General features: G+C 41.2%; 1 protein-coding gene across 1 annotated transcript; it reads right to left on the minus strand.

Annotated features, from left to right (window-relative positions):
* Positions 1 to 29,188: 29,188 nt before the first annotated feature.
* Positions 29,189 to 29,539, minus strand: LOC144791243 (cysteine-rich and transmembrane domain-containing protein 1-like). The gene has a single exon (XM_078665899.1). It carries the CDS (start codon positions 29,537 to 29,539, stop codon positions 29,189 to 29,191), a length of 351 nt encoding a protein of 116 aa, XP_078522025.1.
* Positions 29,540 to 72,089: the final 42,550 nt, after the last annotated feature.

Here is a 72,089-nt window from a genome sequence, read left to right on the forward strand (position 1 = left end):
TCACACGCTGGCTTCTCAGATGCAATTGCATCTAAGGGGTGAGCGAGAGGAGGCAATGAGCCCGATGGTGCAAGCCACCTTTCTTGATGTCCCTTCCTGTTGTGACGTCACTTCCGGTGACAGCGTCCCCCCACTTCTTTTTTCAGGACTTGTGCCCTGTTTATAGGTGTTGTCCTGATACAGGAGCTAAGGCATAACTCAGAGTGCCAGGAAGGGTAAATGCCAATGTCAGGGAGCTCACGAGCGACTGGTTTCACTGCAGAAATGCTTTTCATGTATTATCTGTCCATTTACTTGCATCGTTTGATGGGTATTTTACGAAGCAGAAACTATACAAATTGTGAAGTAACATAAATTTCAGACTAAACGACCACCGAGTTTCTGCCCTAAGTAAAGAGAGTTGTGGTTTCGTGGGTAACTACACAAAATATCGAGTTAAAAATATCGAATTACATAAATATCGACTTCAAAATATAGAATGGACAAAATATCGAATAGACTGAATTTAGTCAACAAAAATATCGAATTTAAGGTAAGTAATGTAATATCGATTTTTATAAATATAGAAAGTCAAAATATCGAAGTATATAATATAGTTTATTAAAATATATCGAATTTTTAATAATATCGAATTTTTTAAAGTGTTTTGTATGTTAGTATATGTGTGAAAAGTGTATTTTTTTTGTAGTTTATTTTAAGTAATGAATTTTATGTTATTTAATTTTTGCGTAGTTTAATTCTGTAGCCGGTTGTGGGTTTATAAGGGTATAGGGTGGGAAGTAATTTAATTATATTAATTTTTAGAAATGATTAATTATTTTAAATTTAATTTTGCGTTTTAGTTATGTGGCGGGTTGTGGGTTTATAGGGGAATAAGGTGGGAAGTAATTTAATTGTAATTAATTAAATATTTTAATTTATTTATTGGTATTTATTTTGAATTAATTGTTAATTAATTTGTAATTGGTAATTATTTAAATTTTAATTGGTAATTAATTTTTATTAAATGATTAATTGATAATTATGTGAATTTTATTAATGTATTCTCCGTAGCGAGTTGTGGGTTTATAGGGGAATAGGGTGGGAAGTTACTTAATTGTAATTAATTAAATATTTTAATTTATTTATTGGTATTTATTTTGAATTAATTGGTAATTTTCAATTGTTAATTAATTAATTGTTAATTGGTAATTAATGTGTATTAATAGTTAATTAATTTAAATAATGAATATTGATTTTTTAAATTGATTTATTATTATATTATATTAGATTGGTAATTACTTTTAATTCATTTTTTATTGGTATTGATATTTAATGTATTTTTATTAATATATTAAATATTTACTTTCCCTACTGTTAAGCTCACTAGAGTGGGAATAGTAATTTTTACCCCTACCCTATCCAACGCTTTCCCTACTGTTGCACTCTCTGGAGTGGGAATAGTAATTTTTACCCCTACGCCATCCAACGCTTATCCTACTGTTGCGCTCTCTGGAGTGGGAATAGTCATTTTTACCCCTATGCTATCCAACACTTTCCCTACTGTTGCACTCACTGGAGTGGGAATAGTAATTTTTACCCCTATGCAATCCAACGCTTTCCCTACTGTTGCACTCTCTGGAGTGGGAATAGTAATTTTTACCCCTATGCAATCCAACGCTTTCCCTACTGTTGCACTCTCTGGAGTGGGAATAGTAATTTTTAACCCTACGCTATCCAATGCTTTCCCTACTGTTGCACTCACTGGAGAGGGAATAGTAATGTTTACCCCTACGCTATCCAACGCTTTCCCTACTGTTGCACTCTCTGGAGTGGGAATAGTAATTTTTACCCCTACGCTATCCAACGCTTTCCCTAGTGTTGCATTCACTGGAGTGGGAATAGTAATTTTTACCCCTACGCTATCCAACGCTTTCCCTACTGTTGCACTCACTAGAGTGGTAATAGTAAATTTTACCCTCCCGCTATCCTACGGTAAAAATATTGTATGTTTCTTATTAATATTATGTTTATATATATATGTTTCAAAAAATAAAATTGTATGTTTTTTTATAGCTTAAATGAAATATTTTATAATTTTAAGGTTATTTAAGTATTTTTAAGTATGGTTTAGTTAATTATTTTTAATATTTCATTTATTTTAAATTACTTTTAAGACATTGACAAAAATTCGATATTTTGACTAAGTATATTTTTTTTAACGATATTTTTGATTCGATATTTTTGTACTTACCTGTTTGTAGATAGGAATTCGATGTTTTGGTATTCGATATTTTATCCTCGATATTTTTGTAAGTCTATATTTTTGAAATCGATATTATTTAAGTGATTCTGTTTCTTGGGGGTGTTGATTAAGTGTTATGCCGCACGAGCTAGTTCTTTTTATTCTTTACCTTGCAGGGTATAGAGGTCGGTGTGACACCCCGTGAACCCCACATGCCCTGTCTCTGCATCTAAATAGTTGGATGACCCCAGAAGCAAACGGCGAGATCCCTGTAGCACACTAAACTGCGATTCCTTTTGAGGACGGAATGGTCTATTTTTGTTTAGCCTTATTGTTCCTGGGGAATGTTTCCTGCCCGCTGAAAAGTCGCAGCGAGAGAGCGGGGGTGCATGAGTTAAAGGGACAGGCTCCACACTTCACATCTGATGACGTTGGGATTCCCACCTAGATTTTCACCTTACCACTCTGAGGAATCCCCGGTCGACGGGTCTCTGTAGTCTGCATGGAAGTGTGAAGGAAGTTCTTTCAATTTTGTACCTTTTTGACAGATTTCCTAAACCAACGCATTTAATCTGAAGGACCATTGACTCCGAAGAAAAATTAAAAAATGTTTTACAAAGCAAAAAACAACTTAACATACAAGCACCTCAGCAAGAGGTTCAAGAAATAAACTAGCACTAATACAAACATAATCCTACGCAGGAGTCTCAGACGACTTAAAATAAAGAGCAAAGTTAATTCAAGAAGCATTAGGCATGCGATAACTGTGCCACTGGAAAACTCAACTGCATCTGTTGCAATGGGAAAGAAAAGATTAGTCCTTCCTTACACTAATTCTAAAGTGACAATCCTACTCAACATACCTCCCAGGCAAGAGAAAAAGGTGTCAGCTGTGAAGGCTCCCTAAGAAGCACATTCACTTTTCCAGGTAGGTAGCCTAAACTACCGAGCTCATTCTAAGATGCTCCTTCGTTTCCCCTGCCTAGTCCAAACTAAGACCCATGTCTAACTGCAAATCCAATTGGACTGCCTTAGACAGGACCCAGTCTAAACCCAACTGACCCTAACCCTAGCTTCAATAGCAACCGAACTGACTCTCCACCCTCAGGGCACTTTCCCTAATACAAAATCCCAAAAACAATGGGATACGCCCATGACACTCCTCCTTCAGCAGGTGCAGCTCCTTGTATTTTTCCAGCGTCTAACCTTCATCTTTCAGAAACCGTTGCTGTGTCCTTGGGTCCCAGGCACCTTCTCCGCCAAAAGTTGCAACTGCACATTCCTGTAGATTCCCTTCGTCCCTACTCCTACCAGTCTGTTACTTATATATTTCTCCAGATCTTTGCTATTGTCTGGTATATAAGTACAGCACTCTTGGACCCACCAACACCAATGACTTAGCTGTGTTCATTGACAACAGTCGCCAACCTTCTGATCTTCACATTATTCAAAATCACTCCCAAAGTTGGTATCATCGCTCCAGAAATATCTCCAACCACAGCTGCTGCACCTCTTTACACCCTTGCATGCTGTCCTCCTTCTAGGTGCTCAAAATCTTCTGTATGGTAAATGTTAGGAAAGATGATCGCTAAATAACACGTACCATACCATTTCTCAGGCATTCCCAAATCGGCTTTCCTTCCACACACAAAATACACAGTTGGAATTACCTGCACTACACCTTGCAAAAAGTCCTTCGCATAATACTCTGATGTAAAGGTATGCTCACATGTGGTCTGCCCCACATACACATTCTCATAGTATGTCTGTGGACGACTTATACACAACTTCCCATTCTGCACCTCATCTAGAGCTATCGGACCATAACTCCCTTTCGACTTGTGCAACTTCACTTCATCTGTCCAATCTACTTTACCTTGCCCTGAATCTCGCAATTGCTTTTGTTTCCTGTATCTATCTTCTACTTGATCTACAAATTTCGTCTCTGTATCTGACAACAAACACGTCAAGTTATGACGATGAGCATAATCTGTGTCCAACTCTTGAGTCGGAATGAAATAAGTCCGAAGTCTATCTTCAGATTTATAATAATCATACTTATTCAAATGTTTATAAGCTGGCACTTCAGGAAGAACTGCATCATAATTCGGAAAAAAATACTCAAATTGATTTTGTCCATAAAAAATGCTAAGCAGCAAACTACATGAAATGTCATATGTCAAGGGAAGATGATGGTATCTGATACCCTCATCCACTGAAGCTGCCAACTGCATACACACATAACAATATTTCGCATCCATTGCATCACTATACTCATACAACAATTTTGCATACGCATTAAGCTTGAAATTACCTCTGGACAGATCTGCATGTCACCTATGACTTTCTTCTACTAGCAAAGCTCTTTTGTTTCCTACCTTGACCTCTTCCTTGCTAGGAGTAGTAGATGTAGGGGTTACCTCCACCTCCACTGCCTGCTCATGTGGTGCTAAATATGAGACTACAACTACCAAAATTATGAAGAGTATCACTCCTCCTACAAGTGTGCCTACTATGCACCTAGACCTATGGTTTGGGTTTCCAGCCTCCATGGTCTCAGAAATATTTTCAGCTTCTTTGTCCAACGAGAAACGCTCAGAAATGATCTCTTCTTTTTCAGACACTTGTGAGTCAAAGCGAACCACACCTCAGAAAGCTGGAAGTCCCCCTTTTTGTTTCAGTTCCCTATTTACAGCAAGCAAAAGACAACCTTAACCCTTCTCCGTCCTCTGTGGAAAGTCCCTAAATTTCTTCTTCTTCCACTCGGACCTAGGTTAATTGAGCTTATTTACAACAAAGTCTCTTTAATCCAAAATAAGATTTGCTCCAACAGCTTCTAGAACATGCTGCAAAAGTTCAAGACGAAGAACAATTGACTCATGAGATGGAATTTCAACTCCAAACGTAGGAAATATCAGTCTATTCAAGATCAAATTGCGAATTTTGGTCAGAATCAGAGGGTTTGGAACTGTGATGATCAGCACCCCTTCAATTTCCAGTCCTGGTACAAAACCACATCAAACTTCATGTTAGGGCTGGTACTAATCACTGTCACTGCCCTTACCCTCCCCGATCTCAGCACTCCTGGCATCAGTCACAATGTTTGCCCACTCTGGAGCTGCGTACTTTCGGCAAGGCACTCTCTTTCGTCTTCATCTCCTCAGCCCTCCACAGGCTTGCTCTTCTTCACCTTCATCTGACTCTGACTCATCAGACACTGGGGCATGATCTCTTTTGGAGACCAGTCTGCAGTTCAAGCGCCTCTGCCTCTCTGGCCACTACTCTTCAGCTCTACTTGTTGTCTGGCTTTCTCTTTGCTCACTCTGCTCACAACTTCTCTCAGCTGAGTCTTTCGGAGGCAGTTTCAGTGTCGCTGTTGTTGTGACCCTCCTCAGCTTGGTCAAGTGAGCAACCAGCTTCTTCAGACACCCTCACAGCTTGGCTTGTCCGCTCCTGTGGCCCTGCCACTTCAACTGGATTTCCATTAGGGAGAGGGCTGTTTCTTCCAAGGGTGCTGAAACACGACGTGTGTGCAAAGCATGCACCCAGTTCGGCAAACCTCCACACTTCACTGCAGTGTTCATCACTAAAATAACTTGGTATAGACTTCTCCAGCGAACATCCAAGCAGCTCTTTCTCACGTGCTTCCGAACCAGCACCCAATACCCAGGACTCAGGTCGTGACAGAGATCGCTTGCAGCCGGGACCACAGCAGCCTGTACTTGATGGGACACAGAACCGATGACGTCAGCTAGTCCCTTGCAATAATCAAGAATCGGATTATCGGTGATGCTAAGCAAGGCTGTCGATGGAACTGCTGGTAACCTCATAGCCCTCCCCATCAGTATCTCATGAGGTGAAAGACCTGTTCTCCTGTCTGGGGTACTGCGCATACTCATCAACACAAACGGCAAAGCATCAGGCCACTTCAGAGACGTAGATGAACACACTCTTCCCATTAAGGCTTTCAGAGTCCCATTGACTTGCTCCACTATTCCAGAAGCCTCTGAACAATAACTACAATGGAGTCTTTGATCAACTTGCAATGCTGCACAAAGCATCTTCATTATTTCGCTATGGAAGTGCGTTCCTCTGTCTGATTCCAAAGAGGTCGGAATCCCAAACCTAGGCACGAGTTCCCTCAACAAGAACTTTGCTACTGTGAGTGTATCACATCTACGAGTAGGGTACGCCTCCACCCACCTTGAGAATACACACACCACAACCAAGATGTACCTCAGCCCGTTACACCTAGGCATCTCAATGAAATCCAATTGCATCCTGTTGAAAGGTCCCCCTGACCTCCCAATGTGACCACAGTTTTCTTTCCAGCGTTCATTTGTTGACAGGTAACACATCTCTGACACACACCTTCTGCCACAGCACGAAATTGTGGATTGTGCCACGTTTGTCTGAACACTCGCACCATAGCATCTCTTCCCAGGTGTACCGCAACATGGATCTGTCTTGCCATCAGGCTCAGCAACTCATCCGGAAATGCTGCCCTTCCATCACTTGAGACCCAAATATCCACATCTCCTTTCACGCAGCCTGCATTGATCCACACGTTCTTTTCCTGATCTGAAACCTGTTCCTGCAGACACTTGAGCTCATCCCAAGTATCTGCCATGGCCAACATTGTGTTGAAATCGGTTGTTTCTTGACTCCCATCTACATGTTTCTCAGTGAATGAACAACCTTGTTTGGCACAGAAACGTGCAACTTAGTCCGCATAGCGGTTTCCAAGTAACACAAAATCTGTCCCCTTTCCATGAGCCGTGCACTTTACAGCAGCAATTTCTTTGGGGCGCTGCAAGGCCTCTAGAAGCAACCTCACAAACTCCCCATTTCGGATGGGTGATCCCGTTGATGTCATGTAACCTCTCTGGGACCAGAGCTGTCCGAAGTCGTGAACCAAACCAAACAAGTACTGGCTGTCAGTGTGAATGGTAATTCGAATTTCGTCTGCTGCTATGCAAGCACGAGTCAAAGCAATGATCTCAGCCACCTGAGCAGAGTATACTACTTCCAGGCATGCAGCTGTGGTAAATAAATAAATAATACCCTATTTTTGGATGAATGAATGAATAACAGATAGCTCAATAAATAAGAGTCAAGATTCGAGGTAGTAGGAGTTTCTGCAGGTTTATTACAGCATAAGGACAGGATCAGGACAACCTGCATAGGAACAGGATGACAGGGGAAAAGAGGCCCGGCAGCTGCCGGGGCTTGGTCTGGGATGAGCGCGCTAACATTTAATAACATAACATTGATTTATATACATAGCGCAAACACATAGCATTACATTGCAGTAGGCGTAACAGTGGGTGGAGCAGAAGGCGTAACGTGTAGCAGTCGCGAGAGATAACAGTAAAAAGAGGTGTAACTGGGAGTTTACTTAGACATGTGATGCAAACGTAACAGAATATGTCATGAATGGGCGGACACATAGGAGGGGGCTACCTAAGGAGCCGGGACCTCTAACCTAATGGTGCGCGAAAACTGGCAATGACGTGTTACTAGGAGAAGCTGGGGGCTACGAACTCTGTGCTAGGAGCAGAGACTAGAGTCTGGAGGGTCGGAGCGACATGTACCTAAACCCTATCTGGTATCTAATGTTTAGGGAACATGTTGATATAAACTAGAAGTCATGAGGGGAGAGGCTAACTTGATTCTAAGACTGGACCATGCATTATTCTACATGAAATGCGTGATGAAGAATACTAAATGACCATTAAATACAGTATTTCTCTAACAGGGAGACGAGAAGGCTAGACAACGACGGAAACTATTGATGCAGTTCAGTAGCTTAGGAATGCAAAGGAGGAGGACTGAACTGATAGCTGGAACTATAACATACTTTTGGCAGACTTAGAGGCAGGGCCGGGCTGCACCGGGCAGTGCGAGGCAGGAAGTAAGTGAAAGGTCGAGGATACAGGTGGGGGCTGTATCGCTCCTCAGCGAGGCTTTCAGGAGACAGGAGCTGAATCTGTGGTCCGGGCCCTTTTGAGGCCTAGAAACGGGGACTTTATAATGGAATAACGTGCACACTGAGAAACGTGGCAACATTATTTTACATAGGCCTGATATTCGTAGTATTCACGAGGACTGGAAACTAACATACTAGAGGTGGACACAACTGTAATTGCGTCTTTAATCGGAAATGGGGAATAACATATGCATATTGGTCATGCATACATAACATATGATGGATGGGGCGTAGGGACACAGAACATGGCAAAATTTACTTTTCCACATTCCCTCCTTGTCACTACGTTTCCATCAGGAAACATCAATATTCATGATACCGTCTATCATTTCATACAGTACCATTTGCTCGTCTCGAATTGTCTTAGAACGGGATTTAGAACGGGGCTTGGGACTAGGAATACAAGAGGTAGCACACATGCTGCAAATCGCAGGGCCACATTGTATACAGAGGCAGCAGCTAAATATGATCGCTACTGCAATACCTAGAAAGGACAGGACTTTCCATCCCCATGCGGAAATTATATTCCAGAACCAACCGGACCATGTCCAGGTGCCTGGATCTTGATGTAACAGATGGGCAATTTTATGGAGTCTGGTTATAGCTGAATAAACAGACGGCGCGTTATTTGGAATGAAAATGCAACAACTGGATCCGAGAATTCTACAGGCCCCGCCCCTATCGGCCAGTATGACGTCAAGGACGAGACGATTCTGTAAAACGACAATTCTCATAAAGGATTGTTCTTCAGTTAAGTTACCTAGAGCAGAGGCAGTCTCATCTACTACAGCTTCAAGGGTTCTTGTTAACCTACGAATTAACTTACTATTTACAACTGTACCTAAATAAGGGAAAACACCTTTATCTATATCAATGAATTGCTCTGCGGCGGTTTCAGTATAATCGATAATCGGGAGATTTCTCTTGTGTCTAGTGTGTACTAAGAAAGAATTCCTATGATAATCAGGTGGGGCTAGAAAAACAGGTGGCAGTAGGAAAGCAATGTAACAGGTTCCCTCCCAATCGAGGGGCAGACGGACATATGCAGTTTGACCACAAACAAAATAAGAATGACGTGAAGCTATAAAAATAGATTTCCCACTGTCACTATACTGGATAACAGTAGTACATTCACTATGACCTATATGTACAGAACCATAACTACGGACACATAATTCGCCTTTGACTGGTAGTACTGAAATAGCGGGTGAGTCTGGAGTAGTATCAGACTGAACATTCAGAACCATGAAATTCGACGAATAATTTCCTAAATTATATACTTCATTTTCTAGATCTAAACCTGTTCTATGGGGGAAACCTTGCTTGTCTGGGAAACATGTACTGTTAAGAAAAGACATATCTGTTGAGGATGACGTTAACGTGGACCATGCTCCACACGAACCATTGTGTGAAAATGGATAAGGAAACAGTGGCAGAACTCCCTTCGATGTCTGGAAAGGGGGGAGTCGACCACACACCCAACAATTAGTGGCATTGCTGGTCTGGTGTGAATAATGTAACATACGGATGAATGTGTTATTACGCATGGCGAGGCGGTATGAATATTCGTGAGGAGGCAGATCACTAAACGTGTGCTCTACTGTAATATGAGCAGACATATTTACATGAGGAACTGGAAAACACAGATAGAAAGCATAACTGGTGCAGGAAATCATTATGCTAAGAAATAATATGAAACTTAGAAAAACGATGCATTGCAGTGAACTTCGACTGACTCTCTCACTATGGGGGTCTATTTTATACATGTCAGAAACAGTCTAACCGTTTCACCTAGGGGAGGACTTATACAATCAAACTGGCTGACTTATTAGACCTGAGCTTTAACTTATACTCCTGTTGCGGAGTTTTCTCTAACAAGGGAGGGGTTGTAATAAAGTCTGGTGCGGGACAGTCCTTTAAAACAATGTTCTGGCAATCCTTCGAATCCGGGGAAATGTTCTTGGCAATGTCTTTGAAGTCTGGCTTTGGTCCTTTGAAAAGTTTTACATGAGAGAGGTGGACCCACCCCTTCCTGCCTTCTAACTTGACGGCAGTTCGGGTGGTCAAGAGGACTTGACGTGGCTCTTTCCAACGTGGTTCCGGCGGACTTGATCTGTCAAAGTTGCGGATCATCACCAACGACCCTGGAACGATCTCGTGCGGTGCCACCTCGGTATTGTCTGGAAATGCGGCGGCAACCTGTGAACGACATGAGTTGAGGGCAGACATCAAGGAAGCTAGGTAATCTGTCAGCATATTACATGAAACATCGGTAATACTTCGGGGTCTAGGAGTACCCCACATGTTAGGGGGGCGGCCGAATACGACCTCATACGGGGACAGACCTGATCTGGAATGTGCGACCATACGCATGTAAAATAGAGCGACTGGCAGAGCTACTAACCAGTCCACACCCTTGTCTTTACAGATTTTTGCTATACGGATTTTCAGAGTCTGATTATGTCTTTCTACTAGTCCAGCTGCTTCTGGATGGCGTACACAATGGAACTTCCACTGGTACCCTAACAACAGGGAAACGTGTTTCATGAGTTCGGATGAGAATGGCTGGCCGTTGTCAGAATATACGACTCTAGGGAGTCCGTATCTAGGGAAGAATTCACGAACCAGCTGCTTGGCAGTGGTCGCGGCTGTGTAATCTGGGACTGGATATGCTTCTGTCCACCTGGACAAAGCGCATACAACTACAAGGACATACTTGAAACCTCGACATCGCTCCATTTGAATATAATCCATCTGGAGGACCTCAAAAGGGTGGTCAGGGGGCTGGAAACCACCTTGTTCCACCGGGACACTTTTACCTGGATTAAACTGGCAACATATCATACAGGTACGGACTTTCTGCTTGGCTGCAGCTCGTAAATGCTTGTTGAACCAAATGTTCTGGATACTGTCTAACATAGCTTTTTCTCCTAAATGTGCTGGACTATGTGCGGTATTGATAATGACTTGAACCATAGAATCGGGGAGAAACCATGTGGCTCTACCCTTCGTTAACCATCCTTGATCTGTCTGGACCCCTCCTTGTACAGACCATTTCTTGATTTCATCGGGAGTAGCATGTAACTGAATATCTATGACATCTTGTGTAGGGTCCTTAACTGTCATGCATGTAATCAGATCTGGAGTATGTGTCATGTTTACTGGAATGTCTGGTGTCTGTGCTGTAAGCTTGGCTGTGCGGTCTGCTAGATCATTACCTTGGGAAATAATGTCAGTAACTTTCGTATGTGCTTTGCACTTCATGATAGCAATAGATGTCGGTAAATGTATGGCGTCTAACAGAGCTTGAATAAGGAGACCATGCTGAATCTTGGTTCCATGAGAAGTCATAAAACCTCTCTCCTGCCAGAGCACTCCGAAGTCGTGTACAACTCCGAATGCGTAACGTGAATCTGTGTAAACATTAACCTTCAGGTTCTTGGCGTGTATACAGGCTTGTGTCAGAGCAACTAGCTCTGCTGCTTGAGCGGACAGGGTATCAATACGGTGTGTTTCAATAACTTCAGTGTCAGTAGTCACTGCATATGCGGCGACTAGTTCTCCTGTACTAGTTCTCATACATGAACCATCCACATAAAGTGTCAGGTCAGGATCTGGTAACGGAATGTCTGTCAGGTCTTGTCTTGGCTTTGTCGTAACGTTAACTACTTCCACACAGTCATGTGTGTCTGGATTTGAATTAACTGATGGTAACAGTGTAGCAGGATTCAGGACATTGCAGCGTCTAATTTCTATGTGTGGCTGGAACAGTGTCAATTCATAACCTGTTAAACGTGCAATTGTCAAGTGCTGAGTTTGTGTTCGGTTTAAAAGAACTTCTACTGAATGTGGAACTTGTACCGTCAGGGAATGTCCTAAAACTATGGAATCACTTTGTCTGATAGCTAGTGCTGTGGCTGCAACTGACTTGAGGCACGCAGGCAACGCCTGGGCGACTGGATCTAATGTGCTTGAAAAATAAGCACAGGGCTTGTATTGACCTGCTTGATCTTGTGTGAGAACAGATAATGCTGTACCTTCGCGTTCTGTAACGAAAAGTGTAAAAGGCTTACTGTAGTTCGGTGTAGCTAGAACTGGAGCTTGGCATAGGGCTTTCTTTAACTCGTTGAAACTAAGTGTATGTTCAGATGTCCAAGGGAGGACAGTCGATACGGCTGCCTCCTGTGTCGTTAACTGTATCAGTGGCTTGGCTAGAAATGCATACTGGGGAATCCATTGTCTACAATAAGAAGTAAGGCCGATAAAAGCACGTACCTCCTTCTGGGTTCTGGGCTGGGGAAGACTCGCTATTAACTGGATACGGTCGGGTGTCAACTGCCTACCCCTCTTGGACAGCAAGTGTCCTAAGTATACCACTTGCTGGACACAGAATTGAAGCTTTGAAGGTGACACCTTGTGCCCCATCTCGGCTAGAAAATACAGAACTGTAAGTGATGCTCGCTCGCAAGCACGTTCAGAACGGGCTGTGATCAGTAGATCATCGACATACTGGAGCAGGGCAGTGTCAGTTGGCATGTGAATATTGTCTAGTTGTCTCTTGAGTGCTTGACTGTAAATACTAGGGCTTTCTGTGAAACCTTGAGGAGCGCGTGTAAACATATAGCTCCTTCCATTTAAACAAAATCCGAAAAGAAACTGGCTGTCTGGATGAATGGGAACACTAAAAAATGCATTTTTAAGGTCAATAACAGTGAAAAACATGGCTTCGGAATCAATGGTAGTTAACAGGGAAGAAATGTCTGGAACAACTGGATACTGAGGAATAATACATTTATTAAGCTCTCGTAAATCAATCACTAATCGATATACTGGGGGTGCATTTGGATCAGTACGTTTCATGACTGGAATGATTGGAGAATTGCATACATTGGAGTCAGTTTCTACAACTACTCCCTGAGCCATGAGCTCGTCAATAATTTTGGATAAGGCTGCTACAGCCTCAGATGGCAATCTGTATTGTCTGATTCGTGGTAACACTACACCTGGCTTGAGAGTCACACGATAGGGTGTGATTTGCATGTAACCTACATCAGTTGGACCTTGCGCCCATAAATGCTGCGGAACATTAGACAATCTGGAATCAAAATCTCGTAATACATAGTGACCCTTAAAGTCACGTAGGAACAGACGTATTCCCTCTGGGGAACAGCAAATAACTGCACCTAACTCTTTCAGTGTCTTAATACCTAACAGATTTTCTGGACATGCCTTAGTAAGTAACAGATCAGTAGTACGGGACAATGGACCTACTTCTAGAGTAACTGGCTGAGATATTTCATTAACTATGGGTTTTCCTGAAAATCCAAGGGAAACATTTCTTGAGCCTGAGAGCGGAGCCCCTGGAACTTCGGCGTGACTAATTGTGGTCCTACTTGCCCCTGTATCGATCAGAAACTTTCTGTCTTTCCCTAATACTTGACTGTGTACATAGGGACCTTCTTGGTCTACAGGTATCTCGATGAGAGGCAAGCCTACCTCCCTCTCTAGGCTGTTTCATGAATATGACTGGTACTCTGGATACTCAGACTGTGCATACTGGTACATCTGCGATGTAACGTGCTGTGTTGCAGCAATAGGCTGCGGTACTGTAACTGTCTGTTGTGCATTCTGTGACTGAGGAATCTGTGAAACTTGTTCTTGTCTCGGCGGACGTGGTCTTTCTTTAGTCTTACCAGTAGCTATGTTGTGTTTCAGGACTGCACACTCGTTTATAAAATGACCTGGCTGTTTACAATAATTGCAGTTCCCTTTAACGGGAGCTGCAGGATGACTGGCTTGAATCGGACCCCTCTTCTGACTGTCTTGAGGAATAGATTGTGCAACTAGCACTTTCATTTTCGTGTCTTTCATACGTTTTCTTTCGTGTTCTTGCTCTTCTCTGATTCTATTCTGGTGATACTGAAGCATCTGGAGCATCTGGGACGGAGTATTTGCTTGCCAGGTGCTTTCGACTTTCAAAACTCGGTTTTTAATTTGTGGACTTGAATTCTCGACTAATTTGGTAACGAAAAGATGAGGGTATGACTCACTACTTGTCTTGAGACCACTATTAATACTGAAACATTTCTCAAATCTAGAATAAAAATCACTAATGTCTTCATCTTGTTTCTGTTTACAGGCTGAGATGGCATCCCAGTCTTCTTTTCTAGTTGTCAATAATCTGGGTAAAACTTGAATCAATAATTCTGGTAATTCTTTACATTTATCTCCAAGACCGGTACCTGGTACTCGTGCCTTGTCTTCAGCTTCTAGAGCTGTCCAATCGATCTTTTTCTCTCCCACCTCCCATTCTTTTTCCTTTAACTTTTCATACACCCCTGCGGGTAGCAGAACCTTTAACATTTTAATGACATCTGGGTACGTGTATTCTCCCATACGGAGCATGTCTTTTAATTCTCTATGGAACCCTGCTGGATCTTTGTCATGACAGGGAATTAGCTTTTTCATTTCGAGGAGTTCCATCTTTGAAATCGGAGTGTATACAAACACTCGTTGCATTTCGCCACCCGTCCCTTGGACTGGGTGGACTTCTCGTAACGGATTCTGTCTGTCTATGTAGAATGGTTTACTTTCTGGGGGTGAGACGTGAACAAAATGCGGGTTCAGGAACGTTCTATACTTGTGACGCTGTTCTAGAATAACACTAATTAAATCGGTACCTAGACCTCTCCATCTGTACTGGAGTAACTCGTTCAGGATATCGTGTAACGGGCCTGGATCAGAGTGTTGACCCTCATACTGAGTAATGAGGTGCTGGATCATATACATACCCACCAGTCGTTGCTCGGCTGGGGGCAGTTTCAGAAACATTTGTGCCACTATTTCGTCTGGAAAAGTGGTAGAATCAGTAATCCATCGGACTGCTGATCGGGCTAGTTCTTGTTCATGCATGGTGCTTAACTCGTTATAACCGACTCGTGATTTCAGAAAGTGATCGGTAGCTTGAAATACTTGTTCTAGAGAACAAGGCTCTCGTTCTGGTGCTGGATGATGAAAAATAGACTTAGGTTCTAGACGTAAATGGCGATCTGGAAATCTGGATTTCCCTACATACGCTATTCTGGCCGGATTCTCGTCTTCCTCTTCAGGATCAGAGATACTTTCTTTCTCACTTACTTGTGCTGCTTTACGCTGTTCGTGTAACCTTACTATTTCTTTACGAATTTTCTTGTACATACTTTCCATGGCACTAATGGTCTTGTGCTTACCCTCGGCTATATTATCACTCCACCTTGTCAGGATTCTCATTTCGGCGGGATCTTTAGACGGGTAATCTTGTTCTCTTATTAGACAATTGATCAGGAACTTTAATATCATGAGCTGAATCTCGGCTTTCCTTTGAGACATGATCTCGCCAATACTTTCTGGATCATCCCCTGTACGGATGAAACGATATATTCTGTCTAGATCTTCTTTCATATTTGGTAAGGTGACTAGATACTCGGTCACCCTTCTTACGCGTACGGAATATAAAACCATATTATATTCGCCTGGAACTGGATCATAAACACATTCGGCAAGGGCTTGTCTGATTTCTGTAACAGACTTATTACTTTTAGGAGTACGCTGTGATGCTTGAGCATGTAATTCGAGTGCTGATAAACGTTTGTGTGGCGGCGGGGTTTGAGGAGGACCTCCTCCTGCGGCCCCTAGACTAGAATCGTCGACTGACATTCTTCGTGCTTGCAGGGTCGGTAATTGTAACGTGGGCTGAACTTGTATGGCAGGCTGACCCGGGGGTACCGTAACAGGTACTCCGGTGTCTGGAGGAACGGGAAGTGCCTGATTTACAGGGACTAGCGGAGCGCGAACAGGATTTGCATATTCTGGAACTGTATCGTCCAAATAGGACGAAATAAAAATATCAGCTGCGGTCGGTTTGTGACGTAGCTTGGTCGGAACTAATGGTGGCGGGAAATTACTGGGTGCCTCTGGGGTCGCTTTTGGCAAGCCTTCGGCAAGGAGAGGATACATACCCTTAATAAGGGCATGCCTCTGTCTGTCTGACTGTTCGGCTTTGACTTGTTCACCTATCTCGATTAATTCTCTTTCTTGGGCTCGTTCTTGGGATTCTCTACTTAACTCTGACTTTCTGACTTCCTTTTCCGTTCTTCTATGCGCTTCCTTACGCCATAACTCGATGGCATCTTTCTGTGACTGTCTGGCTTTCTTTTTCCATAATGCTTCTTCTACTCGCATGATACATTCGGCATCCCATGTACCCGATACGGGCCATCTATACTTTTCTTCTAACTGTTTGGTATACTCTACCCATAAATCTAGATACAATATGGCGCTTATGCCATGTTTCTGATACATAAAGTGACCTGGACTGTCCCTAGGCGGAACAGGAACTGCTGCTTCCAGCAGACCCTTTCTAGTTTTTAACTGACGTAACTTGGAAAAGAGCGGCATTCTAAACTTGAATCGGAACACAATACAATACACGAAAAACAATAACAATTGGGGAAACAATTCAGGCATACCACGACATTGGAAATACATTAAACAACATTATAAATAACAGTTCGAACAGAATACTACCTGAAAATACTGAAAACAGAACAGAATTCTCGAGAACGGAACAGACTAGAGTTACTGGATGCACTGCTGAAACAGTACGGAACATACCGGTCCCATAAGGGAACACATCAAGACCCGTATCCACCTAGGTGAACACTTCGTTTGTGAGCTTGGGTACCACCAACCCACGGACCAGAGTCAATTTAGACTGACCCTGTCTAGACACTACCCCAGCAATGGTACTCACCGGGCAGCACGGAACGGAAGGCCTCGGACGGGACTGGACTACGACGACGAACTTCGGACTTCGGACTTCAGTTACGGGTGGACCTCCGGATACCTCGGACCTTGGACTCTCGGCTTGGGCTCTGGTCGGGACTCGCCGCGTTCCTCCACCGTCTCGTTCGGATGCTGGACCGCCTCCTCCGTCTCCTCCGTGGGCCTGAGGGATACTTGAAGCAGAAATATCTGCCAGGTGCACGGTATGGTTCCGTCACGACTGCAGAGGGTCAGGGGGTCGGCGTGGCTTCACCGACGCGTGGGGAAAGGGCAAGTCCCTATTCGGGCGCCATTATGTGGTAAATAAATAAATAATACCCTATTTTTGGATGAATGAATGAATAACAGATAGCTCAATAAATAAGAGTCAAGATTCGAGGTAGTAGGAGTTTCTGCAGGTTTATTACAGCATAAGGACAGGATCAGGACAACCTGCATAGGAACAGGATGACAGGGGAAAAGAGGCCCGGCAGCTGCCGGGGCTTGGTCTGGGATGAGCGCGCTAACATTTAATAACATAACATTGATTTATATACATAGCGCAAACACATAGCATTACATTGCAGTAGGCGTAACAGTGGGTGGAGCAGAAGGCGTAACGTGTAGCAGTCGCGAGAGATAACAGTAAAAAGAGGTGTAACTGGGAGTTTACTTAGACATGTGATGCAAACGTAACAGAATATGTCATGAATGGGCGGACACATAGGAGGGGGCTACCTAAGGAGCCGGGACCTCTAACCTAATGGTGCGCGAAAACTGGCAATGACGTGTTACTAGGAGAAGCTGGGGGCTACGAACTCTGTGCTAGGAGCAGAGACTAGAGTCTGGAGGGTCGGAGCGACATGTACCTAAACCCTATCTGGTATCTAATGTTTAGGGAACATGTTGATATAAACTAGAAGTCATGAGGGGAGAGGCTAACTTGATTCTAAGACTGGACCATGCATTATTCTACATGAAATGCGTGATGAAGAATACTAAATGACCATTAAATACAGTATTTCTCTAACAGGGAGACGAGAAGGCTAGACAACGACGGAAACTATTGATGCAGTTCAGTAGCTTAGGAATGCAAAGGAGGAGGACTGAACTGATAGCTGGAACTATAACATACTTTTGGCAGACTTAGAGGCAGGGCCGGGCTGCACCGGGCAGTGCGAGGCAGGAAGTAAGTGAAAGGTCGAGGATACAGGTGGGGGCTGTATCGCTCCTCAGCGAGGCTTTCAGGAGACAGGAGCTGAATCTGTGGTCCGGGCCCTTTTGAGGCCTAGAAACGGGGACTTTATAATGGAATAACGTGCACACTGAGAAACGTGGCAACATTATTTTACATAGGCCTGATATTCGTAGTATTCACGAGGACTGGAAACTAACATACTAGAGGTGGACACAACTGTAATTGCGTCTTTAATCGGAAATGGGGAATAACATATGCATATTGGTCATGCATACATAACATATGATGGATGGGGCGTAGGGACACAGAACATGGCAAAATTTACTTTTCCACACAGCTTCAACTACTCCTGTAATGGTACATACAGCAAAAGCGTCACTCAAACGACCAACACTGTCTCTTAAACATGAACCATCGACAAAGAAAATCTCATCAGGGTCAAGCAATGGTTCATCAACAATGTCAGGTCTCGGTTTGGCGCAAAGCTCAGTCACATCAAGTCAATCATGGTCCACACAATCTTCATCAAGTGTATTTGGCAACGGCATCAATGTCGCAGGATTCAAAACAGAACACCTCTTGAGTGTCACATTCTCCGCAGCAAGTATAACTTGCTCGTAGTGTGTGAGCCTATTATTGGTCAGGTTCTGAGTCTTGGTCCTGGTCATTAACAATTCAACAGAATGTAAAACATAAACCATCAATTGATGACCCATGACAATACTTTCACACCTTTCAATGCTGACACCCATTGCAGCAACAGATTTACAGATTTAGGACATCTGGGCAACGCTGAAGCTACTGGATCTAAAGTAGCTGAAAAGTAGGCAACTGGTCTACAGACACCTCCATGATCCTGGACTAAAACTGCCAATGCACACCCTTCTCGCTCACAACAGAATAGTGAAAAAGGTTTGTTGTAGTCAGGCATTCCCAATGCCGGAGCACGACAAAGGTCCTCTCACAACTCTTAGAATGCCTTCATACAGTCATCGTCCCATGGTACCGTATCACTTACATCCTTGTGCGTCAGTTTCTGCAAGGGCTTCGCTTTCAATGAAAAGTTGGCAATCCACTGACGACAGTAGCCAACCATCCCTAAGAACATCCTGACTTCTCTCTGAGTAGAAGGCACCATCATTCCCATTATTGTCTCTATCCTGTCTGGTGACACCTTCCTCTTGCCTTTTTCTATCCGGTGACCCAATTACTGCTCCTCATTCAAGCAGTATTGTAGCTTATATGGCGACACTTTATGTCCATTCTCTGACAAATGGTTCAGTAAGGCGATGGTATCAACCCTGCACGCATCTTCAGTTTCTGACACAACAAGGAGACCGTCAATGTACTGTACGAGAACAGAATTCTGTGGCAGTACAAGACTCTCAAGTTTCTTTTTCAAGATCTGATTAAAGATCGATGGACTCTCTGTATACCCCTGTGGGATACACCATGTTAAAACACGGTTTTCCAGCTTAAATGCAAAAATAAATTGCCTCTCCTCATGCAATGGAATTGAGAAGAAAGTCTGACAAAGGTCAATCACAGTGAACCATTCCGCTTGACATGGAATCTGAAACAATATTACAGATTTATTTTTTTGCAGAGTTTTTTATAGCGCGAACTAGACCCGAGCTGAATCAGGTATCAGAGCGCTTTACATAGCACCAGTTACGTTACATGAGGACACGCATTCATTTTTTAGGCACGGGGAGATTAAGTGATTTGCCCAGAATCACAGGAGGTTTTTGGCGTCGTTACCGAGACTCGAACTCAGATCCCCAGGTCCGAAGTCCAGCGCCCTAGCCGTTAGGCCAACCCCTCTCCCCAGATGGATTCGGTACCACTGGACAGCAGGGAACAACTATGTTGTTTACCCGGCACAAATCCTGCACAATTATAAACTTCCCACTCGGTTTCTGCAACGCCATAATAGGCGAGTTACATGGACTCCCCATTATCTCCTTCAGGATCCCTTGCTTGATCATGGACCCAACCACAGGTCTTATCCCTGAAATCATCTCTGGGGTCAAATTGTACTGGGGTGTTCTCGGAAAGTCAATGTTCTGCTTAACCTGAATCTTGACAGGCTCAACTCCTTTGATCAAGCCTATGTCCTCACCAGTGAAATCCCACACTTCCTGTGAGACCGAATCTCTCAAATCCAGTGGAAGCTCTTTCACTGTCACGACAGGATACATCTCGACACACAAATGTTGATTTGTAACCTTAAAAGCAGCATCATCATTGGTTTGCAGTTCCACTCCTTTAGGGGTACAATAGATGGTGCAATTGAGTTTACACAGGAGATCCCTCCCTAGTAAACACACAGGGTTCGAATCGCACACCACGAACTGGTGTCGAGCTCGAAACGTTCCTATTTTCACAGGTATCGGCTCTGTCAAAGGGCTTGTTATTTTCTTATTTGCAACACCTACAACTTGGATGCTTTGTCCCGAGAAGGGTAGGTTGGGGACCACTGCAGATCTTAAAGTAGAACGGGTAGCACCAGTATCAACCAGAAAGGTGGTAGGGTGACCAGCAATATCAGCTTCCACAAATGGTCCCCTCTGGTCTACCTCCAAGACTGCCCCAAGAGTGCAGTCTTCCTCCCCCCTCAGGCACCGTCATGCCAACGGGTCTAGATAACAGTTGTCACCCTCATCAAAAAGAGGCATCTGCTGGTAAGTCCGAGTCCCTTTCAGGATCTTCGAGGGCAGGGGAACCTGTACTCGCGGAGCCGAAGTCCCCCCTTTGGTCAACTTTGACCTTGCCACCGACTTTGTCACTTCGGGCTCGGGTACCTGCACTACTTCCTCCTCCTGTTGTACCTGATTTCCAGGATTCAAGGGACACTTGCATCTCCAGTGTCCAATCTGATGACACTGATGACACTCAGTGGTCCTTTCCAGAGTTGCCAAATCCACCCTTGGCCTAAAATGGTCTGTGCTTCCCTTTGCCTTATTCTGACCATTCTGTTTCCTTCCCAGGGTACCACCTCCTGACTGTACTTGGCCTCCCTTATCAGCAGCTTGCATCTGTACCAGCTCAGATTATCCTTGAGTTTCTTATGCTTAGAATCAATCTCATCACTACAATATCTGGCATACCTCAATATTTTGTCCAGCGGCTTGTTCTGCCAGCATATTAAATGCTGCTGGATCATAAGGCAAATCTCAGGTCTCAATCCCAGGACAAACTTCGACACAAACTGTCCCATATCCCTAGGATCCATTACATCCAACCCACAGAACTGCTTGAAGACTTGCAACTACCTTTCGTAGTACTCATGAACTGTCTCCTTTGGCTCCTAAACTATTCGATCTATTTTCACCCAATCAATGTCCTGTTGGGGTACCTTAACTTTCAACCACGTAATCACCTGTTCATACTTCTTCATGACAAGAGGTTATGGGCCATTTAGTGAGAACCTCCCTGTCCGGTTCAGATGTGGGCCATTCGACTGCATCCTTACAAGCTACCCACAAGTCACTCGGAACTACAATGTCAAACAGTGTATTCAGATCGATCCACAACACCTTTGAAATCTTGACAAACCTCTCAACCTGCTTGTACCATTCAACTGGACTCTCTCTCAGTTTTGGGAAATAATTTGTGAATGCCGCCAAATCTCCTCTACTCCAAGGCACATGCACATACCCTCTACTAGCTACCTCTCGTAAAGGGTAGTTCCCAATTCCTGATATGCCCCCTCCCGGAGGCAGTGGTTCTGCTGCATTTCTCTTAACGCTCTTTTTCTTGGATCATCTTTCTTCCCACTTGTCAAACCTACTCCATGCTCATATCCCTATAATCAGTTCTCTGATGTGGGTCTTCAGTCCAATCACCCTCTTTTCATCCAAATCCTGATCAGTATACAGCAACTGGTGACCACCCCGCAACATTTTTGTTTTAGACAAATCCACATCGTATCTGTTTGCCAATTCAGTTAGTTTCTCATGTGCCGATCTTGCTCTACGAGTTATATCCTGTGCTACAAACAACAACTTGTCTGGCTCAACTTGTTCCACTCTCTCTATAGGCAAGTTCCCTTCAACAATCTCGTCCACTTCTCCTTTCAATCGCATCACATCTAACCTCTTTGCCCTTATTGCTGTCCTAAGGATACCTCGACTAGATGCACCACTCGACTCTCTGCAGTCACTGTCCTGTTCTCTGCACCTATTCACTTCAAAGGTGTCCCTTAAAGCCACTCTATTGTCGGCACTCCCATGATCCCAGTCCTCTCTTGACCGGTTCCCTGAGTCCCTTCAAATGACTCCCATGTCCTCAGATCTGGCCTCAACTCTCCCAGGGATTTTGGTCTTGGTCCCCTCAGAACCATCGGTCCTATGATTTGACCAACAATGGATACAACTTATCCCCCTCAATCGTCTGTACTCTCCATGTCTTTTACAATGCGTTCCATCTCGCATCTTGAAACGCCCTGACTGACCTCTTCACTTGCCCCTGTCTCCTGTCCCTGTTTCTCTCGTGTGCCGCCCTAATCCACCCATTTAATGCTTCGAACTGTGTTGGTCTAGGCAAAGGTTGCAAAGAATCCATAATCGATTTCAATTGGTATAACACTTCTAATCTAAAAGTTCCATATCTGGGAAAGGTCAACTCCTCATTCCCTTCAGTTATCTTACTGCTTTTCGCCGCACCTTCACTCTCCGTCAGTTTCCATGAAACGCCGTCTTCCACCGGTAATCCACTGAACGGTCATCACCTGAATTCTAGGGGCCTTGGGGAAACTCTTATCCTAATCTAGAACTCCCTTACTTCCAGAGACTAACCGTCCTCTGGCTACCAACTGATGACGCTGGGATTCCCACCTAGATTTTCACCTTACCACTCTGAGGAATGCCCGGTCGACGGGTCTCTTTAGTCTGCATGGAATTGTGAAGGAAATTCTTTACCTTTTGGACCTTTTTGACAGATTTCCTAAGCCAACGCATTTAATCTGAAGGACCACTGACTCCGAAGAAAAATTTAAAAATGTATTACAAAGCCAAAAACAACTGGACATACAAGCACCTCAGCAAGAGGTTCAAGAAATAAACTGGCACTAATACAAACATAATCCTACGCAGGAGTCTCAGACGACTCAATACAAAGAGCAAAGTTAATTCAAGAAGCATCAGGCATGCGATAACTGTGCCCACTGAAAAACTCGACTGCATCTGTTCCAATGGGAAAGAAAAGATTAGTCTGTTCCTACACTAATTCTAAAGTGACATTCCTACTCAACATACCTCCCAGGCAAGAGAAAAATGTGTCAGCTGTGAAGGCTCCTTAAGAAGCACATTCACTTTTCCAGGTAAGTATCCTAAACTACAGCGTTCGTTCTAAGATGCTCCTTAGTTTACCCTGCCTAGTCTAAACTAAGACCCATGTCTAACTGCAAATCCAATTGGATTCCCCTAGACAGGACCCAGTCTAAACCCAAGTGACCTTAACCCTAGCTTCAATAGCAACCAAACTGACTCTCCACCCTCGGGGCACTTTCCCTAATACAAAATCCCCAAAATAATGGATACGCCCATGACACTCCTCCTTCAGCAGGTGCAGCCCCTCGTATTTTTCCAGCATCGAACCTTCTTCTTCCAGAAACCATTGCTGTGTCCTTGGGTCCCAGGCACCTTCTTCGCCAAGAGTTGCAACTGCACATTCCTGTAGACTCCCTTCGTCCCTTCTCCTACCAGTCTAACTTCTAAACAATGGCTCATTCTACCTAACGAGCTACATGGCCTTGCACCTGCAAAAGAAATGCATGAGAAACAACTCCCCTGCACGCTCTAAGTTACAATTCAAAATTCAACTGCAAACATGAGCTTCTTTCCCAAGGTATATTTCCAACTCTACAATTCTAGTTACGCTTAGAAAACCACAGTTAGGCCTCTGCTGGCGTTTTCATGTCTCAGGCCTTTACTCTTTTAAATGAATTTCTAATACGACAACATAAGCATTTCATTAATCAATCCTAACATTACATTTCACATTAGCAAACATTATTCTCAAGTTAAAACATCACGATTCTTCTTAAGCAGTCTACACATGCAACTTTAATATGGCACGTTCAATCTCAATGCACATTTTACACATAAAGCAATTAATTCTAAGTTACTTAAGGCATTATTCTCTCAGCTAAGCACTACATTTTTCTTCAAATGATATGAGCATAATTCTACACATTGCAACACTCTTGATTAGTCCTACATTTCTAAAATCACGCGTTAATATAATCCTCTAAATATGTGGGTGCTGACAACGGACGGATATGATTCATCCCTACAATCTTTCAAACAACATGGCGCTTTATCACATCAAACACCCCTGTTTGGTGGTGGGAGCAGAAGGCTTGAAATCAGATATCCCGTTAAGGTTAATTAGGGGTAATTTGGCTGAAGTGCCAACCTCGGAAAAGGTGTTTCTTTTCGCAATACGTCTTCTCTTTGAAATGTGCCAGTAGAGCATTGTGGTTGTATTGCCTGCCAGCCTCCCCCTGCTCACCATTCACGCAGAGCAATGGCTTTTGGAAAGAAGATGCAAACCCTGGGGAGAAGAGGTGAAGCTGGGTGAAAAGACCAGCCTGGCATTTATTTAAACACATCATCTTGAAAAAACAAACCACACATCCTTGTTTAAAAGGCACGCTCCCATAACCCACCGAGGGAAACTGGCTTTTGTGTTTTTTTTCTTCACAGGGCTGATATGCACATTTAAACCATAAATTCCATGTCTACTGCATGATCCCGTTTCTCTTTTGAGGAGATATGGAAATAGTTAACCTGGTCGTCCAACTTTGGAAAGATTTTTGTTCTTCTTAATATAACAACCGGGCACGTTTTGTTAATAGTTTTAATGCAAATGTGGTAATGTTGTTGATTTTTCCATTTTTATATTTGATATTTTGACTGTTTCACTCTGGCATAGGTCATCGTTGTACAGACAGGTGCCCCGAAGGATCTGGCATAGGTCATCGTTGTACAGACTGGTCCCCCGAGGAACAAGCATTGGCATAGCCAATAGGTCTTGCTTTTGGGACCTTTATGCAGCACAATGGCTTTAGAGCAACAACATCAACTGTTGCATGGCTAAACACTTATAAGGTCCCAAAGGCGAGACCTATTGGCCATGCCAATGCTTGTTTCATTAGGTGTGATATTGGATGCACTTAGTGTATAACATGAGTAGTATTCACCTTTACCTTTATCTGGTGTTCTCAATTTTATAGAAACCCACTTATTTTTCTGAGAACACATCTGGGACCTCATCACAAATACCAAAACCACTTCATTATATGGCCACTGGTATGACAGAATCAAACTTCTTAGGAGCAAGAAGGACGCCTAATTCTTTCTAATTGCTCCATCCTAACCTTGTTTCAAAATAAAACCATCCAAATGCAGTTCACCTTTTGAAAGAAATGTGCAGGTTCAGATATTCCTTCAATTCATACTCAACTCCATTTTTAGGTTTCGCCTGCACAGTGCACTGTGCTTGTAAAATCTCTTGTATGTAATATATTTTAAAAGTGTGCTCTTATCAGTTCGCAATGCCGAATTGTTGTGTTAATTCACTTTTGTGTGGAACCTTCTTTTTGTTAACTTCACCTGGATGCATGCATTTATGATACTTCTACTAAAGCTGTCACACTGTTTAAGCCCCATTCACTGTCAGGATGCCGGGATAAGCTCTGTTTCCATGGAAAAGGCAGGCAGATTTTAACAGCTTGTTTTTTAGGTCTCACCTGAGCCAGCGCATGCGCAGCTCTGCGAGACATTTAGGAGTGGAGTTTTAAAAGTCCGACCACAGCTTTATGTGGCATACAATGTGCGGTTACGCGCACAGGCACGAGCAGAGGCGTCATATGGCTTTCCTCTCGCTCAGCCAATCACGTGCGCTTCACTTCAATGTCCCTCCCACCACAGAGCACGTCTCATAGCTTGCTATTTTCTTTTTCACGCGCGCTTGTTCTTTTAGTTGCTCGGCACCTCGCTGTTTGCCCGCTGCTCCACTTACCTGGCACTCACACTCTTGCTTCTAAGGGCTTAGCCGCTGGCCACGTGCCGCAGGACCCCAAGGGCACCTGGCACGATGGGGCCATGCGCAGCCGCATCAGCAGTCATGCTTTAAAAGAAAATAAAGTGTGTGCACGTTTCAAATACATACCAATAAAAAGTGTGCACGTTTAAAATACATACCACAACTAAGTAGTGCAATTACATTTTTCTTCTATCAAGTGCCAATATAATATGTTTACAGAGAAAGAAAATCAAGGCAGGAGTACAGGTGATGACATTTCTTTCCAATCAGTCACTTACATTAACCCCGCTTGGGACATTGAAAGGCGAGCTGTATTTTGCATTACAGCCTGCAGAACAAGCGCACTGTCACCACATGGAGCGGGCTGGCAGTCGCTATCTACGGGTGACCGAAAAGAATGGTTTACCTAATTCCCTCGCACAGCTGGTGAAGTGCGCGTGGCCTCCAGTTTAAGCAGCAGGGTGCTTGACGGGCACGTTTCATCACTTCCTGCTCCACGCTGAAATCCATGCAGGTTTCCGTAAGGCCATCCCCTGCCCGCACTCTGCAGCAGACACACTACAGGGCTCCCCGCCCCGCCCTGCCCCACATACAGGCTCGGAGCACATTACTTCTTGAATGAACACGCTTGTGCCTGCAGGCAGGCATTCAAAGGGCAATTTACTGGGAATATTTAACGAGTATATTACTTCAGAGAAGGGCAGGCAAACAAGAACCCAGTGATTAATAAATAAAAACTTTTATACAGCACACAGTGAAGCAATCCTTTAGGAGCGGCATTTGCAGAGAAGGTGATCTGAATTTCCAAGGTGAAAGGCTAATAATATCCTTTGGTTCGCTTGTGTGGAACCAGAGGGCCCACCTTAAATTGAAGGTGTGGACAAGCCACACCTCACAGTATCTGGAACTTCATCTCCTGGACATCTTGTTGGGACACTTTGAAAAAAAAAATCCACACTAGCTATGCAAACCACTGGGGGGTAGAATGAAGCAGTAGTTCGCTTTAACATGCGTGCCCCACTAGGAGCATGGCGCTGAGAGCAGAGTGGTACAGTTTGTCTCCCTGTCAGAGCGTTAGCTTTCAGAATTAACAAAGCGTTGCTTTGGGCTCATAAGCTCCAACCCGACTGCTCCCAGGGTATGCCACGGACTATATGGTTCATTGTTTGCGCCATCCTGGTTAAGATAATCTTGTTGTTTGTAAGGCATGGAGGGAAGCATGCCAGCAAATAAAAGTTGCTCCATACGTATGAGCAGTTGGGGCTGATGGGAGCAGTGAGAAGTTGCAAGACTCTCATGCATCGCCAAAAAGAGCGGTGTTCTATGCTTTAATTTAGTTTATACTTTTCCCCCATCTTTACGGAGCCAGGCTGCAAAGAAATTATAGTTGTAGCTCTATTGCTTTTCCAAGCACGGTCTTCTGCCCTTCGCATAAAGATATGCCTTGTAGGGTCTATGTGGGCTTTAGTGATGTAATCTTGCCTTTTCAAATGGTGCTCCAGCATCCGGTCACCGGTACTCAAAGTACTAAGAAGCACCTATCAAAACAAGCATTGGCATAGCCAATAGGTCTCGCCTTGGGGGACCTTATAAGTGTTTAGCCATGCAACGGTTGATGTTGTTGCACCAAGGATATTGTGCTGCATCACTAAATACTTATAAGGTCTCAAAAGTGAGACCTATTGCCTATGCCAATGCTTGTTGTTACTTAGTTGTGTAAAGCATATACTTCATCTTTAGAACTTTTGTGGCATTTCCTATCCATGCCTCAGTACCTTTCTTTGCACTTTGTAAACATTATTGGAGTGATTTTCTCTACTTAATCTATTTGGTCTAAAAGTTGTAATACACATTGCACATTGAAAATAAAGTTAATATACAAGAGCTATGCTGTATTTTACTACTAAATAGGCAGCCCTACGTGCAGTTACCTTGCAGACAACAGGATCAATTTATGAATGGTGCAGCAGGTGCAGTAGCACCAGGCCCAAACATTGTCAGAACACATACTATTGCTATATTTGACTACTAAACAGGCAGTCACTATTGCAGTAACCTTGCAGTTAAAAGGGACTTGATTTGAATGTTGCAGCAAGGGCAGTGGCACTGCATGGGGCCAAAAGCTCTAGGCAACCCACTAAACACCTAATATTGCTATATTTTACTTTTAAACAGGTAGTCACAAGTTCAGTTATCTTGCAGACAACAGGGTCATGATTTGAATGGTTCAGCAGGTGTCGTGGCACAGGGCCCAACATTTGACATCACCCCTCAAAACACCTAATATTGCTACATTTTACTACTATATAGGCAGACACAATTGCAGTTATCTAAAAGGGGCTTCATTTGAATAATGGTGCAGTAGGTGCAGTGGCACCGGGGCCAAAAGCTCTAGGGGATTCACTAAATGCAGAATTTTGCTAACCGTTACTACTAAACAGGCAGCCACAAGTGCAGTTATCCAACAGGCACTAGCTAGGCCCTTGGTTTCTTTTTTGTTTTGTTTACACATTTCGAATTTTATTCATCTTAAGGAAGCTTAATAAATAAAAGAAAACAGTTACAAATACTGTGTCTACTTTTTTATCTAAGCATTGGCCAATAAACAAAGTATTACTGCAAATTTAAGTTTAAGAAAGTACATTAGAAGGATAAAGACTTTTTTTCTTCTGAAACCTTTCATCATAAATTATTCAGCACATTCTCTTACAACACAAAGTTATGAAACATACTTTAAAAAAGTGATGGCCCCAATTAGGAGAGGCATGTATCATCACACATTTAAAGATAACCAATACAAGTGATCTTGTCTTGGCAAAAAGCTCTAATTAACAGTAGTAGAAAGACAACATTAACAAAATCAGATCTGGATGCATAGGGCTGTAGATTTATGAGGTATTGGCGTGCAGGGCTCGGTCAGTACTTATGTTAGAATGTCACAGAAGCAGCAGCAACAGACCGCTGTCCAGCAGGCGGTTAGACAGGCAGCTCCTGCGGTGTCATCTCTTCTGCGCTCTTCTACAACATATACTGTGTTTTTGGGAGGTTGTCCATACCCTGGTCCTGAAGGAGTATTCTGCCAACCGTATTGAGGATATCCTTGATAGTTCGGCTGACCTCCGTAGCCAGTTCCTGGAGGATAACCAGGTCCCCCTTGTCCAGGTGGGTAACCAGGGTATGCACTAGGGACTGGACCACCTGGCTGGATTGTGTACGGTGGGTATGGTGCAGAAGGGCCAGGACCCATATAAGGCGGTGGATTTTTGTAGCTCATGGGGAATTAAAACTGTTTCCACCCAGACAGCAGATGCTTTTTTTTCTCTTTGGTTCCTATGGCTCCTGCTGCTCCTTCCCAGCTCCAGACATTCTGCTCAATGAAGTCCGATGCAGCTGTCTTCGGAATCAGCAGGTGCTGACATCACAGACTCCGAGGTTCCAACGTCACCTGATCACGTGTAACCAAGGAGGCGCTGAGGCCGTGTGCAAGATCCTTGGAGTGCCAGGGATCTCTGGGACATGGCACGAGATGAAGGCGGGGTAGAAGCCAGGGTCCTCCTGACACACTCTTCCTAGGGGCCCTAGGGCCATGGTTTCAATGCTGCTGCAGGTGCAGTGGAACCGGGCCAAAAGTTGTCAGAACTCCTCTAAACACCAAATGTTGCTATATTAACTACTAAATAAGCAGTCACAAGTGTAGTTACCTTGCAGGCACCCGGGTCATGATTTCAATGGTGCAGCTGGTGCAGTGACACCGGGGCCCAAAGTAGTAGGAACTCCTCGAAACACCAAATATTACGATAGTTTACTACTAAACAGGCAGTCACTGAAAGTTATCTTGCAAGCACCGGGCATTATTTGAATGGTGCAGCAGGGGCCATGGAACTGGGCCCAAAGTTGTCAGAACTCTTCTAAATACAAAATATTAACATTATACCAATTAAGTCTGTTTCATTTTATTTTTAACATTTTTGCTATTACTTTCTGGCACTATACCACTAGTAACAGCACAATGTACTGCCTTTTTGTAATAAACAAGTCATAACACTTTAACAGACTTTCTGTAACTTAAATTGTACAACTACTCAGTGAGCTACAAATTAGAACATAAAACAGCTTCTTATTAACCGCATTGGCTAAACCTAATGCATTTACCAATGCTTGTTTGTCTTAAACATTGTAGCCAGTTAAGGTATAGGCATAGCAGTAATGAGCCAAAAATGTGAGGGTCCACTCACCTAAATTGCCAGCGAGGAGAGCCCCCCTAAACAGACAACTTTGAATAAATTAGTGTTGAAGGGTTACAGCACCCAAGAGAAAAGGGGTTTTGGATGAGAGAAGTAGACAGATGGATGAACTAGTCTCAGATGTCTGTCCCTCAGATTCTGGGATGCAATGCTGGGGTTCTTCTCTCGGTTCTCAGACTACTCAGCTAGGAGGCCTGCCTTCTATCTTGTTCTTAGTGTTGCACCTTGGAGCTTGTTTCCTCCATGTGTGCATAACAGTCAGTGACAACAATATATATATATATATATATATATATATATATATATATATATATATATATATATATATATATATATATATATATATATATATATATATATATTACCTACTGGCGATAGCCAGTAGGTATATATAGTTAGGACCTAGCTACCATAGGAAATCTGCAACATTCTATTGGGAATAACTTTGGCGCCGGTTGAGGAATTTGCGTGTAATTTTCCAAAGGTTTGGCCAGCTCCGCTGCGCTCCTTCCCTGAAAGTTTCGGGGGATTCGTGAAGTGGGGGTTAAGAAAAAAGGGGGGTCCCAAAACGTGTTTTACCCATGTTCATTTCCATAGGACGTTCTGACAAGTCTACAGCCCGAACCGCTGAACGGAATTATACCAAACTTGGCAAAATTGTAAGGACTGGTACGCAGAAGTGCCTTTGCTATATTTGGTGAAAATTGCTCCAGTGGTTTTTATGAAAATTAACTTCAAAAACACATATATATCTGGGCGGAGCCTAACCACACATCTGATCTGATTGGCTGTCAGCACTTCATCCAAGAAGTGTTGGCAGCCATCTTGGGACCAATATACATGATAGCACCTCATTAAAAAGCATTGTAGTTAATAGAGGGTTTTAGGACTTTAGTTACATTATAAATAATTTATTGATGGTACCATACTCATTTTAGGAATTGTGGTGTGTTCTAAGGTGATTTTACCATGTGAAAAAGCCTTCTGCTGTGATATCATGAATCATGTTTGAAAGAAAACTATTATCTCATGCTTTTCCCACAGTGGTTTGGAAGGGGATCTATAAGCTAAACTGAAAGCATATTTTCTGTAAATTCACATTATCTTTCTCAGTCATATGAGAATGAAGTCTGACATTCTCAGTAAAACATGTACATCCAACAAGGACAGAGACTGTCAGTTGATTCCTTTGTGTTCTACTGCAGCCTCCTAGAGTGTTCTAAAGAACAAGTAGAGTGCTAACAGTCCTACTTATTACAAAGGTATGGCACACCTGAAGCCATCTTGATTGGAATAAAGTGGTAACTCTGAAAACATTTAATTTAAAAAGGAACAAAATGAGGGGGTATATTTTGCCGTAGAAAGTATGATTAGTGCTGCAGAAAGAAAAATTAGGGCACATTTTGAGTGACTTCTCAAATCCTCTTCTATTTCATTAAAAAATTCTGACATGCAGTCTCCCAAGATGGCCACCAGAGACAAAAGAGCCCAAATGTAGCCCAAATATCACCCAGATGTAGCCCAAGTATAGCCCAATGACAGAATGTCCCAGAGTGTTCTAAAGAACAACTAGAGCGCTAACAGTCCTACTTATTACAAAGGTATGGCACACCTGAAGCCATCTTGATTGGAATAAAGTGGTAACTCTCAAAACGTTTAATTTAAAAAGGAACAAAATGAGGGGGTATATTTTGCCATAGAAAGTATGATTAGTGCTGCAGAAAGAAAAATTAGGGCACATTTTGAGTGACTTCTCAAATCCTCTTCAATTTCATTAAATAAATTCTGACATGCAGACTGAAACATGCACTTTGAATACCAGCAGCAGACTTCCTTGGTGAGCAGTTGCTTTACTACAGTGATCTAATGAGCAACTAGAGTGCTAACATTCAGAATTTATGGCAAATGTGTGACACATCTGAATGCCTTCTTGATGGAACCAAAGTAAACAAGCATTGAAAAAGCAAAAGATCTCGCCCTTGTTTAAGATAAAGCCATTCTGTTTGTAATGAGGTGGCTTTTTAGCTTTGCTTTTATTAGTGTTTTTTAAACTTTCATGTAAATAACATGCATATGTATGCATATATGTATATGTATGCATGCATTTATATTTGTATTTATATAGATATACAGATTATATATGCTTATATATGTATGTATATATATATATACACATACATATATATAAATGCATATGCATATATATATATATGTGTATATGTGTGCGTGTAGAGAGAGGTAGAGAGGTAGAGAGGTAGAGGTGTAGAGGTAGAGAGGTAGAGGTAGAGAGATAGAGACTAGTAGAGAGAGAAGTAGAGAGAGGTAGAGAGGTAGAGAGTAGAAAGTGAGTAATAGAGAGTAGAGAGTGAGTAGTAGAGAGTAGTAGAGAGCAGTAGAGAGAGTAGCAGAGAGTGAGTAGTAGAGAGTAGTAGAGTGAATAGTAGAGTGAGTAGTAGAGAGTAGTAGAGAGTGAGTAGTAGAGAGTGAGTAGTAGAGAGTAAGTAGTAGAGTGAGTAGTAGAGAGCAGTAGAGAGTGAGAAGTAGAGAGTAGTAAAGAGTGAGTAGTAGAGAGTAGTAGAGAGTGAGTAGTAGAGAGTGAGTAGTAGAGAGTGAGTAGCAGAGAGAGAAAATAGTAGAGAGTAGTAGAGAGTGAGTAGTAGAGTGAGTAGTAGAGACTAGTAGAGAGAGTAGTAGAGAGTGAGTAGTAGACAGTAGTAGAGAGAGAGTAGTAGAGAGTGAGTAGTAGAGAGTAGTAGAGAGTGAGAAGTAGAGAGTGAGTAGTAGAGAGTAGTAGAGAGTGAGTAGTAAAGAGTGAGTAGTAGAGAGAGAGTAGTAAAGAGTGAGGAGTAGAGAGTAGTAGAGAGTGAGTAGTAGAGAGTAGTAGATAGTGAGTAGTAGGGAGTGAGTGATAGAGAGAGAGTAGTAGAGAGTAGTAGAGTAGTAGAGAGTGAGTATTAGAGAGTAGTGGAGTAGGAGAGAGTAAGTAGTAGAGAGTAGTGGAGAATATTCAAAAGTTTGGCACAGCACCACTTGCACAATAAGTCCAATCAAATCATATCACTTAGAGTCCTTATTGAAGCGCTGAATCTTGGTGCATATTCAAATGCTTTTATTTTCCTTAAGTTTATGTACCACAGCCAGCCGACACGTTTCGTTCTGTACAACAGAACTTCTTCAGGGCGTTCTTATTTCCTTCAAATTATGTCGGTATCCTGTTGTCATATAACTAGATATTTCTTCCAAATGTTAGACGAGACGTAAGTACATTCTTATTCAAAGTGACTAGGTATCAATTTTACCCACACAATTCAGGCAGACTTGAGTAATTTATAGCATCCTCAAAGTCAGTCTTTCATAAATTCCAAAGTATAGGACATGATAATCCAAATCCAAATGTTTCTCAAGAAAAGTCATTTTCAATCGTTCGGAATATCGGCGTTTGGGCAGATATGACCCAGGGACCCCCAGTATGCAAGTGGAATTAGTCCCCCCTCTGCAAACACGCCAGTGGCCTGCGTTGCAGAGAGGTGTAAAAAGGGGCATAGCCTCATTACACCTCTGTGCAATGCAGCCCCCTGGCGCATACTGGAGGTTCCAGTTGGGCTAGTTGGCCCCCAGGGACCCCTATTATGCAAGGGGAATTAGTTCCCCCTCTTCAAACATGCACGGGGGCTGCGTTGCAGAGAGGTGTAAAAAAGGTTGTGGCCTCATTACACCTCTGTGCAATGCAGCCCCCTGGCGCATACTGGAGGCTCCTGGTGGGCTAATTGGCCCCCAGGGACCCCCAGTATGCAAGGGGAATTAGTTCCCCCTCTGCAAATGCGGCAGGGGGCTGCGTTGCAGAGAGGTGTAACAAGGGGCGTGGCTTCATTACACCTCTGCAATGCAGTCCCCTGGCGCATACTGGAGATTCCTGGTGGGCTTTCAGGTCTTATATAGTTAGGAATTAGCATTAAAAAAAAATTGAAATTCACTGAAAAAAAACATAGGTTTCAGGCCTTATATAGTTAGGAATTAGCATTTAAAAAACCTTGCAAATTCACTGAAAAAAACATAGGTTTCAGGCCTTAGATAGTTAGGAATTAGTATTTAAAAAACCTTTGAAATTCACTGAAAAAACCATAGGTTTCAGGCCTTATATAGTTAGGAATTAGCATTTAAAAAACCTTTAAAATTCACTCAAAAAACTACAAGTTTTAGGGATGTTATAGTTAGCTGGACATTTCACTCATACAAAACCATTGAAATTGCTCCTATATAGTTAGTTGTACTAACTATATTTCGCGCACCCGCAATCCACTGCTGATGATGTCACATATTACATCATTCATGACATGGTCAGTGACATCACTGATGACATCTCAAATGACATCACTGATGACATCACTGATGACATCATCCACGTGACAATCACATACACCTTTTCATACACTAGTAAAGTCTTTCATCACTCTTTGTAAAATACAGAGTATCATATTTGAATCCATTGTTACAGCAATACAAGTATCTAAAAACTAAGGGTGGGCGTAGTTCGCGAAGTAGCACTACGCGAAGCTACGCGAAGTGCACTTCGCACTACGCGAACTTCACTTCGCACTACGCGAGCTGCGTAGTAGCATGTTCGCACTGTGCAAGATGCGTTTTCAATGATTGCACAGTGCGGACAAGCATCCGGCACTGTGCAAGCATTGAAAACGGCATCTTGCACAGTGCGAGTTGCAGTTTTCTGCTGCTCGAGTAGATTATTACTCGAGCGGCAGCTTTCTCAACGCGAACAGGTAGTTTCTCATTGAGAGCGGTCGCGAGCATGCGCAACCACTCACAATGAGAAACCTGACCTCCTCGCGTTGAGAATCTCGCCGGGATGTCATTTTGCTTGCTCGCGGTCGCGAACATGACGTTCAGGACCGCAAACAAGCAAAAAATGACCGCTGCACTACGCTACGCTGCACTACGCATGTTCGCACTGTGCTACGTGCAGCTCGCGTAGTGCGAAGTTGCGAAAACTTCGCAAACTCCGCGAGCGTAGCGTAGTGCTTCGCCCAGGGTTACTAAAAACCCACTCAGTGATTCATAGATGTACACACATCTAATCACTTACCTGTAGATTCACTCATACATGCTGTCAATGAACAATAGAACACTATCAAAAATACTTATACACCTAAATCGACATTACACACCAGCACACATCCTATTCACATATGAAGTCATCCTACTCACTTACGCAAACAATGGATCATACTTACATATTTACTTAGCTACACACTTATACAAACACAACTTCATCTATTCATTTCGATAGTAAGTCATACTTAGTGAATTATGAAATCATTATTACAAGTATAAAGGTATCCACACAATCATTGAGTCTTATGTATACTTATTTATATACAACAACTGACACATACACTGCCTTTTATTTTTCTAGTTTGTTGGACATGTACCATTGAGAAATATGTTTGCTCATCACCACACCCATAAAGATATTCACTCACCCAAACAACTGTTAGAACATGTAGTTTTAACATCATATATCTAGTGAATCAACTATTCACACATCTTTGGGCAGTCACACACCCCCCACCGAACCACACACACATTCACTCTCCCATACAAATACTCAGTTAACTAATCAATAACTAATATAGACTTTCACATAGCTAGTAACCAACTGGAGAACCTGTTTACACAACAACTGACAAAGTGATACAGATATTCAAACACTTTAGTCACTATCCACTATATTTAGTGAGACACTATAAATTGGTCAAGTAAACAGTCAATTACACTACTACTAAATCCTCCATCCAAATATTTATTTTTATATATCCACTCATTCTTCAATGCAAATTGCTATATATATATATATAATGTATATTTAAATAACGAAGCAAACCACATTCACTGGATGATGTCATCAGTCATGTCATCAGCGATGTCATTTGAGATGTCATCAGTGATGTCACTGACCATGTCATGAATGATGTAATATGTGACATCATCAGCAGTGGATTGCGGGTGCGCGAAATATAGTTAGTACAACTAACTATATAGGAGCAATTTCAGTGGTTTTGTATGAGTGAAATGTCCAGCTAACTATAACACCCCTAAAACGTATAGTTTTTTTAGTGAATTTTAAAGGTTTTTTAAATGCTAATTCCTAACTATATAAGGCCTGAAACCTATGTTTTTTTCAGTGAATATATATATACTAGCAGCCCGTCCCGATGTTGTCCGGGTATGAATTGCTGCCGGCCAGTAGTATATTGTTTTGTAGGATTTTGTTTTGATAGCATTTCTTATCTGTGACAGGCCTGTGAAACACTCCGATTCACAGTGCACTGCTGATGGACTTAAGAATGCGCTTTCAGTAGTGTGTGAACTCGAGTTTCCCTACTTTATTTTTCCTTGTAATATTATATAGCACAAACTCGACAACATGGTATGAGCACAATTTACATTACAGAAAAACACATTCATTTGTGGTAGGCACGGGGAGACAAAGCGATTTGCCTGGAATCACAGGATGTTGTGCTGATGCCGAGATTCAAACGTAGCTCCCCAGCTCTAAAGTTCGCAATTCTAGAACTTGTGGCGGGAGGTGTGTCTAAAAGTGTATGTCGGTGCTGGCCATCAATGAGAGAGACCTGTGCATTTTTCAAATTGGTGGTGAAAAAATATGAGCATGTTGCTGGAGATGTGGGCCGCTGTGCCACCAATGTACTTACCGGGGAGGGTAAACAGCCATTATCCTGCAACTTTCTTTCCGCATACCATCACTCCGCATACTTTCATTACAAAAGTACCATGACTCCGCAATGCCATTATAATGCATGGCATTACATTTTATATGCTTTTACCACGCATACATTTACAACGAAATTCGTTGTAAATACATGAATGGTAAAAGCATGTTTTTTAAAAATGTTTGGATAAGGTAAGTATGAGTATAGGGGTATATGTTTTGGGGTACTGAGGTATATGTTTTGGGGTGTTTGGGTATTTTAAGGGTTCAGATATAGTTTTGGGTTATGGGTTAAAGTGGTAGTTTTAGGGTTTAGGGATAGGTATGGGTTTTGGGGTACATGGTTATTTTTATGGTTCAGGGCTAGGTTTGGGTTTTGGGGTACAGGGGTATTTTTAGGGTTCAGGGGTAGGTTTTGGTTTTGGGGTACAGGGGTATTTTAAGGGTTCAGGGCTAGGTTTGGGTTTTGGGGTACAGGGGTATTTTAGGGTTCAGGGGTAGGTTTGGGTTTTGGGGTACAGGGGTATTTTTAGGGTTCAGGGCTAGGTTTGGGTTTTGGGGTACAGGGGTATTTTTAGGGTTCAGGGGTAGGTTTGGGTTTTGTGGTACACGGGTATTTATAGGGTTCAGGGCTAGGTTTGGGTTTGGTATACAGGGTTATTTTTAGGGTTTAGGGATAGGTTTGGGTTTTGGGGTACAGGGTATATTTATAGGGTTAAGATGGGTTAGTGTTTAAGGGTGTTGGGGTATTTTAAGGAGTAAGGGTGGGTTATGATTATGGGGTGCAGGGGTATTTAAAGGAAGCAGGGTGGACACCCAGAGCTGGCATGTACAGAACCTGGGAAGAAAAAACGATAAAATATTGGGCACAACGCTCGCTTTTTTTTTCCATAATCCCGCACACGCCCACGCCCCCAGCACACGCCCACAGCACACGATATGAGACATGGCATGAAGGGCGGAACGTACCACATGCCCCCAGCATTTGTCACGCCCCCAGCACACGCTCACAGCACAACGCAGACACGCCCACAAGGGACTACTTTGCTGGCACAGTTCTTTTACCTTTTAAATGTATATGGTGGGCGTCCGTATAGCCTATGTCCTTCTGCTGCAACTGCCCTTTCCAACGCTGTATTGGGTGTTGTGATTGATTGGTGCTGTGGTTCCTGAGATTACCCGCCTCAAAGGTTTGGGCTCTCTCTTTATTATATTAGTATAGTACATATATATATATATATATATATATATATTTATATATATATATATATATATATATATATATATATATATTCACTGAAAAAACCATAGGTTATAGACTATATATAGTTAGGAATTAGCATTTACAAAACCTAGAAAATTCACTGAAAAAACCATAGGTTATAGACCATATATAGTTAGGAATTAGCATTATCAAAACCTTATTTTACTCACACAAAACCATTGAAATTCGCATATATAGTTAGTTGCACTAACTATATATCGCGCACCCGCAATCCACTGCTGATGATGTCACATATTACATCATTCATGACATGGTCAGTGACACCACTGATGACATCACTGATGACATCTCAAATGACATCACTGATGACATCACTGATGACACCATCCAGTGACTGTGTGTTTCTGTAAAGTTTAAATATGTTTTACATATTGAAGAATGAGTGGATGTATAAGTGTCTGAATGAAGGTTTTAGTAGGTGCGTGACTGACTGTATGAGTGAGTGATTAAATGCGTCTTACTGAATGCATGGGTTAGTGACTAAACTGTTTGAAAGTGTGCATCAGTATGTCTGTTGTTGTGCAAGCTGCTGCATGTGTTGATCAGTAGCTATATGAGTGGCTATATGGGTTATTGATTGGTTGCCCCAGTATTTGTATGGCAGACTGAGTGTGTGTGTGGCTGGCTGGGAGGTGTGTGACTCTGTGCAGATCAATATGTACTTGTATCAGAGATTGTATAAGAGAGTAAGTATGTGTTAGTATATGTTTGAAAATGTAAGGTGTTCTATGTTTAACTGTATAGATGAGTAAATGGAAGTGTGATTGATTCTTTACAGGACTGACTAGGTGTGTGAGTAACTCCATGGATGAGTGGCAGAGTGTGAGTGTCTATATAGGTGTATGAGTGCATATGATAGTGTTGTAAAGATAAGTGATTGTATGTATGAATGATTGTATGGGTGAATGAGTGAATGTGTGTGTAGACGTAGGAATCAGTGAGTGCGTATGTAGTAACTAGTTATGGTGTGTCCATGGTTTCAAAAATTATACTCTGTATTTAACACTGGGTGTAACAGGGGTTATATTAGAGTGTGAGGAGATGCATTGTATTATCACATGAATGATATCATCAGTGATGTGATCATTGATGTCAAATGAGATGTCATCAGTGATGTCATTTGAGATGTCATCAGAGATGTCATCAGTGATGTCACTGACCATGTCATGAATGATGTAATATGTGACATCATCAGCAGTGGATTGCGGGTGCGCGATATATAGTTAGTGCAACTAACTATATATGCGAATTTCAATGGTTTTGTGTGAGTAAAATAAGGTTTTGATAATGCTAATTCCTAACTATATATGGTCTATAACCTATGGTTTTTTCAGTGAATTATCTAGGTTTTGTAAATGCTAATTCCTAACTATATATAGTCTATAACCTATGGTTTTTTCAGTGAATTTCAATGGTTTTTTAATAGCAAATATCAAATGGTGTAAAATATTTTCTTCTTTTAAAGGAAAAATATATTTTATATGTATCTAATTTAATTTTTTTATGTCTTTAATTTTTTTTAATTATTTTTTTTGTTTCGCTACCGGTTCCGCGCACCGGGTAGCTTCCCGTTAGCTCAATTTGGTGCCGCGATCCGATCCGCGCACCGGGAAACGTTCCGTTAGCGCAACTCCCGCGATCGAAACAACATCGTGACGCGTCGCGTAAGCGCGACGTATCGCGTTGCCGCGTAATGCGTCTTATGATGCGCTGCGTTAGCGCACCCGGAAACGCTTCGGTTCGCGTCCCGAGGTGCGAAACGCAACACCCCGGAAGTGAACCGGGCGCAGAACGGGACGCGTAACGTAAGCGTAACAGGTCATGTGACCTGAAAATAACACTTTTCATTGGTTCATTACATTTTTATTTTCACAAATGATGAAAGCCCCCACCTTTTTTCCTCACTCTGACTTTCATCTTTGTGAGAGGAAGACCTACTTTCCATATTTTCTAAAATGGCAAGTGTTGTAGCTGCAGCTGCTGGAGCCAATCCACCACCACCACCACCACCAAAAAAGGATGGACCACCTCCTCAGGTCATCCTTAATCAAGAGGAGGAAGAAGAGGAAGAGGAGCAAGAGAGGAGGCAGTTTTTTCCTGAAGAGCCAAGGAGGTCCCATGTGAAGGATAATTATATCTGGCAATTCTACACATTTCCCCGGGGCCAAAAAAAAGTAAATGCCCGCTACGTCACATGTCTGATCTGTGACAAAGTTCTGTCCAGAGGGACTAATAAAAAGTACAGCTTCGGGAATTACACCATGCATCGGCACATGGAGAGGTGGCACCCTATAAATTATAGTGCTGTGCAGGTACGTGACCTGCAGGAAAACCCCCATCCTGTGGCCAGTACATCAACCGAACAGGCAGTGACGGGACCAGAGGCGAGGGAGACGGTCCCAAACATCCAGATGAACTTCGGGGACCTGAAGCATGTCTGCATTTTTTGAGGCAAATTAATTTGCTATGGGGAGAAAAGCATAAAACTAATCAACAGAGCTGTTGAAAATCATAAATGTACAAAACGCCCCAGAAAGTAAATTATCTTTTTTTTTGTTGCTCCTGTTGAGCCCTTTATAATGAATGATTTTCGTTCCCCCCCCCAAAAAAACAAAAAAAATATAAAACCGTTCAAAAAATACAAAAAAAGTAAAAAAAAATTCAGAAAAATAATAAAAAAAATATAAAACAACAAAAATAATTACAAAAAAGTTCTTTTCAGAACTACCTCCCATTTATAAAAAATTGCTAGAATGTTTAGCACTCTGGCAACCTCTATTTCTTTTGATTCGCTTCCCGGTTCGCTACCCGGTTCGCGTACCGGAAGCGAAACAGAATTTTTTTTTTTTTAAAAAAGGAAGAGTGAGTATAAGGGAAGGAAACAGAGAGTAATGTTAAAAGAAAGACAGCTAGAGGGAGTAACACAGAGATACTGTTTAATAGATCTATTTACCAAAGAAAAGATGTAAGAGGGTATAATTGAGAAAAACAAAATAGATAAGGAAGTGAAAGTAAAAAAAAGAGAGTAGAAGAATAATAAACAAGATTTTCTTGGAGAATGTGAGTGAATGTTCAAATTAAGAAGAAAAACAGTAAAGGATGTGGAATGAGAGGTAGGGATAGAACCGGACTAAAAGAACAACCCTGAGGGAAAGTGTTAAGAAAACAGTGAGCGAAAGTAAATAGGAATAAAACAAGATGTATGACAGTGACTAAGGTTAAAACATGTGGAATAACAGAGATAAAACAGAAAGCAGAAAAGAAGAAGTGACAGAAAAGGAATAATTGAAACAGCAAAGAAATGTAAATAACATAGAGTGCTTGAACTACAGGGAGAAAGCATAATGAACAAGTAGTGAAAGAGTGATGAGTCAGAGACAGTGAGAGTAATAGAGACGGACTGAGTGAACAGGAGTGAGGAACTATGAGAACAGAGGGACTGAGAAAAGGAGTGGAAGGAGTAGAGTAAGTAAGTAATAGAAAAAGGAATGAGGGAAGTAGCAAACGCAGGAAACTGAGGGTTAAAGAAATGAAGCAGTGGAACTAATAGAAGTTAAATGTGATAGAGATGTAACGGAAAGAGTACAAAACACTTACCTTATAATTGTCGTTAACTTAGTCACTTGTATTTTTATACTTTCAATCTGTGAAAGAAAGAACAAAAATTTGAAAAATATTAAAACATGTATTTAAAAATTAGAAAAGACAAGGGAAAAGATTCAAAATCATCCAATTTTACAAAGAAATAAAGTTAGAGATAAACATGCAGAAAGAAAGAGAAAGAAACGGTGATAGACAGACAGAGACAAAAAGAAATTGTAATAGAGTAAATTACTAAGAGAAAAAAAGGAAGATACTTTCAGTGACAGAAAAGAAGGATAGAAGAGAAAACTAAATTGAAGTTGTGTAAGCTACTAAAAGAAAGTGAGTAAGGTGCCTTGAGACCCTCCCGGGTGAGTAGTGCGCTATACAAATGGCATGATTGATTGATTGATTGAAACTATATAAGGAAAGGGTGAATAAGGAAAAGAGAGTGAGTGAGAGAGGACATAGAGGAAGTGAAGGAAAGAGTGTCAGATACAGACTGAGTGAGGCAACAAAGAAAGATAAATGAGTGAGGGTGAGTTATACTAACTGATTGCACCAAAAAAGGAGAACCCAAAAATATTTAATTTAGAAAACAAAGGGAGGAAAGATGGAAAAGACAAGCGAAGCAGAGGGTTTAAAAGCTGGAAAATGGTGCAAGGGAGAAAAGAAAAAAGCAGAGTTGGAATAGGGAAATAAAGGTTGAAAGATAAGTGGAGTTAGAGAACAAGGGTGAAAAAGAATAAAACAACAGGCAATGTGAGTATGTAAAGAGGATTGATAGAAGGTAGTAAAAGACGAGTGAGAATGAGACAAGACGAGTACAAATTAAAATTCACAATACAAAGTACAGAATTAATTATACATGTTAAATGGTTTATTTTTGCTGTTCTCAGAATATATCAAATTTCACTAAAAACAGTGAGTTGAAGGTATTCATCATATAACAGCGGGGAAAAAAACCACAATCAAAATGATTGTGTTTAAAAAACCCATATAACATAACCAATCAGAAATCAGAACTCATCAAAAGTAACTTACTTTCCATGACGTCGAAGGATGTCCTATAAACAGCTTATACTCTGTTGTGCTGTTATTATTTTCTGCCCGCCACTTTCTGAAAGAAAAGCTCCATCGTTTTGACAAATATGTTACATACAATAAATGACTTCTCGCTCTCTACCGCACTTCTCCTCAAGGCCAAATAGTGTAAAAGCCATTTATAACTCTTGGAATTCTTCTAAGCAAATCCCGTCATTTTCTTTTTCCACAACTTTCAGAAAGAAAACGTCCAAGATCACTTTCACAATCCTGTACTAGTAATATCTCACCCTTCTTGCTCACTCATGTTCCACATTTCCTATGACACTGATACTGCTTACTATGAGGCACACTTACACTACCTCTATGACTACTACAATTATTTAATTCTCTTGATCACTGTTAATCACAAAGCAATTTAAAACAGTACATAAAATTATATCAACTCCTAGAATCATTATAGGCCAGTTACCTACCCTAAATTCTCTCTTCTGAAAACACAAAGTAAGAATATTTTAAGTCAAAAGGCAACATTGTTTCATAGTCAAATGGGAATCATTTCTGAAACACCAGCTTTTTTTACATTTTAAATAATCTGTGTAATAAGCGGATGTTGTCAAAGGACCATCATGTCATATAATAGCTGCAGTTACAAATGTTCTTCCTAAAATCAACGACTGTGTAGCCACAACATTTGTAATTAAAGTTGAAAACTTACTTTCATCAGGTTTATATAGTTGGAATTTTAAAATGACATTATAACCAAATGTTTGTACAAATAATGTGGACAGCATTGCAGACATACATTACCTCTACTCCATGTTTTGATTGGCTGCTTGAATTAGCTTATTAAAATAAACAGTTTTTCTGAACTCATTCAAAGTGCAGTTATTTTTCCATGACGTCAAGTGTTATGGTAAGAACACCGTTTGCTTTGGGAAATACTCTCTTGTCCTTTAACTAATCCGTGCCCACCACTTTCTGTAAGAAAACCTTCTTTTTTTTCAGGAATTACTTAAAACTCAAAAATAACTTTTCACTCTGTACTACACTTATCCTCAAGGCCAAATAGTGTAGGAGCCATTAGAACCTCTTGAAATTCCTCAGAGTAAATCCCGAGATTCCTTCCCTAAAATTTTGGTTGTAAAAACACCAGGTAAGAATTTTTAAGGTCAAAAGGCAATCTTTTTTTGAAAGTTAAAACATAATCATTGCAGAATGACCAGCCGTTTCCAGACTTCAAATAAGCTGTGTAATGTCCTGATGTTATTGAAGGACCGTCATGATATATAATTGCTGCAGTTACAAAAGTCCTTCCTGATATTGACAACTGCGAAGCCACAACATTTTTAATTAAAGTTGTCAATTTTGTTCCATCAGGCCTACATCTTTGGAACATTAAAATGACATACTGGCCATATATTCGTATAAATAATGTGGACAGCATTGTAGACTTACATTGGCTACACTCCATGTTTTGATCGGCTGCTTTTACTAGCTTATTAAAGGACACTGATTTACTGTCTGGCAAAGTTAAATATATAAATCTTTCTGAGTCTACACTAGTAGTACTTGATACCCTACAGTTCTCGCAGTCATGCTGCCATTGATAAGAAAGGCCAAACAGATGATCTACATCTACACCTTCATCTTGCAATACATCAAGCATATACATTAAAAACTCCTGACAATCTTGCTGAATATTTTGAGAGAATTTCGTTTGACCTGAACATTTGTCTAACAGATTTCGAATTTCAGACACACTTTCTATTTTTGTTCTATCAGTGCTACATTTCTCTAACACAGAATTCAACAAACAGCAAAAACTTTGATCCGAATTCATCACAATCTGTTCTTTTAAAGTTTCTAGAGAAAAGACAACATTAACCACTACATTAGCATAGCAGTTGACACCAGAACTATTTTCAAATTGAAAACCAACAACATCTTCAACAGAATCCATTTTCTTTCTGCTTATAATTTCGGGTTCATCGACTTTTCGTCTTTTTGCTACAACCTCCCTACTATTGGTCACATTTCTTCGTTTCCGGCCTACCACACGTTTCTCAAACAAAGGATATTGAGGCAAATGTGGCGCATACTCTCTTCTTAACCTATTGTATTCCTTAACACAATCTAGATCCGCACAAATGTTTGTGACATCACACTCAATCAAGTACAATCCCGATAAAGTTCTGACTCGTGACAATGCCACATATGCCATACCCTCCTTGAACACTGAACTGCCAATATTCACCAATGCAGTGTCTACACTTAAACCTTGCGATTTATGGATTGTCACCGCATATGCCAAGCAAACAGGAAACTGCTTACGGCGAACATATAAGTCTTTTACAAGCAAAAACCTAGCAGAGCAACGACCAATTAGCTGTACTTCCTCAATGCCATCAAATTTAATTTTTAAAAATTCAATTCCATCTCTATTTCTGTATTTCTCAAAATCAACAACATTACCCATTGATCCATTTACCAGACCTCTTTCAACATGTAAATTCCTTCTCAAAATGATACGGCAATTTAAGCACACATTCAGAGTCTTTTCAAAACCAGCAGTTTTAGATATAGTCTTCTCTAATGAATCCAATTTAGATTTCAAATTCTCAGACAAAATAGTTGTTGCTCCCATATGCTCTATTCTGTCAATAGCTTCCAGTTTCACAATCTCTTGCTTTTCTAAATTCAACATTTTGTTGTTGAAGATGGCACATCCTGCAAGAGTTGGCATCAAACATATTCCAGATTTCTTCTCAGTAATTTTCCGAAAAATATTCTCTGGCAGAATGTCTTCTTCTGGATAGAAATTTGACAGTAATCGTGCATGTAAAGCTTCTTTCCCATGCTCGGTCACTTTCCCGATTCTAACATCTTGTAGAATATTCTTGTAATCTTCATCCTTCGCCTGACGCATATTTTCACGCAGCTCAGCATAATTGAAGTTTAACCATATGTTAACGTTGCCAATGCTACCTAGGCACTTCATGGTATCTTCATGCGTAAGCAGTTTAAACACTGGTTGTCCTTTCACTGGTGTCAGCTGCAGAAGATCACCGAAAACAATGATGTGTTTGCCACCAAATAACACATCATACTCTGTTTTAAGAACTTCCTGCATTCTCAAATGCACAAAGGCAAGCATGACATTAGAAACCATGCTTACTTTGTCAATGATAAGAAGTTTCATCTTCTTCAGGACTCTGGAAACTTCATAACAAGCATCTCCAGATAACTTGTGGTATTGTAATTTGTTATCATGCTCCACTGGCAGCATCAGTAGACGATGTAAAGTAATCCCTTTAATGTTATGTGCTGCCAGCCCAGTTGGAGCGGTGACAACACAAGACAGCGATGACTCGGTCATTTTCTGCAGATAACATGAAATTGCTTTAATTAGGAAACTTTTTCCAGTTCCTGCTTCTCCACTCACGTACAGTCGGACAGGCTTCAACGACGTACATGAGCACTCTTTCTTCTCATGACTTAATCCATGATCAATTTGGTTTGTAACTTCGTCATATATTTTCCTCTGCTCAACGTTGAGTTTTCTTTCCAAATCTTCTAAGTTAACCGCATCCTCCTGAGCATGTGCCATGGCTCTTTCCACTTCAATCATGGCAGTGGCAGCTTCATTTTCGATAACTGGTCCTCCTAGTGGATCCTGACTCAATGAAACAGAACTCTGACTGTCCTGAGAACTGTCTCTAGCAATCTCGGCTGCAATTGTTGCTTCCTGCTCGATTTCCGCATTCAACATTTCTAGATATTTTGGAAAAACAGGACATTCTATGGTCTCCTTGGCTGCATTGAAAGAGTCTTCGTAACAGAGGAAATCTCCAAGCAGTTCCTCTTCTGCACGCCAAGGCTTGAAAAGTTGCAAAAGAGCTAAATAGAAAAACTCTTTTCTTTCAGGAGATTCGCCACTCAATTTTCGATGATTTACCAATTGTCATTTTCTTTGCTTGACCAGACATCCCTCACTTCCAATTACAGCATACACTCCTTTATCAATATCTTCTTTGATGTTCCTCTTGAATATGTAATTTTGTAGAACCTCATATAGACAAACATTCTCGAGGTGACTGCTTCTATTTGGATAATATGTATCCAACATGTTGGTCTTCAAAATATCTGTACTGTTTGGCTCCTTTTCTGCCAAATACTCAATTTCCCGTACAGGTTTCAGAACTCGATTACGCGTTGCAGCAAGACCAAGACTCGCCCAAATGATACTCCTAGATTTGGCATAGAGACTTGCTGAAGATAACTGGTCAGAACATTCGTAAGCTCCGATTTCTCGATGCGACAACATCTTCAGACTGAAACTGTACAACTTCTTACTGAGGCTCTTTTCATGGGAAATGTCCTCCCACATATCCTTCAATTCTGTCTTTTCTTTTTTTGTGATGTAAGATGTCACATACCGAGCCACAGCCATACAGTTATCAGCCACAAACTGTATATCCATGTTAGCATTCCACATGGACAAAATCACTGGGTTGTAGTCGTTGATGTACTTGGACTCTTCGTTTCTTTTCAAATTGTATGTATTTTTGGGTGATTTCCTCGTCACATTATTCGCAGCGAAGACATCAAACTGTTCACTCTTCCTTTAGATATCACCGATCGTGGAAATCCAAAACGACATTTTGTGTAGAACTTGTCCTTGTTTCTGAATTTACGACGACAGTACTTTCCACAACGATGGTTTTGAAAGCGTAAAACTTGTTCTCTTAGGCTTTTGTCTTCCTTTGTCTTTGGAACAGCACATGTAGAATACTGTTCTATGAAACTCATCACTAAGTCATCCGGATCTGTTCCAAATTTGGGTGCATCTTTGATCCATAGCAGCATATGTATATGAGGAGCACCTCTTGCTTGATACTCCTTTCACCAGAAGAAATCCAACACCTCTCCAAGAGGTGGATTTTTCTTGTTCATGATGAAAGACATCATAGCTTCAAATCTATGATTGAAGTACCTGCATACATTCACTGGATCCAAAGAGCACAGTTCTCCGGGTGTCTTGAATTCGATATTTTCAATGTTTCCATTTGCCTCTCGTAGAAATTCAAGTAAGTCTTCCCAGCCATACTCGGCACAGCTGAGAGTGAGGAACCATGTGGGAGTTCCTAAGTTCCTCAGCATACATTTTAAATCACCATGACGACGGTACCAGTACTCATTAGTACCACGCTGACATGCCATGAGATTAATCAGGTGAGAATCCAAAATACTGTCTTGCACATTGACTTTATCCATAAAGTCCCTTGCCAAGATATTTTGCATCTGTACACCACTTTTCAAGATGTGGTTCACTGCATATGACAGTCCAGACAGATCACTTTCAAACAGTAGATGAAACAAATAGGGAATGCATTGACGAAACCTAGGATCTTCTGCATACAATCGTAAAGTCCGGTATTCAGAAGCAGGAATTTGATCAGGTCGCTCATCATATCTTCCTCCTTGACCTGTTGGAAAGAGCTGTGGGAAACACCGAGCTTCCAAACTTTCCTCCCAAACACTAATGGGACTCCCTTTGGCTTGTTTAATTTGAAACAACTCAAAAGCATTCCCCATGACTTCCTTGGAATGCAAAGGATGAACACTATAATGTTCATATATTTCTTCATTTTTAGAGGCTTCTACTTTCTCAATTTGTCCAGCACACAAATCATTGTCCTCTTCTTCACTTACTTCCTCTCCTGCAACACATACATTCTTGTAGTACTCATTGTTTTTCATCAAATACAATATTGCCTTTTTGACTTTCCTAACATCCACTAAATCTTGCCAGATTTTCTTACTCTTTGTCGGAACCCCATTAACTAAGATAACCAGAGGTTCCTCTTCCACTTTCTCTACTCCAATTGTATTAATGTTTTTCTTCAAATCTAGAGGCAAATAAACAACTCTTTCCTTTAATCCTCTCTGTAAATCTGATGGAGGCAATTTCCCTGTCTTTGGCTCCATTCGTACAATAGCCTGAAAGGGATGGACACTTTGAATCAAAATAGATTCATAAGTATTTAAATCCTTCAATTCAGAAGGAATGTCAACCAATTCCAGATTATTATGAACCGCTCTAGCAGGCATCCGGTTTTCATTTAATTTGTTACAACAATAAGTACACACACGTTGATCCGATCCCAAATCAAAACAATTTTCTATCATCAAGTATGTTGCGAAATCCTTCCATTCACTTTTATTTTCCCTTTCACTTTTTGCATATAAATCCACTAACTTAGTCTGATTCTTATAATAAGTGCGTCGACAACACACACAAGTGAAATTAGGCCTCTCACTTGATTTCACCTGAAACGTGGCAATTTCCTTCTGAAAATTATCTGTACTGGAAATCTGTACACTCTCTTCCACATTACCTTCTTCTTCTGGGTCATTTTCAACATTCTCCTCTTTACTTGCAAAGTAACAAAATTCAATTTCTTCACAAATATTCTTCACATCTACTTCAGAACCATGCAAAAGAGCACTGCTTAATTGTTTAAGCTTAATTGCTGGACTCTTAGCAAAATACAACATTCTCACTAATTTCCTCACTTTATTATGATGGACTGCTAGCATCCTGCAATGATGAAAAACACTCTGGCATACTCTCCTGGAAAGACAAGCCAGTGAATGACCATGTAAACCTGTCACATCTCTCACTCTGCATGGATCTAATTCCTGCAACAACTTCATTTTCTGTTTTAAACTTTTCTTATTAAATGTCCGTACAAAATCACAAAGCAAATTGATGGAATCCTGTCGCACACTGCAAATACTCCTACACTTCCAGGTGTACACTGGACCCTTAGCACGTCTCCCTAAAACTTCATCACCTAACACCTCTTCTGCCTCTGTTGACACAAGTTTTTCTTTTTCAACTGGACAACCGTCTTTCACCTCATATGCTCGACCACTGGTGTCAACTGCATGCACCAAATCATTGTCCTGGAAGTAACTCTCCTCATTGAAAAATGCCTCACAACTTGAACTATGCATCCATTCTCCTGAAAATACTTCACAAAAATTTGTACGATTAACTATTCTCTTCCATCTACTATTTGTTTTGAATTCATAAATTGCCTTGTTTAGTTTCCTAATTCTATTGATTACCAAAATAAATAACTTTCGCTTCATTTCCAAAGCCTGATCAATAATTTTCTCAACATTTTTCTTTTTCTTATAAAAAGCCAGTTTCTGTTGACCTTTCTTTACATTTTTCATCAAATTTACAATTATCCTGTTGCGGAACATTCGTCTACGAATGTCCCTAAATTGATTGTGCCTTCTACCGGCACTCACAGAGTTTTCTCCTGCTCTACCACTAACTTTATTAAGGGGCCTTTCCTTCCTGTTTAAATTGACTCTCTTCTTCTGGACTAAAACATGTTCTGTAGTGATACTTTTTTTTCTGGAAATGTTTCTTAGGAAAGATTTCGTTGTCTTACCCGGAGCTTTTTTGGTGACTTGACGAGTTTTTATTGTAGAGGACTGCTGCAAGCATGTACTAAGCTGCTGTGTTTGACGTTTTGTAGCCTTTCTCCTCCTTTGCCTTGAAGGCATTTTTTTTTAATTTTGAAATGATCTGCAGTTGAATCTGTGGTAAAATATAATAAAAAATGTTATTAACCACTATTACCAAACAGTAAATCAATAACAGTCATCAAAAAATTAACACACTAGTTGTCAATTCTACATACAATAATTTATAGTGCATTGACAAATTTAAAACTCACAAATAGTAGCAAAGAAATGGAATGCTTCTACATTTGACCTGTGCTCTTTTATATGTGAATCTGAACTAATTTTATTAGCATATTTCACTATTTTATTAAAGACACTTCACACAAGCTGTTTTTGAAGTTGTATTTAAATTTAAATAAAACGGTTAACATGGTTACTTTTCATTTCCAGTAACTTAAATTTATTTTTAAAAGTCTTTATAGTTCAATAGACTCGAGCAGGTCAGCTGCCCACCCTATGTCATACAATTCTGACAAATCGGCATCCTCATCATATTCTTCATCATCCACAGGATATAAATCATCCAAGGGATCTACTTCCACTGACGTTTCAATGACAAGTTCAATGATAAGATCGAGATCAACAGATTGCTCATTATCACTTATGGTTGATGTTGTCGTTATCTTTAAAGAAAGAGAACAACAATGAGATGTTGCAGAGTAAGATACAAATCTCAGAGACTATAATAGTAAAATTGTTTAACAAGAGTAACATTTTGCAGATATTATTTAGCCATGTCCAGCGATGCTGAGGAGGTGAGGCCTATGTCCAAGTTTTCAGTGAACAGGACTCATCTCTTCTTAACCTTGGATAAGCCTCACCGACTCTGTGTCCCCTGCTCATACTTAAATGTAAAGGGGCAGATTTATGTTAACTGGCGCATCCCCAGGGATGCACCAGTTAACGTGCGCCGCTGCTCTGCCACCCATGGTGTGCCGCATTTACAATGCGGAGCACCATGGGGCAAAAACAGCACAGATGCGTCACGCATCTGTGCCGCAAAAGCGGCGCATTGCAGGAATCACATCGCAAGCGCGACATGACTCCTGCAATGCACAGGGGCAAGCCACACATTGCATGGTGCGTCACTCCTTATGCCTGTTTCAAACAGGCGTAAGGATTTGATTCAGCAATGCCATAAAGCTGACTCAGTGAAATCTTGTAAATTTCACTGTGTTAGTTTTACAGGGCTTTCATGCAAGTGAACGCCCACCCTGCAACAAAACGCCCACATGAAACCTGACGCAGGTTACATGTGGCGCAGGACTTTACAGCATGACACATCTGCCTAGATGCATCAAGTTGTAAATATGTCGCAACATGGCGCATCTTTTGCGCCGCCGCTGCGTCACAAAAGTGACGCAACGGCGGCGCAAAAGAGGCGCACGGCCATCATAAATCTGCCCCTAACATTTTAAATGATTCGTTCAGGATGCCGATAAGGTGTGGCCTATCCAGAGGTTTGTTTGAGGTGAGGCCTACTCAGGGTTGCAGATGAAATTTAGGCTTGTTGAAGAGTACAGAGGAGATAATACATGTGCAGGCCTACCAACGAAGTGAGTCATGTCCACTGCACTCTTGAACAGAGGCCAGACCTCCTCTGTCTCCCTGGACAGGCCTAAACCTCAATCTGCACAATGTGATTCGTAATGTTAGGAAACACAGGTGATATAATTGAAAAACGTGCAAATATTTTTGCTCATTTCACAATCACATCACCTGTATTTCCTCAGCTTAGGTATCTCATTGTGCAGATGTAGTCTAGCATATCCAAGAGTACGCAGAAGATGAGGACTGTATGCAACAGAGCAATGTACATTACTCACCTCCCTTGACACTTACAGAAGCCTCAGTTTCTCCATGCCTCCTACACAGTTCTAAATGTATATCATTATCATCATAGTGACTATGAAACTCTAGCATTACATATTGTGAAACCTAAATGTCTTAAAGTAACGATTTTTTAACCGACAAACAAGCAAATTATTCTCCCAGATTGATGGTGAGAAGTGATATATTTATTTAAAGAAGCAGACACCTTTTTGTCATTGTCATAAATGTAAAAAGCATTCCTTTTCTTTATGAACCATTTTCATGTCATAATTTGAAAACACAGCACAACTCCTATGTACAAGTACACCCTGTCAGTACTTAAATTTGCCAAGCACACATGCGGGCGTATTTACAAGAGCCTTGCACCACGGAGAAATGACTTAAATTTACCAAGCACTCATGAGGGCTTATTTACAAGGACCTTGCACCACCTTTAAAGTCACTTTTAACATGGGGAAAATGACGTGAATGTAGCTCTTAAGCTTTGTAAATTTGCCCCCATGTTGACAATGAAACTCTTGCTGAACATATTGTGAAACCTAAATGACTTCAAGAAACGAGTTTTTAAACCGACAAACAAGCAAATTATTTTCCCATATTCATGGTGGGAAGTGAAATATTCATTTAAAGAAGCAGACACCTTTTTGTCCTTCTCATAAATGTAAAAAGCATTTCTTTTTTTTTAAAAACGATTTTCTGATCATAATTTGAAAACACACCACAGCTCCTATGTACAAGCACACCCTGTCAGTACTTAAATTTGCCAAGCACACATGGGGCGTATTTACAAGGACCTTGCACCACGGGGAAATGACTTAAATTTGCCAAAGCACTCATGAGGGCGTATTTACAATGACCTTGCACCACCTTTAAAGTCACTTTTAACGTGGAGAAAATGACGTGAATGTGGCTCATAAGCTTTGTAAATTTGCCCCAATGTTGACTATGAAACTCTTGCAGAACATATTGTGAAACCTAAATGACTTCAAGAAACGTGTTTTTAAACCGACAAACAAGCAAATTATTCTCCCATATTCATGGTGGGAAATGAAATATTTATTTAAAGAAGCAAACACCATTTTGTCCTTCTCATAAATGTAAAAAGCATTTCTTTTTAAAAAAAAACGATTTTCTGGTCATAATTTGAAAACACAGCACAGCTCTTATGTACAAGCACACTCTGTCAGTACTAATACTTCACATTTTCTCCAATTACAATTTGTCAAAGAAACAAAATCTTTTTGCAAAATATAATGAATACACTTGACACAAAACAACATTTTAAATGCACAGCTGGCTTCCTTATTTTCTCCATAAACCATACTAGTCTCTATCTAAAGTAAATGAATCTTTTCTCACCTTAGCAAATGCTTTTTGAGTTTGAAAACAGTCTCAGGCACACACCAATTTTTCTTTAGCAGAGCAAAGGGTATGATCTTCTGAGTCTGCAACCAGCAATGGCACAGAAATCCTGTAATTCTTCACACATATCCCTCATGTCAGCCAATCAAAACTCTTCCCTCACTTTTTTTAAATGAACACCCTTCCCCCCTCTGCCCTTTCTGCCTTTTTTCCATAGCAACTACCTCCTGAAAGACCTCTCACACAACAATGTTTCAACTGAACTCTGAACTCTCAGTACACCTGCTTATCCAGTGCAATGTTACTTAAAATGATTTTTCCTTAACCATTCAAATTACATCTTTCAAAGAACTCATCCATGCACCCTAACTTTCTGTTTTCAGCAATCATAATCCACCAATCACTGCTACTGATTCATTAGCACTGAAACTCCACAGTTTTTTTTCATAACAAACTCCTACTGTTTCAACTGCCATTTCATTCCCACACTTCATCTGACTGCAGCAGAACATCCTCTCACCATGTTTTCTGTCTGGATTATTGGACATAGTTACATCCACTGGGCTCAAAGGTATGCTGATAATAGAAATTTACACAACCTCAATTTACAAAATGTGGAAATCAACTGGATGGGCCACAGAGGATTAAGATGTCACCAATTGATACCATTGGTGAAAACCTTTTTGCATTTGCCAAACCCTGACCTGTTAATTGTGCTCTGTGGAGGAAATGACTTGGGCACTTTGACTGGGGTAGGTCTGGAAATGCTTTTAAAGGACACCTTTGAGCAATTGATGGCACTTTTTCCTCAAACTGCCTTGGTATATTCAAATATATGCCAAAGACAGAAATGGAGGTGGTCCAACCAATTTTGTCCACAAATTGAGAAATCGAGGAAGCATGTAAATAAGTCTGTTTCAGCTTACATGAGAGACCATGGAATGGGCTCCATCTACAACAATAACTTGCATTACTACATGCAAGATATCTACAGAGGAGATGGAGTTCACTTCTCAGATGAGGGGAACAGAATTTTCATCCTGAATTTAAGACTATGTATTGGTACCTACTTATAAGTACCTAGAACTTACACAGAACCCAAAAGCTCTTTTCAGAGCTACCTTAACTATGATTACTCTTAAAAAATTTCAAATGTACCTTTTTTCACTAATTTTCACTTTTGTTCGCTTCCCGGTTCGCTACCCGGTTCGCGTACCGGCAGCTAACCTTGCGAAAAATTCAATTTTTTTTTCTTTTTCGACATATATGAGCCTCCTCAGCCACCCTTAGAAAACCTAGGGGGTCAGGATACGTCTCCCGTGCCCCCTTATACCCATTTCCCACATTGTTTTTCCTCCATCTTGTGATTAAATTCGACCGAAACACAAGATGGTGGACTCCCGTTTTTTTTGCCCCGCGGGACCCTTTAATAGCCCCCTCATCAATCCTAGGGGGTCAGTAGGGGTCTACCTTGCCCCCTTTCATTAATTTCCCCCTTCGTTTTTCTTCACCTCTTGTCTCTCGATCCTACCGAGAGACAAGATGGCGGCCGCTCCGGACTGTTTAGAATGTTGACAGACACCGGAGAGCCAGTAGGTAATATATATATAGGTATATATAGTTAGGATTTTTTTCCTATGGGATTTTTGAAAATTCTATGTCGAATAACTTTGGCGTTTGAGGACGGAATTGGCTGAAATTTTCAGGAAAATGGAACATTTTGTTTCTGGTCAGCCACTGAAAATTTGGGGGGGTTTCGTAAAGGGGGGGCCGAGAAAAAAGGGGGTCCCAAAACGCGTTTTTCCCATGCAATTTTCCATAGGGCGGTTGGACTCACTTTTAGCTCGAATGGCTGAATGGATTTCCACGAAACTTGGCAAAATTGTCGATATTGTTTGCCCGATGTGCCTTTGCTAGGTCTCAATATATGTGCTCCAGTGGATTTTGATAAATTAACGTTCAAAAAAATATATATATCTGTAACAGCGCTCTGGTTAGCTCCCTGGTTCGCGTACCTGACGCGTAACGGAACTTCGCGAAGCGAAGCTGATTGGTTCTCCGGTGTCTGTCAACATTCTAAACAGTCCGGAGCGGCCGCCATCTTGTCTCTCGGTAGGATCGAGAGACAAGAGGTGAAGAAAAACGAAGGGGGAAATTAATGAAAGGGGGCAAGGTAGACCCCTCCTGACCCCCTAGGATTGATAAGGGGGCTATTACACGGTCCCGCGGGGCAAAAAATAAAAAACATAAAAAATTCTGTTTTTTCGCAGTAGAGTCGCTACCCGGTACGCGAACCGGGTAGCTAACCGGTAGCGTAACGGGAGTCCGCCATCTTGTGTTTCGGTCAAATTTAATCACAAGATGGAGGAAAAACAATGTGGGAAATTGGTATAAGGGGGCAGGGGAGACGTATCCTGACCCCCTAGGTTTTCTGAGGGTGGCTGAGGAGGCCCATATGTGCGGAAAAAAACCCACATTTTTTTTTCAAATTTTCGCAAAGTTGCGCAAACGGAACGTTTACCGGTTCGCGGCACCAAATTGAGCTAAGGGGAAACTACCCGGTGCGCGGACCGGTAGCGAAACAAAAAATAAATAAAAAATAAATATATACATAAATAAACTGTATTAAAAACATACAAAATATATTTTCGATTTAAAGAAGAATACATTTTAAAGCTTTTGATATTTGCTATTAAAAAACCATTGAAATTCACTGAAAAAACCATAGGTTATAGACCATATATAGTTAGGAATTAGCATTTACAAAACCTTGAAAATTCACTGAAAAAACCATAGGTTATACACCATATATAGTTAGGAATTAGCATTTACAAAACCTTATTTTACTCACACAAAACCATTGAAATTCGCATATATAGTTAGTTGCACTAACTATATATCGCGCACCCGCAATCCACTGCTGATCATGTCCCATATTACATCATTCATGACATGGTCAGTGACATCACTGATGACATCACTGATGACATCTCAAATGACATCACTGATGACATCACTGATGACATCTCATTTGACATTACTGATCACATCACTGATGACATCATTCATGTGATAATACAATGAACCTCTTCAGACTCTAATATAACCTTAGATACACTCAGTGTAAACAGACACTCACAGACTGTCACTCATCCATGGAGTTACACACACACCTATGTTACATCCTGTCTTCAATGAAAGATGGAGAGAAGACTGATGTAGGATAAAGGTTCTTTAATGTAGATCCTTCACAGCAAACACGAAGCACGTCAGCTAGGAACAGGAGTCAGGCAGTAACTGACAACAGATAGAACATCAAATATAGAACTCAAGAGGCATTCTAAGCATTAGAGACAAGTGGAGAATATAGATGGCTTAAAACTCCAAACCATAGATACCACACATCTCCCTTCCCCAAAACAAAAACAAAAACAAAATCAAAGATAAAAGTCCTTAAGATAAGCAGGAATACAGGTGTTGCGAGTACTCCGCCTAAGAACAGGTGGAAGATCCACTTGAGCAGAAACAACTTTTGGATCAGAGGCAGAACAATCAGAAATGATATTTGAAGCAGAGGCAGAACAATCAGATAAATCATTACAGGCATAAACTTCATCAGTGACATCTGGAGGCGAACATAGGTCCGACCGCAAAGAAGAAAGACCATGACGTTCCAAATCATCAGCTTCAGAAGTAAGGGAAAAATCTTCTTGAAATGAAGACGTGGAGGACTGCAAATCTGGAGATAAGCAGACCGAGAAGTTGTTGTCCTTTAACCTTTTGCAATCTTTGAAAACAGGAGGATTGACAACCACAACATTTCTTTTGCTCCACCATTTCCCATTAGAAAGTAACACAGCATTTTTAGAAACTCCGATAACTTTTGAAGCAGGATAGAACTTAGATGTCTGACTACTGTTTTTCAAAGGTCTTTTGACTTTGACGGAGTCACCCACCTTGAAGGGAACAATTTTGGTTTTAAATTTGTCATCATAAGCAATTTTCATTTTGTTTTGCATAGAAACAACTTTGTCACGAACGTGATCAACATTGGGTAACTTTCCATCAACTTTTGTCTTGTCAAGGACCCAGAGAGGACTAAGTTTGGAAGAACCAAAACGTTTCTTTAACAAGACAAAAGGGGTAACACCAGTTGTGGAATGAGGTGTATTATGATAACTCCACAACCTTTCATTGACAGCTTTAGCAACATCCAAATTTTGTATGCGTGCTAACTGGATGGTGTCTTTTAACATTTTGTTGACCCTTTCGACCATGCCATTTCCTTGTGGGCTGTATAGGGCAACAGTCAAGTGTTTGATGTCAAGATTAGATAGAAACTTTTGAGTGACATGGGACTTAAATTGGACACCATTATCAGAAACTAGATATTTGGGAATCCCTTCTCTATGAAAAAGGTCATCCAAAAAATCAATAACACCGACAGTGGAGGGATCAGACATGAACCTGCACTCAACCCACTTGGAAAAATAATCCACAAGGACCAAGGCATATCTTAATTGAGGCTTCAAATTATACATGGGACCAATAAAGTCAATGCCCAGTTTCTCCCAAGGGCCTTGAGGATAAGGAACAGGATTAAGAGGAGTATTCCGTAGTTTGAGGGACTTGTCAGCTTCAAAACAACAAGAACACCTACCAACAAAATTTTCCACATCAACATCTAAATTTGGCCACCAGTAGTAGAGTCTTAATCTTTTCTTGGTGCCAGTGATCCCCAAATGACCAAGGTGAGCTAAGTTCAACAATTTCACTTTGAGTTTATTAGGAGGAATTAACAAGGAACCTCTCATCAAAAAATCATCCTCTACAGTAAGTTCATCTTTGACTTTAGAAAACAACCGCAACCCTGGATCAAGATTCCTATCATCAGGCCAGCCTTTGAATATGTGATCTTTGACCATGTCTTGAACCTTGTCCAATTTAACACAATCCAACCACTCATCCTTACTGATGATACTCTCAGAAAACAACAAACCATCAACTATACCCACAACGCACTCAGAGTCCTCACCCAGGGAAAAAGAACCTTCAGAATCTTTAAGGGGACATCTAGATAGAAAGTCAGCACGAGTATTTTTACCTCCAGGGATATGTGTAATAGAGAAGTTAAATTCATACATCCTTGAGAGTAATCTAACTAAGCGAGGACTGAGACTATTGTGATCTTTGCTTGACAAAAGGAAAACCAAGGGCTTATGATCAGTCACCAAAATAAATCTTCGACCCCAAAGGTAAGTTTCGAAATGCTTGGTAGCCCAAAGACAAGCCAGAGCTTCCCTCTCAATAGTGCTGTATCTGCGTTCAGCAGGAGAAAGGGACCTGGAAGCAAAGCCAACAGTCTGTTCCACACCATCAATTAATTGAGACAAAACAGCCCCTAACCCGATGCCGCTTGCATCCACCGTGACAACTGATTGGATGTCATCTCTAAAAGAATGAAGAGAGGGGGCTTGTACAATGAGTTTCTTTAAGTGCATGAAAGTTTTGTTGAGAGAATCATCCCAAAGAAACTTTTCACCTTTCCTGAGTAATTTCCTTAAAGGTTCAGTTTGCAATGCAAAACAATCCACAAATCTTGAGTAATACTCACAAAGACCGAGGAAAGACCTAAGTTGGTCTTTGTTCTCTGGACTGGGACTATCTACAATGGCTTTAATAAGATCTTGTTTGGGAGAGATGCCACTGCTGGAAATGTGATGACCAAGGTAATCGATGCTGTCAACCATAAACTTACATTTTTCTTTCTTTACAGTGAACCCATTGGTTTCAAGAATGTTCAACACTTCAGAAAGTTTCTTTAGATGATCATCATCACATTTAGAATAAATCAGAATGTCATCTTGGTAGGCTAACACATTGCTACAATTACTAAACATTTTGTACATGAGCTTCTGGAAGACAGAGGCAGCAGACGCAAGTCCAAAAGGCATGCGTAAGAACCTGTAGGGACCAAAAGGTGTATTAAAGGATGTCAAATCACGGGATTCTTCACATAGTTCAACTTGGTGATAGGCAGATCTTAAGTCCAGACACGAAAAAACTTTGGAATCACCAAGTTGAGCTAACATGTCTTGGATCTTGGGAAGGGGAAAACAATCAATTAAAATATTTTTATTTAATGATCTCAAATCAATGCATAATCTTATGTCTTTGCTACCCTTTTTCTTCGCGATAACAATGGGGGCAACCCATTCTGATGAATTTATAGGCTCAATAACTTTTTCAAGGCAAAGCTGCTCTAAGTGTAGCTTGAGTTGAGACCTAACAGATAGAGGAACATTCCTTACTTTATGGATAACAGGAATGGCATCTTTTTTAAGGACAATGCGATGCTCAAAGTCATGAACAAGACCCAGCTTGTCCTTGAATAGAGCACTATGTTTGGCAAGGAGTTGTTGTAAGGCAAGATTAGTGGAAGAAGAAACATCAACTAAAGAGATCGGACAAGAAGTGCCTGGTCTTAAAACCATGCCGAATTTGCCCTGATCTTTCCATCCTAATATGTTGTATCCATTTTTAGCTACGTATATTTTAGTAGCAATGCACCTGTCTTCAAATTTAATGGTGTCATTGAAAAATCCCAACATGTCAATGGAATGACCACCAAATGACACTGTGTGTATATCAGGAGGAAATAGTTGGGAAGACTTCCAGTGCAAATTATATAAGATGTCAGTGACAAAGGTGATTGGAGAACCAGAATCCACTGTCACTTGAATAACAATATCACCAATGGTGATGTCACAGATAGGACCACCATCATCCAATTCAGCATCAATGTACAAAACAATCTTATTAGAGGGAACAACTGTACATACATTTTCAGGTTCAGAAAAATCAACATTTTTAACCGTATTGACTTTTATAGGGTTTCTGTTACACACCCTGGTGAAGTGACCAGTTCGTTTACAATTAAGACAAGTTTTACTAAGAGCTGGACAACTTTTGGAATTGGCTAGATGTGAAGAAGAACCACATCTGAAACATGCAAAAATGTTCCTGGGCTCTCTGGAATCTTTGCTTTTATTTTGGAAAGATTTTGGTTTAATGCTTAAAGCATTGACAGTTTCAGCCAATGTTTCACTTTTATTTTTGTTCAAAACTCTTTGAGAAGAGACAGATCTCTCAATTCCTCTAGCAAGTTCAAGAGTTTCTTTGAGAGATGGATCTCTGCAACATAGCAATCTCTCTTGGACTTTTTTATTATAACAATTAATAATTATTTGATCTCTGAGGTAAGAATCAATGTTGCCATCAAATTCGCACGTTGCGATTAAAACTCTAAGTTCAGTTAGGAAAGTGTCAATTGACTCATATTCAAACTGATGTCTGGTATAGAATTTGTGACGTTCAACAACTACACTGGTCTCATCAATAAAATACTTAGCTAGTCTGGAAACAGCTTCTTGAAAAACATCCCTATCAGTTTCATGAGGTTGGGGAGAAACAGGTAAATGATCGAATATGCGTTGGCCTTCAGCTCCAAGACTGTTATATAGTAAGGCTAACTTCCTGTCTGGTTCAAATTTCTGACCATCTAAAGCAATGATATAACTACCAAAACCTTTGAACCATTGTTTCCATTTGGTTTTAGGTACACCTGGATCAGAAAGAAAATAAGGAGGAGTGACTATATTTTGTGACATTTCAGTATACTGTGTGAACAATAAATAGAATGAATTTCGAATGTAAAGTAACACAAAAATATTTGTCTCTTTCAATTAATTTTCTTGACAAAGTACTTTGTAAGATGTGCACATCATCGAGTAGAATTCAATTAGATGTGCCGTGTGAGATGCTGAACCAAGGTGATTAAATAAAACAAAATCCAAACCTGAAGACGATTAAATTGTTTGGAGTCCAGAACAGCGCAGTGACTAATCAGGTAAAAAGACAACGTTGTAAAAATGACGAAAATTGTTGTCATGGATTTTTAATCTTCATGCGATGAAAAGTCTTGAGAAAACGAGCGTATGAAATTGACTGCGCATGTCAATTAATTTGGTGCGTGAACTGTACCAAGATGGCGGCACGTAGGGTGAGATAAACGTGCAGTGCGTCACTCCGTCGGGGTTTGGACGGAGGTTTGTGACGACAGAAGCTGACTGGGAGAGACGAGAATGGCAGGGTCAGAAGACTCTGAAGAGTACGTTCGAAGAGGTGCTCAGGCCTTGGATCGCTCGAGCGGTGGAACGTAGAGTCTTTGATGCGCTCGAGCAGAAGCTCGCTCAATAATTTGAAATGCGCAACGTAGTTTAAGTGGCGCTGGGCAGGTAAGAATTGTCAAAAATCTAAATTTTTTTTTTTATACGACCTTATGTGGAGAATGCGCGCTTCTTCATGGGAAAGTTCAAGCGCACTCTGATAGATGATGAGGTCTCCCAGTGCTTTGGCGAATGCTGGTGATGTGAAGGAAAAATCCCAAACGTCGCCAAATGTTACATCCTGTCTTCAATGAAAGATGGAGAGAAGACTGATGTAGGATAAAGGTTCTTTAATGTAGATCCTTCACAGCAAACACGAAGCACGTCAGCTAGGAACAGGAGTCAGGCAGTAACTGACAACAGATAGAACATCAAGTATAGAACTCAAGAGGCATTCTAAGCATTAGAGACAAGTGGAGAATATAGATGGCTTAAAACTCCAAACCATAGATACCACACATCCTCTTCAGACTCTAATATAACCTTAGATACACTCAGTGTAAACAGACACTCACAGACTGTCACTCATCCATGGAGTTACACACACACCTAGTCAGTCATGCAAAGAATCAATCACACCACCATTTTCTCAACTATACAGTTATAGACACCTTACTTATTCAAACATATACTAACACATATTTACTCTCTTATACAATCCCGGATACAAGTTCACAATGATCCATACAGCCACTCACACATTCACTGGCTCTTATGCACAGTTATTTATATATGTCAACTCTCAAATGTACTGTGTTTTACATATGTACTTACTTTGACATGTAGCACTGAGATATCCATTCACTCACCAATACACTCATGCACACAGTCAACCGCCCATACAGCTGTTTCCACATGTACTTTTGAACCCATACATCTAGTGAATCAACTGCTCACACATCTATGCACAGAGTCATACACCTCCCAGCCACCCACACACACACTCAGTCTCCCATACAAATACTTGGGCAACCAATCAATAACCCATATAGTTACTCATATAGCTACTGATCAACACATGCAGCAGTTTACAGAACAACAGATATAATGATGCACAAATTAAGACAGTTTAGTCACTAACCCGTGCACTCAGTGAGACACATTTAATCACTCACTCATACAGTCAGTCATGCACCTACTAAATCCTTCATCCCGACACTTATAAATCCACTCATTCTTCAATATGTAAGACATATTTTAACTTTACAGAAACATACAGTCACTGGATGTTGTCATCAGTGATGTCATCAGTGATGTCATTTGAGATGTAATCAGTGATGTCATCGGTGATGTCATTTGAGATGTCATCAGTGATGTCATCAGTGATGTCACTGACCATGTCATGAATGATGTAATATGTGACATGATCAGCAGTGGATTGCGGGTGCGCGATATATAGTTAGTGCAACTAACTATATATGGAATTTCATTGGTTTTATGTCAATAAAATGTCCAGCTAACTATATATGGTCTCTAACCTATGGTTTTTTCAGTGAATTTTCAAGGTTTTGTAAATGCTAATTCCTAACTATATATGGTCTATAACCTATGGTTTTTTCAGTGAATATATATATATATATATATATATATATATTCACTGAAAAAACCATAGGTTATAGACCATATATAGTTAGGAATTAGCATTTAAAAAACCTTATTTTACTCACACAAAACCATTGAAATTCCATATATAGTTAGTTGCACTAACTATATATCGCGCACCCGCAATCCACTGCTGATCATGTCACATATTACATCATTCATGACATGGTCAGTGACATCACTGATGACATCACTGATGACATCTCAAATGACATCACTGATGACATCCCTGATGACAACATCCAGTGACTGTATGTTTCTGTAAAGTTAAAATATGTCTTACATATTGAAGAATGAGTGGATGTATAAGTGTCTGGATGAAGAATTTAGTAGGTGCGTGACTGACTGTATGAGTGAGTGATTAAATGTGTCTCACTGAATGCATGGGTTAGTGACTAAACTGTCTTAATTTGTGCATCATTATGTCTGTTGTGATGTAAACTGCTGCATGTGTTGATCATTAGCTATACGAGAGGCTATATGTGTTATTAATTGGTTGCCCAAGTATTTCTATGGGAGATTGAGTTTGTGTGGGGGTGGCTGGAAGGTGTGTGACTCTGTGCATAGATGTGTGAGCAGTTTATTCACTAGGTGTATGAGTTCAAGAGTGCATGTGGAAACAGCTACATGGGCAGTTGACTGTGTGCATGAGTGTATTGATGAGTGAATGGATATCTCAATGCTACATGTCATAGTAAGTACATATGTAAAACACAGTACATGTGAGAGTTGGCATATATAAATAACTATGCATGAGAGCCACTGAATGAGTGAGTGGTTGTATCGATCATTGTGAACTTGTATCAGGGATTGTATAAGAGAGTAAATATGTGTTAGTATATGTTTCAATAAGTAAGGTGTGTTTAACTGTATAGTTGAAGAAATGGAGGTGAGATTGTTTCTTTGCATGACTGACTGGGTGTGTGAGTAACTCCATGGATGAGTGTCTGTATACACTGAGTGTATCTAAGGTTATATTAGAGTCTGAAGAGGTTTATCGTATTAGCACAAGAATGATGTCAAATGAGATGTCATCAGTGATGTCATCAGTGATGTCATTTGCGATGTCATCAGTGATGTCATCAGTGATGTCACTGACCATGTCATGAATTATGTAATATGTGACATGATCAGCAGTGGATTGCGGGTGCGCGATATATAGTTAGTGCAACTAACTATATATGGAATTTCAATGGTTTTGTGTGAGTAAAATAAGGTTTTTTAAATGCTCATTCCTAACTATATATGGTCTATAACCTATGGTTTTTTCAGTGAATTTCAATGGTTTTTTAATAGCAAATATCATAAGCTGTCGAATGTCAAGTACGTGGTAAGTAAAAACATTTTCGTGTTTATGCACACTGATCTGCTTTGAATGCTGCCCCCCACCCCTCATTTCTATTAGGAGTACTCTCTCTTTGCAGATAGTGAAGGGTAGTTAACGCAGGCCTTTGCCCCCGTTGTAATCCGTCGTGCCTGCTTCTCTCTCCATTTGATTGATTGTTCTCTTTGGTTCATTCTCTATTTACAAACAAGCACAGAGTCGCAATACTCTGTTTAGTCTTTGCAGATAGCTAAAAATCGTGTAAAAAAACAAAAGGAATCGAGCAAAATCAGTAGGCCACTAATGGGATCTCTTTTTGACCTCCCTAAAATAGAAACATTAGGAACAACCTGTTGATAATACCAATGTGTATGTACATAAGCGGCGTTCATTTGTGTTCACAGTACCCCTTGTTGATTGTTTGAATCGAGCATTGAATTGTTCGAAGTTGGTTCTCTTAAGAATCTTCTCTGCCTGCAAACGAGGAAGAATAGGAATATTCTCTCTCCCTTTGCAGATAGTGAAGGGTAGGTAAGGCAAACCTTTAACACGTCGTGCCTATTTCGTTCCTCATTGATTGATTGTTTCCCCAAACATTGACTGTTTGGGAATTGGTTCTTTTTGGAGGTATTCCCTGTTTGCAAATATACGTAGGAAAATCTTTGCAAATAGTGAAAGGGTACGTAATGCGGACCTTTCTCCCCCGTTGTAATCTGTCATGCCTATCTACTCCCCACTGATTGATGCACCTGTTTCACCCGGACCATTTACTAGAGATACGTCATCTGGCCCGACCAGAGAGCACCCCTAGTGAAAAGGACATATGCAATAATAACGAAGTGATCACTGTATCCTGTTAACAGAAACTTTAGCATGAAACAACCTGGAAAGAAAAGAATAGGAAAACGAAAATCAGTAGGCCACTGATGAACATGAACTTTTATTAAACAACGAACAAAGAAACGATAACATAACGTAATGATAAAACCTATTAATGTCCTAGAAACAAGAAAACGTTAAAATATGCCAGTGGTGAGAGACCAGAAAAACAGTAAGAGAAACCAAATCACCCCTCGCTGTCCCACCGCCTGCCACGCCAAAAAAATCGATAGACTAGGGAAAATGCAAGTCAGTAGAACATCCGCCCCCACTCTGGAAACTTCCAAGGTGGGGCAGGGTTGCGGCTACGCCCAGCCGGGAGCAGCCCATATAAGGCGGGTCCTGCTGCCACGCCTCGGCCAGGAGATCCTAACGTAGGGTGTAGCCGGAGGAGAGGCCGAGGCCAGCGGGACCCGGCCAGGGGATTGCCTTTACAACGCTGAAGAGTTGCAGGGGGGGGAATGTCTCCTCGACCCTCCCCTCTCTCTCCCAGTCCGGCCGCGGTGGCCCTTGAGAGTTTCAGGTAGTCCCGCCAAATGCTCTTCCGGTCCGGCCACCAACGGTCGGGGGGCCGAGGCCGACGGGATCCGGCTGCAGCCGATAAACCAAGGAACCCGTTCATGGGGCCAGAGCCAGGGGCGTCCGGCCGACATCCACCGGAAGCCCGGCCCGAAGACGGACGGGACACTTCTTCTTTCTTGAATAATGGCTGCGACAACACTGGGGGGGGATGTCTTGCACATGCCTCCGACCCCCCCCCCCTCGTCCTCATCGCCTGGTCCGGCCATAACAAATCTCAAGCGAGACGCCGTGGGGTGCACTGGGAGGGAGAGACGGTGCGAACAGGCCTCTCCCGCCTCCCCAGGTGGAGGCTTCCCAGCTGCACCCTCAGCGCTCCAGGCGCCCGGAAAAGGGTTCTTCCACTGTGGCCATGCTGCAACGTCTCGCCCGGCAGGGTGGAGCCCGTCCGCTCATTTGACCCCGCGATCGCCAGTAGCTACCGAACTCTCAAAATGGCGGTCGACCTGGCAAGAGCAGGCCCAGCATAAAGAAATGGCCCGGTCACTGGTTGACTCCACCACCGTAGTCCTCCACGACCTTGAAGATTCTAGAGGAGCCGCGGGAGTCTCCGACCCCCGATGGGGAATGACTGCCATGATCGCCCGTGGAGTGACGAAACTGTATCCGCGGGACGTCGCCGCTCCCATGCTGGCGCCAGCCTCACTTTGAATTACTAGAATCCTGCAGACCTCAGTTCCGGTGAAAGCACAGTGTGACCCGGTAGGAAAAATTGTTGCACCCCCTCCCCTTTTTGACTGATAGTTCAAACCACCGATCCTTTCCTTTGCCCTTTTAACGGAACTTTGGACTGCCTCCCCCTCTTTTACATTTTCTAGAGAAAACAAAACATTAACCACTACATTAGCATAGCAGTTGACACCAGAACTGTTTTCAAATTGAAAACCAACAACATCTTGAACAGAATCCTTTTTGTTTCTGCTGTGACCCTGCTACAGCACAGGCATTGTCCCCAGCAGTAATTCTGCAATGCCGGTAAGAATAGCTGTGGTGCCTACTGGACTCACTCACCCCCGCGGCGCCCCACGCCGTTATTTGCTGGGCGGCAACTTACTAGACATCACTTTCGTGCCATCTAGATTTCAGCGCGTTCTGCTGCCTTGGAACTATTCGCACAACAGACTGCTACTGACGACCCACCCCCAGGCAACATCTTCTGAATTTTCATAATTTGAAAGAACTAGTAACATGTCCTCATCAGGAATTCAAAAGAAATTGCCACGGTCTCTTCGTTGTTTAAATGTTTTTACTGTTTTTGTTTTGTTGTATATATTTATATGTTATTAAAGTTTTATATTCCTACTACTTTTTTGGAGTGCTATATATTTTTAATGTGACACATAATTGTAAAAACTTTGATGTACAAAGAGTCATTCCTGGAATCTTCCGCTTCAGGCTCGGTCCCCTCCCCAATCACAATACAGGATGGTTTTCAGATAGTAGGAACACGTGTGGTGTGACGGATCTCATCGGGTGTGGGCCTTGATCTACTATAACTCCTTTGAAGAGGGGTGATTCTTTACAGCTGGAGCCATAAACTACATCTGCAGGGCTAGCTGATAGCCTGGACAATCGGACACAGAGGAAGAGGAGTGTCAGAGGGTGTGGTAGTGAATAGGGCGAAAGGGAGGTGTCGGGCGGGCACAGAGTGTGATTCTCAGGGAAGAGCAGCGAAGATGGGGGGAGGTTTATTGCCCATGCATAAGACAGAGAGCGGGGGTGACCAGTGCCTGGGGAAGATGCTTGCGAGGGTGGGGAGCCATGCTACGAATCGACAGCGTGCAGAGAGTGGGTCTGGTCAAGGCATCTAAAATGGCTGCCGTGCACGACAAAAGTGTGGCATTTCAAAAAAGGCAAGATGGCGCAAACAATGTTTTTCAACACTTCCTCATTTCCTTCGAATCGAACGTTAACAGACGTTGGTGCATATTACCAAAGTTAAGCGATATTTATCGCTAACGATGCTTACCAACAAATTTTTTACCGCTAAGCATCGTCAGAAATTATCGAAGATAAACCTTGCTATTATCAAGGTTTATCGCAAATGCGATAATAAACGGCCGCAATGCATGAATATCGCTAAAAAGTCAGCGATATTCATGCATTACCGAGCTAATGCTCTTAGCCATTTTATCCACCTCCCATTGGATAACATGGCTAAGAACTGCTCAGGGCAGGTGTTACTTTTTGGAGATATTCGCGCTTAGCGCGAATATCTCCAAAAGTTGGTAATAGGAGATAGATATCTTGCATGTTGTAATGCAAATTATTGTGGTATATGGAACTCATACCATAATCTCTCAGGAAAGCAGAAACTGATCCTTTTGGGACCGCCTGAAAAGGCCTAGGGGGTGAGGGGTACTCTACTTTGCCCCCTTTTCACGTTCCGAACTATTTTATTTTACTCTCTTCTGTAATTACACAAAATAGCAGCGATAAGATGCATCGGAGACACACAGTGAGAGAAAGGAGGCCGGAGATGAAGAAGAGATGTCAAATACACATTGGAGATAATATAGTGGCAGAAGGGAAGTAAATATGAGTAAACTTACCATGTAACATAAAAATGTTGCACTCTATACTATAAGTCTCATTTTATACTACAATCACTTTGCTACAACCTCATAAATTAAAAATAAAAATGAATAATGTCTCAAACAATTTTTGATTTCTAAATATAAATTTATTCTTCAGAATTTTCTAAATTTGAAAGAACTAGTAACATGTCCTCATCAGCAATTTCCTCATGAAAAGTCTGCAATGATGATTCTTGTAACTCTATGGTCTCCAAACATTCGATAAATTCGCCATCAACAGATTGATCAAAAAAATCATTCAAGTCATCTCCTCCTTGTGACAATATTTCATTATTGGTGCTGTCAATTTCAATCAATGTAGTGGAATCATTCAAGTCATCTCCTCCTTGTGACAATATTTCATTATTGGTGCTGTCAATTTCAATCAATGTAGTGGAATCATTCAAGTCATCTCCTCGTGACAATATTTCATTATTGGTGCTCTCAATTTCAATCAATGTAGTGGAATCATTCAAGTCATCTCCTCGTGACAATATTTCATTATTGGTGCTCTCAATTTCAATCAATGTAGTGGAATCATTCAAGTCATCTCCTCCTTGTGACAATATTTCATTATTGGTGCTGTCAATTTCAATCAATCTAATGAAATCATACACGTCATCTCCTCCTTGTGACAATATTTCATTATTGGTGCTCTCAATTTCAATCAATGTAGTGGACAATTCAAAAGAAATTGCCACTGTCTCTTCATTGTGAGCCATTTTATTTTGAAATTGCTTGCTGTAAATTGCAGAAAAAAATAATCACTTTCATTTATCGTTTTTAGTAATACATAATATAAAACTAACTTTATCAAGTATTTAGTATAACAGAAGGACTGCAAATAAATAACAGAAAACATTTTTCAAATTATCTTCAAGTGTACAACATAGTTCCCCTTACAAATTAACAACTCACCTTTTTAAAAGTAGGAGAAGTGTTAGTACTGTGTAAATCAAACACCAGAAATTCACCACCAAAAATTCCTCACAAATGTACCTCAGACAGTAGTATCACAAAATGGCTGTGGTTTCCTCTCATTTGACATATATACATAACCAATTAACTTTCATCACACACAAATACAAAACCAAAGTAACATTTTAATTGGTTCTAAATTTCAACACTTTCAAATGTGTTTTCCCCATGCAATTTTCCATAGGGCATTTACATACGTCTACAGCCTGAATGGCTGAACGGAATTACACCAAACTTGGCAAAATGGTACATCAAACCTAAGAGGTCAGGAAGGATCTACTATGCCCCCTTATGGTCATTTCCCCCTTCGCTTTGGCCTCCTCTTGTCTCTCAATCCTACCGAGAGACAAGATGGCGGCCGCTACGGACTGTTTGGAATGTTGACAGACGCCGGAGAACCAATCAGCTTCGCAAAGCTCCGTAACGCGAAAAGTACGCGAAGCGGAGCGCTGTTACAGATATATATCTTTTTTTGAACGTTAATTTCTCAAAATCCACTGGAGCACATATATTGAGACCTAGCAAAGGCACATCGGGCTACCAGTCCCTAATATTTTACCAAGTTTCGTGCAAATCCATTCAGCCGTTCGATTATTATTATTATTTTTTTTTTTTGCCCCGCGGGGCCCTTTTAAAACCTCCACATCAAACCTAGGGGGTCAGCGAGGATCTACTATTCCCCCTTATGGTCATTTGCCCCTTCGCTTTCGCCTCCTCTTGTCTCTCGATCCTACCGAGAGACAAGATGGCGGCCGCTACGGACTATTTGGAATGTTGACAGACGCCGGAGAACCAATCAGCTTCGCTTCACAAAGCTCCGTTGCGCGAAAAGTCCGCGTCCTGGGCCGCTGCCCAGTCCGCTGTTACAGATATATATCTTTTTTTAAACGTTAATTTCTCAAAATCCACTGCAGCACATATATTGAGACCTACAAAAGGCACATCGGGCTACCAGTCCCTACAATTTTGCCAAGTTTCGTGCTAATCCATTCAGCCGTTCGGGCTAAAAGTGAGGCCAACCGCCCTATGGAAATTAACATGGGAAAAACGCGTTTTGGGACCCCCCTTTTTTCTCGGCCCCCCTTGACGAACCCCCCCAAAATTTTCAGGGGCTGCTCAGAAACAAAATGTGCCATTTTCCTGAAAATTTCAGCCAATTCCGTCCACAAACGCCAAAGTTATTAGACATAGAATTTTCAAAAAACCCATAGAGAAAAAATCCTAACTATATATACCTACTGGCGACCGCCAGTAGGTAATATATATATTAATATATCACCAAAAATCTCTTTGCCGGACGAGAGAAGAAGTGGGCACTCCAGACAAGGTATAGAATTTTAAATACTTTATTGCAGCTTGTCCGTCCTGACGTGTTTCGGCTGATCCCAGCCTTTCTCAAAGTTACACAGACAAATGGCTAAAGCGATCTTTAAAATTCCCCATCATGGATATGGATACCATACTTTCGTATTTATTTTGTCTATCTTCACCCTTTACCCACAGTCATGATTTATATTCCACAGGCCAATTTCTTGGAGTTAGATTACCGTATATATTTTTTGCTTTTTCATGATTTTGTTTATTGTTTTATTTTTAAACAAAAAGCTTTTTTAACTCTTTCCTAAATATATGTATATATGTATTTATATTAAATTCATTGTGCATGGTACTTTGACATGGGAAATCAGAGGTCAGCGAAGAAACAAGATCTTGGGCCAGTGCCCATATTTGATACTGTCCGATACATTTATCTATTGATGTACAAATCATCTAGATATCCCTTCAAGGCACCCTGATAACAACTCTCCCTTTCACCCCCCCTCACCCCCCCCCACAGTATATAGATAAATATAAATACATTGCAGTATTTCATCCAAAACATTCCAATCCTGTCGAAAAGATGAATTTGCGGACCCAAAAGTTCTTTGTGCCAAATAAAGTTTTATTTCAAAGCACCCTGCATAGCTGCCATGACGCGTTTCAGCCCCACCTGGGCCTTGATCACATGACGC

This window comes from Lissotriton helveticus, chromosome 11 (genome assembly GCF_964261635.1).
Source record: "Lissotriton helveticus chromosome 11, aLisHel1.1, whole genome shotgun sequence".
Taxonomy (NCBI): Eukaryota; Metazoa; Chordata; class Amphibia; order Caudata; family Salamandridae; genus Lissotriton; species Lissotriton helveticus.

Excerpts from the sequence above, each read along its gene's own strand:
- LOC144791243 (XM_078665899.1), bottom strand. The coding sequence starts at position 29,539 with ATGAGCTACAAAAATCCACCGCCTTATATGGGTCCTGGCCCTTCTGCA.